At 42.5% G+C, this 61208-nt stretch overlaps 3 protein-coding genes across 3 annotated transcripts; all 3 read left to right on the plus strand.

The window, feature by feature from the left end:
- The first annotated feature begins 5421 nt into the window (after positions 1 to 5421).
- Positions 5422 to 6375, plus strand: LOC129497583 (olfactory receptor 8A1). The gene has a single exon (XM_055306544.1). The coding sequence runs from the start codon at positions 5446 to 5448 to the stop codon at positions 6373 to 6375; it is 930 nt and encodes a 309-aa protein (XP_055162519.1). The 5' UTR covers positions 5422 to 5445.
- A 32599-nt stretch (positions 6376 to 38974) lies between these two features.
- Positions 38975 to 45256, plus strand: PANX3 (pannexin 3). Its single transcript, XM_055307069.1, has 4 exons — positions 38975 to 39155; positions 40318 to 40460; positions 42832 to 43046; positions 44582 to 45256. Exons 1-4 carry the CDS (start codon positions 38975 to 38977, stop codon positions 45219 to 45221), a joined length of 1179 nt encoding a protein of 392 aa, XP_055163044.1. The 3' UTR covers positions 45222 to 45256.
- Positions 45257 to 48848: 3592 nt separating this feature from the next.
- On the plus strand, positions 48849 to 59962 carry TBRG1 (transforming growth factor beta regulator 1). The gene is made up of 9 exons (XM_055306420.1): positions 48849 to 49207; positions 51113 to 51183; positions 51828 to 52060; positions 52640 to 52776; positions 53075 to 53221; positions 57962 to 58059; positions 58312 to 58422; positions 58833 to 58975; positions 59637 to 59962. Exons 1-9 carry the CDS (start codon positions 49058 to 49060, stop codon positions 59780 to 59782), a joined length of 1236 nt encoding a protein of 411 aa, XP_055162395.1. The 5' UTR covers positions 48849 to 49057; the 3' UTR covers positions 59783 to 59962.
- Positions 59963 to 61208: the final 1246 nt, after the last annotated feature.

The following is a 61208-nucleotide window of genomic DNA, read 5'->3' on the forward strand; positions in this document are numbered from 1 at the left end:
TTTCTGAAAAGACTTAGAAATAATAACCAAGCCAGAAGCAATGATCCTCTCTAGCACCTAATTACTGGTCTTGAAATACCATTTCACCACTAAAAGAAAGCATGCTTCCTGGAGAAATGATTGGTTCAGGTCCAAAGAATGAAATGTATGAGATGACCTTGGAACATCTTGTCATATCAGATAAAAATTAGTATTAGAGACTAGTAACATTCTGTCAAAGACTCAAGAGACAAACTGAAGAGAATTCCACAGGCCAAAGACAGAAAATTTTGAGCAAGAAAAAGATAATAACATTACGTGTAATGACACATAAAGTATATTTAAGTTGATGAGAATATAATGATTCTAAAGAAAAATAACTGGTTACCTTTGCAAGATAGTAAGAAACCAAATCGTTATTTTGAAAATCTGAAAATGAAGGTCATGTAAGTGTTTTTATCTGAAGTATGGGTGGATAATGAACCTACTGCGTATGAGATAAAATTGCATTGAACTAAATGTACACACACACAAAAATGAGTACAAGTAAAATGGAAATCTGAATGAAATCCATGGATTGTGCATGGCAGTATGCATATGCGGTATTGTGGTGTCACACTATAATTTTGAAAAATGTTACCATTGGGGAAAACTGTATGAAGAGTACACAGGATCTCTCTACATTATTTCTTTCAACTGCATATGACTCTGTGACTATCTCAATATAAAAAGTTTAAAAATCTTCTTCATTTGCAACATTTTCATGGGTAAGATATTGCTGAATATAACCTCTAAAACTAAATTTTCTTATGAACATTTTCCCTTTATGCATGAGGAGTTCTTGGAACTCTACCTCTTATGTCCCTCAGCCTCCCGCCCTTCTACAGTGGCCATCGACAGGCACAGCAACAGGGTGACAAGCTCAGTGTTGCTTATAAAGTTAACATCCCTTTCCTGAACTTCTGCTTGGTTTTAGTAAAATATTTTAACTTGCTTTAGAAACATTTCAAATAAACATTTTCAGCCTGATTATGCCTACTGAAGAACAATGTTGAGTAGTAACCAAAATGGTAGTAACCAATGATGATGGTAATGACAAGTGGTGGTGGTGGTGGTGCTAGTGAGGATGGTGGGGCTGTTGGCTATAAGATATTTGAATATTGGCATTAGACTCTTAAGTTTCCCAACCTGAAGATGACTCCAAATAAAAGGAAAATTAACACACCTGGGAGACAAACATGCTTCCCAGCACAGGCGTAAACCAAGACTCTAATTGCTCCTCCAACAAGGACTCCAGGCTCCGAAGTGACTGCATCCCAGGAGGTTCTGCCCATGTGTTATATAAACAGACCCCCAGTCTCCCAGTCTCGGTGACCCCATAACCGTGCTGGCCCTCAGAATACATTTAGGACTAAATATGAATCTCTATGGTTCTCTCCTTTCTTGATGTTTATTTCCTGACTACTGAAACCAAGGCATCCCCTAAAATTTCCAAGGGACCATTTTGGGTTTTTCTCACCACAGGTATTTAATTTCATACTTAAAGCAATTGAGAGAAATATTTCTTCTATGAACTCCTAGTTCTAATGCAGGCTTTATTTCTAACCACTTGTCTACCTTCATCTCTCAGCATTTTTTGTGTGCTGTGTTCTCATCGGCAGCAATCCCAAGCCTCTGATGGTCTGGTAAAGCTAGAGGTAATCATTGTAGTAACTGATATCAAATATATGGACCATGTTTGCTAATTTTATATCATTAAATGATTATGGGAGTAAAAAAATTAACTCTGTGTTGTCTAGGATTTTCACCATCTGCACCACACTGAGTGGTGTTTGCACTGTTTTGTTTCATTTTTGTTTTTTAAAGATATTATTTATTTATTTCAAGAGAGCAAGAGAGAGCATGAGCAAGGGGGAGGGGCAGAGAGCCCAACATGGGGCTCCATCCTAGGACCCCAGGATCATGACCTGAGGCAAAGGCAGATGTTTAACCAACTAAGCCAACCACGTGCCCCTCTGCACTGCTTTGTAAAGCACGTTGATTTCTGGTAATGATATATTCAAGGTGATTTTCTATGTTTCTTATTGTTTTAAGAGGTGAAAAATTGGGTACAAGGAGATACGTAAGATTTATTTTTAATCTATTGTTATCTATTGACATTCGTTTTCTCTTTATAGTAAATGGGAAAAACTTAGCTACTTCTGAAACTAGTTATTGTGAAGTGTCGTACCACCAATAACATATGAAGTTTACAATGTACTGCAGATTTTCTTGACTTCACACCACATCTTAAGGATTTAAAGACTCTTATATCTAAGAAAAGGAAATAGGGTTAGTGCCAGAATTATTATTATTATAGGAATCAAATGAGACAATATATTATAAAGCACTTCAAAAAATCAGGTTACAAAATGTTTTGTTAAAAATTTTTTTTGAAAAAAAAAGTAAAAGAAAAAAATTTTTTGTTTTATATATATAAATATAAATAAATATATATTTATTTATAGTATATATATTAGTCTCCAAGTAGCGGGGAAATGGTGTGGTTTTACTTTTGTTTATTTGTAGTTCTTTTTCTTTAAGAGTTATTTATTTGAGATAGAGAGATGGAGAGTGGGAGGGAGGGGCAAAAGGAGAGAGAGAATCCCAGGCAGGCTCTATGCCCAGCGCAGAGCCTGACCCTCACACGGGGCTCCATCTCACAACCTGGAGATCATGACCTGAGCTGAAATCAAGAGGCGGACACTTAACTGACTGAGCCACCTAAGTGCCCATGCTTATTTATATTTTTAATTTTCTACAGTGCATATATATTGCCTTTGTAATTTTTTAAATGCACCTGAAATTAGCAATGAAATCTCCAAAATTTCAATAAGTTAAGTTTGTTAAATAGAAATAAAATGCTACCCAAAGATAAGCTACACCAAAACAGTACAGTTTTTTTTAAATTATTTATTCATGACAGACACAGAGAGAGAGGCAGAAACACAGGCAGAGGGAGAAGCAGGCTCCCTGCAGGGAGCTCCATGCAGAACTCGATCCCAGAACCCCAGGATCACGCCCTGGGCCGAAGGCAGAGCCTCAACCACTGAGCCATCCAGGGGCCCCAACAATACAGTTTAATGGAAACAAAACAGGTAGTAGTCAGAGGTCCTGGGTTATAGCCCAGTTCTGCCTCTACTAACTATATGATTTAGGGTAATGTTTAGAGCTCCAATTTATTGGAGAATGAAAAAAATAATGTAACATTCTTCTTTCTCATATGCTACGCACAAGCTAAGACATCAAGTGTAAAGCATTTTCAACCTCCACGTTGCTTAGAGCTGTAGAGTGTGGACATACAAGGCTGCACACTTGGGCTACAAACAATAAGCTCATGATCAGGCAAGAACAGAATTTGAGTTCTAAGTCACTGATCGTTAGTATGTTCCAAGCAAGTCACTGAAGGTCTAGCCCTTCTGTATTCTCAAGAGGAAAATGGAAATAAGGGGCACCTGGGTGGCTCAGTTGGTTAAGCATCTCCCTTGGGCTCAGGTTATGATCCCAGGATCCTGGGATCTAGCCCCACATCAGGTTCCTTGCTCAGTGGGGAACCTGCTTTTCTCTCTCCCTCTGCCTGCCACTCGCTCCCCCTGCTTGTGCTCTCTCTCTCTCTCTCAAATAAATAAATAAATCTTAAAAAAAAAAAAAAGGAAAACAGAAATAAGAATCCTACTCAGAACACATTTCTCCTCATACCCAAAATTTTAGGAGTTAGAGATTGACCTTTGAAGGGCATTATACAAAAGTTAGTAATTATAAGAGGACACAATAAAAAGAGGAAGAACTTAAAAGTTTTTTTCCTAAGAAATATATCTTAGAGATGGGCCATCTATAAGTATCATGCCCAGCAAGGATGATCCATGCTTCTTAGGGACATGTTGACAATTTGAGTACCTTGTCATTAGGGAGATCATGGGGCCTGGTTTCATATTACAATCTGAAAATCATCATGGTAACAATAATGGCCTTTGGGCACTTACCAGTGCCAGTGCCCACACTGCCCCACGGGTCTATTAAATTTGAACCTCTGTGGGTGGAGCCTAGGCATGGAGACTTCCAAACATTCCAGGTGATTACAGTGTACAGTCAGTGTTGAGAACCACTGTCTTAGAGGCTCACTGTCTTAGAGGCTCAGTGAAAAAGTAAAGCCAAATTCCAGACACCTAACGACACTTTTATGGGAACTGAATGCTTTGAAAAAATATTTCTAAATGTGCATTATCCTATGTCATTTTTACAACTACCTTTGAAATTGATAAAACTGATTTCTTCATCAATAAAAAACATCTTGGGACGCAAGGACTCCATCAGAGGCAAGGAAAAACTACGTCGCCCAGCAGTTTGCAAAAACCAGGGGAGACACAGCCTTGGGCTACAGATTGAAAGCTCTGTCAGGAAAGGATCGGGCTGGAGGTTTAAATAGGCAAAAACCTAGGGCAAGGTCTGTGCCCTTTATGGACATCGGTCAGACCCAGGTCCCAAGCTGCAAGTTTCCAGAGTGGGGGGGGCAAGCAGGATACACAGCTCCCTATTTCTGATAGCAGTTTGAGGGTGTGGCTCCTGCTGGAGAGCATGACGGGATGTGTTGTGCGTAGTTTTTTTCAAAACTGTTGCTGAATTTTGTGCAAGTTTGTCATCTCAGACTGTGCCGACTGGTTTTGTTCCCCGTGGTCATTCGCCTGATTAAATTTTTAGTTTTTCTCCCTTGACATGAGGGCACCCATCTCACCCATCAGCCTTTACTGTCTAATTACTGGGGCCTTTTGTTCTCATCTTCATCTTTCAGATACAGAAACTGACTTGTCATTTGGTGATACAGTCGTAACTACCGTACTACCCTGACACTGTGTCAGTTTGAGATGGGTATTTTTGCATTTACATTCAGAGACTATTTGGGAATTGCACAGATGACAGGGAAATTTTATTTTTGAAGCAAAATGCATCTCCAAGTACAAAATATGAAATATACTGCTTGTTACCTATAGGATGGAGGCCCTCAAACCTGAGCGTGCCTCGGCATCATGTGGAAAAAGGGTTAAACCCAGATTGCTGACCCCACCCCCAGGCCTTCTGATTTGGTCAGTCCCGGTGAGGTCTAAGAGTTTGCATCTCTAACAGGATGCTAATGCTGCCGGTCCAGGGAATACACTTTAAGAAGCATCGCTAAAGGATATTTCAGAAACATGAAAGTGGTAAAAGTCCCAGATCGTGGCCCCTTTTTCCTTTCATCCTCATGATCTTCGAAACACCCAAAAGGCTGGTCTTTCTCCCAGCAAACAGCAAGATGAGGGAGGACTCATCAAGAAACAGCCCAGGATCGCCCAACTGACCCCAAATGCTCAAAACTAGCTTCACCCAAAAGTCCAAGATGCAGCCTTTCATGGGCTTCTCTCCTATCCTCACAGGGCTCCCAAACGCAGAAGAATGGCTGCAGAAAATCACTCTACAGTGACCGAGTTCATTCTCAGGGGCTTGACAAATCAGCCAGAGCTCCAGCTCCCACTTCTCCTCCTCTTCCTTGGGATCTACTTGGTCACCATGATGGGGAACCTGGGCATGTTCACACTGATTTGTCTGAATGCTCAGCTTCACACCCCCATGTACTACTTCCTCAGCAACCTGTCACTTGTGGATCTCTGCTACTCCTCTGCCATTACCCCTAAAATGTTGGTGAACTTTGTGTCAGAGAAGAACATCATCTCCTATTCAGGGTGCATGTCACAGCTCTACTTCTTCCTACTGTTTGTCATTGCTGAGTGTTACATGCTGACAGTGATGGCCTATGACCGCTATGTCGCCATCTGCAGCCCTTTGCTCTACAATGTCATCATGAGTCATCAAGTCTGCTCCCTGCTGGTGGCTGTGGTCTATGCCATGGGGCTCATTGGCTCAACAATAGAGACTGGCCTCATGTTAAAACTGTCCTATTGTGAGCTCCTCATCAGCCATTACTTCTGTGACATCCTCCCTCTCATGAAGCTCTCCTGCTCTAGCACCTACGATATTGAGATGACAGTCTTCTTTTTGGCCGGATTTAACATCATACTCACCAGTTTAACAGTCCTTGTTTCCTATGCCTTCATCCTCTCCAGCATCCTCCGCATCAGCACCACAGAGGGCAGGTCCAAAGCCTTCAGCACCTGCAGCTCCCACCTTGCTGCTGTGGGGATGTTCTACGGGTCTACTGCGTTCATGTACCTGAAACCCTCCACGGCCAGTTCCCTGGCCCAGGAGAACATAGCCTCTGTGTTCTACACTACAGTGATTCCCATGCTGAACCCCCTGATCTACAGCTTGAGGAATAAGGAGGTAAAGGCTGCTGTGCAGAAAACACTGAGGAGAAAAATGTTCTGAGGTCAATGTTATTCTTGCTTGATTTTAAAATTGTTTTAATACCAGAGGGAAGCCCCCTGAATGCTTAACCAACTGTGATGGGAAATAGGTGCTTGGCTTCATGGTTGAATGAATGCATCCTTCCCTTGTTCCCCTTTCCTTCCCTCCCTTTCTGGACTCTCATTTCTATTTGAAATCAAATGATTTCAAGTTCATGTTTTCTTTCATTTGAGATCCATTTTCTCTGTGTGAACCCTTTGGTAAACATTTACTATCTTAACTGTAATTTAACATAAATGCTAAACTTTCAGCATTGAGTTTGAAAGTCATCCATTGTTTTATTACCTTCCCTACAGAAAATATTACTCAACCCAATTATTTTTTTGTGCCCAGGAGTACACAAGGCAAGGAAAGGTGAGTGTGAAAATCACCAAGAAGTGAGACACAGTTCCTTGCTCATCCAGATCTCCTCTTTCTTCACTCCTCCCTACTTGCTCCTGCCCAGAACCTCTACATGCCCCATTTATATAACTTCATAGTAACAGTAAAAATAGTAAGAGCCAGTCATATGTTTTGAGATGCTTACTCTGAGCCATGCAACTCCCCTAAATGCTTTGTGTGCATTATTTCTTTTTTTTAAGATTTTATTTATTTATTCATGAGAGACACACACAGAGACACAAAGAGAGAGGCAGAGACACAGGCATAGGGAGAAGCAGGCCATGCAGGGAGCCCAGTGTGGGACTCAGTCCCGGATTCCAGGATCACGCTCTGGGCCAAAGGCAGGCGCTAAACCACTGAGCAACCCAGGGATCCCCCTGTATGCATTATTTCAATTATACCTCACAACACATAGGTACTACTGTTATCCTTATCTCACAGATGTGGACACTTGGTTCAGTAACTTGCTAAGGTCACATAGCTGGCAAACAAACAACACTGGGGTCTAAGTCCAGGTAACTCAGAGCCCGCAGTTTTGGCTCTCATACATTTTTCCTTCAGCTTTAGGCCAACACTCCATTTGAACAGCCTGTTAAGCTTGACATAATGCTCTTTTTCCAGTTTCAGATACTTCCAAAAGATAATTTCTCAAGTCCCCCCTTTTATCACCTGCCCTAGCATCTTTCCCACTATAGACAACTTCTTCAAGAGGACTAAGGAAGGACTACACTAGAGTGACCAACTTCACCAGTTTGCCAGTGTTAGCACTGAAAGTCCTCCATCTTGGGAAATCTCTCAGTCCCAGACAAAGGAGGATGATGGGTCACCCTCAATTATGCATTACTGCGAAATCTCTTGTCCTGCTTAAATAACTGATAGACCTACTGTAAGTCTCCCTCAGAAATCCAGTGGCCACGGGACAAAGTTTCTCCCTGCTGCCCTTGCTTATATTGGTATCAAGGACAAAGGGGTTAGGTTCAGCAGCCTGACCTAGGGCAAAGGATTTACAGACATCCTCTTGTCATTTATAGCTATGTTTGGGATGCTATTGTATCAAGCAGTGGTTTATTATGGAAAACAGAAATAACTCTAGTTTTCTCAAGCAGAAAGGAATCTAATTCAGGAAACTAGTTGCTTACAGATTTTTGAATGACTGGAGAAGGGGTGAGGTGGTCCTCAGAGTGACTCCACAGTAGACATGACCTAGAGGTCCTATTGCCACTCTCCCTGCTTCCCCCATGAAAATTACCTCTCACTCTCATGACTAGTGGAAACTAGGATGAGCATCACCTGGAAACTTGTCAGAAATACACATTTTTAGGTCCTCTGTAGGCTCCAGGCCTACAGAATTAGTCACAATCTGTGCTTTAATAAACCTTCAGGTGATTCTAAGACAAAATGAAGTGTCGGAACCCCCTGCACCACCTTTTCAGTGGCAATTAAGTCACATCCCAGGGCTCCCTCCAGCTACCAGGGAATTTGGGTATTTCAGTTTTTAGTTTTTAACCTGACCAGAAGGAAGGTAGAATGGGTATTGAAAGAGCCATACCCATTTTTTTCCTGACATTTCTCCAGAGATAAGATCACTACCACTATAGAGGCCCACTAGTTAGAAAAAAAATGTAGGAAAATATTTGTTAGCTGAAAGTGAGAAACCATAAAGCCAAATAAATTGGTGAATTTCAATATATCAAAAATTAGGATATTTGTTCAGCAAAGGACCTGGGAGATAGAGTTAGTAGAAATAGAATGGAAGATGATATCTAACTGGCATATATTACAAACACAAGAAGAAGCCAACAGGAAGCAAATCATCAACAGAAAAATGGGCAAGGTATATACAACACTTTACCTCCTGAAGTGCTGCCAAGCATGTGAAGAGATGCTTAAGCCAATTACTAATCAGAGCAGTGCAAATTAAACAATGAGATCTCTCTTTACACCCACGACTGGGTACCTAAAAGGAAAGGCTGTGGCAGAGACTTGGCAGCAATTAGAAGCAGAGGATTAGCCATGGGTGATAGAGATCTAGAGCTCCAGGGCTGTGCAAGATATAAAACACATTACTTATGTATATAAAATTACATGCACACAAACCAGGGGAAAAAACACATTTAGAAAGAAAAAAATAACATAAAACATACATTAAGTAGGTTAGAATGGTTACCCAGAGAGATAAGACGCATGGAAGTAGGGAGAGGGAAAAAGAGAAACAGAAATAAAAGTTCCTTTTTCTAGATGCAGCCCCCAGATTCATAGCAATCCACATGCCCAAGAAGCCCTGGATCCGAGCTGGCCACTGAATTGCTGAATGGGGAGACATTAATATTGGTGAGGCCTGGAGAAAGAGTCTCTAAATATTTGGAAATTAAAAATCAAGCTAACAAAATGTTAAATATTTTCTTCTTCCTACCTTGACAAATATACCTTCATAACAAGCGAAAATGCCAGGTTCAAATTTAGAAACCTCAGAACGCTAAGAGTTCTGCACCAGAATGTGATATTAAAGGAAGGCTCCACCTGGTTCCCAGCCCCCTGCTGTAGCCACAGGTTGGTGCCTCCACTTCCTACCACGAGATCTGTCCCTCTACACAAGGGGCCTCACACAGACACATTTACGGATACCCTGGTGTCCAAGCTCCATCCATATCCCCTATACACAGCCATCCGCTGGTTTTCCCTTTGGCCAAGGGGTGAACAACCAGCTATGGGGTCTACTTTTAGGGGACAGACCTTGGGAAGAGTGTTATAAGCAGGTAAAAGGTATTTGGGCAGGGAATTCTGGGATCCCAACATTGAAAGCAAGACCAGAATGAGGTACAGAGGTTCTTTGCTGGGCACATCCCCTTAGATCATCTTGTGGGGAGGAGCACAGCCAGAGAAGGGCCAAGGATGGAACACCTCTCACCAGGTCTAAGAAGGCTGTTGTGGAGGGAGGTGATCTTTGACCATGTGTATGCCCATAGCTGCTTCTCTCCCCAACTGGCAAGTCCTATGGTTGAGGTAAGTTTGTCATTCACATTACGCTTTGCAAAGCATCTTTTTTTTTTTTTGTAGAGTGAATTCAAATTTATATGCTTCTTTATGAGAAAGCATATTAAGTTTGAGATAAACTTTAATTTTAGCTTTCTCGGGATCTTTTTCTACTTATTATGGGTGTGGCTTAGAGTTTTCTTAAAAAGAGAGGAGGGCCATGTGAGTGCATAAGCTTCTTACTCGTTTTTCATACCGTTAGAGATAAAACGAGTGTGTACACGTGGAACATCCTCTCTCATGTGTCCTCTGAGAAGTACACTCAAAGGGTCTCTTTCTTTTTTGCCTCTAGTTAACAATACGGTACTGTATACTAAAAAATTTGCTAAGATGGTAAATCTTATGTTGTGTTCTTGTCACCAAAAAAAAAAAAAAAAAAACTTAACAGAAGACAAACTTTTGGAAACTTTTGGAGGCGATGCATGTGTTCATGGTATTGAGTGTGATGATGGTTTTCATGGATGTTTACGTATCCACAAGCTCATCAAGTTGTATACATTAAATACGTACAGCATTCTGTATGTCATCACACCTCAAAGTGTTTTTTCTTTTAAATGGGATCTTAGGGATCCCTGGGTGGCTCAGCAGTTTGGCACCTGCCTGTGGCCCGGGGGCGCCATCCTGGGGTCCCGGGATCAAGTCCCACGTCGGGCTCCCGGCATGGAGCCTGCTTCTCCCTCCTTCTGTGTCTCTGCCTCATTCTCTCTCTCTCTCTGTGTCTATCAGAAATAAATAAATAAATAAATAAATAAATAAATAAATAAATAAATAATTTTTAAAAAATAAATTAAATAAATGGGATCTTAATGTTCAATAGAAATCAATACTTACCATCTTATGAGATCATCTGATATACTGTTTAAAAATAAGAAAAATAGGGGGTGCCTGGGTGGCTCAGTTGGTTGGGTCTCCAACCTTGATTTCGGCTGGGGATCATGGGACTACACGCTCAGCAGGGAGTCAGCTCCTTCTCCCCCTCTGCCTCTCCTCCGACTCACACACACGTATGCTCTCTGTCTTTCAAATAAATAAATAAATAAATCTTTAAAAAAAAAAAAACAAGAAAAATAAAGCTAAGTGAGTTGTCCAAAGTGTGAAAAAAACAAAGACCACCAAATGAGAACAAGCAAAGGCTATTTATTCAGAGCTTGCCATAACAAGTCATTGTTTCTTGCCTTTGGTAGAGAGACTCATAAGAAGGGCAGGTAGTGAGAAAAAAAGGGAGAGGCTTTAGTCGTGCTCTAATTGGAGGTGGTTATCATGGGGAAGCCGGAAGCAGGCTGATTAGAGGTGGGGCTCCCTAAGTGATTGGTTGGGGGGAACATATTTGCTTTCTCTGGTCCAGAGTTGGAACTGAGGGCAGAAATCAACAAAGCTGACAGTCAACAACTGAATCCTGACCATTCTGGGCTAATTATTGCAGAGGCTGTGGTTTGGCTTCACAGGCTGGTTGCTGCAGAGGTTGTGGATAAGAATCCTATTTTTACACAAGGTGTGGCCATTATGTGTTTGTATATTCAGCTCCTCAAAAGTTACACAGTGAAAAACTGATACTACCATCCCTGGTCTTTTGACTGCAGCTCTCAGAGTTCATGCCTTTTGCACTTCTGTATGCTGCTGTGCATTCCAGAGCTTTTCAGAAGAATCTAATGTAGTTGAAACAGCTTGGAAAAAGTCCAGGGCAAGGGTGTGGGAAGGATGGTCTTTAGCATCAAATGCACAGCAGTTCTGAAATAGGAACCACAATCCAGGGCTAAAATCTTCATTAGGAAAAAAAAAATCTTCATTAGAAAAAAGAATAAAATGCAGTTGTAATAATACCAAGCAGAGTCGTGGGGTTCCATTCTCATTCTGAACTGCAAAATAAGAATCTTCAACACATGTAAGCAAATTCTGCTAAATCCCACACCAGTTATGGAGGGTCGCTGGCCCATAGCCTCCCTTTCCTGATCACCAGCTGCAAATTCCTTTGGCGGGTTTAGCACAAAGCAGTGGAGCTCCACCTCAGGGACAGCTGAGGGTAAGGAGTCTGGCACCAGGCCCAGCTGAAGTTGGATCCTCTTCCAGCAAAGACTCTCTCCAAGGCCAAGCCTCCCTCTAACTATCCGAGGCCTAGACCATCAGAGAAGCATCTCCTGCTCCCTAGCATAGATAACTGCTCAGAGCCAGCTGCCCCAAGCTGTCCTGTCCTCACCCTGCCTGTCCTGGGATCCTTCCTGCTGTCTCTACCTCCCCCTCCCCTCCCCTACTCCATCCCAGCGCTCAGCAGTATCTAGTTGCCCATACACACAGCTTCAGGGCACATGCTCTCCGAAATCCTGGTGGCCAACAGAGTCATGTTCATAGCCTTGGGCTGCCTCCTGCCACTGGTGTCCCTGGCCCAAGAGTTCCCCTCCAGCATGCTGCGGCCACTACATAATGCAGAGGGAGTCTCTCCACCACCTTATTCCTGTCTTTGCGTGGAATTTAGAGTAAGACAGCTCCAAGTGTGAAGCATACGTTGACCAAGTTTCATTACTTTGAGCTGGGTTGAAAGTACTAAGACAAGCAGATAAAGCAAGTGCTTAAGCACCGGTAAATCAAGACACCAAAAAGATTTTGGAAAACATCTCCACAATTTCCCAGTTTAAAAAAATCCAGAAATTATTTTAATGTCAGAATAGATGTAATTTTTGTTTCATTTCAAATATTCAAATTATATTTTGAATTTCATGTGGCTGAGGGAGAATGGGCACTGTAATTGTTTCATGGCCTGAGGCCCCAATGTAATTGAAATGTCATTGACTGATGGAGGAGTGGGTCTCAAACGTTAGCCTGCATCAGAATGACAGAGAAGGCTTAGGAAGACAGCATGCTGGGCTGCACCCCAGAACTTCTGATTTACTAGCTCTGGGGCGAGGGCTGAGAACTTATCTATACTATTTCCATTTTACAGATAAAGTAAACTGAGGTTAACAAAAGTGAAATAATTAGTCCCAGCTCAGGAGTCAGTAGGAAACAGAGCAAACGTGCAAGTGCACATGTCAAAAGTATATCTTAAAAGATCATGCTCTTTTTTAAGACACTGTGTCCTTATTTATATTAAAATTGGAAAATCATGGGCTCAAAATGGTCATTATCACCTAGATGCTCAGAGAAATGCAAACCTGGTGGGCACATCATACAGTGCAAACTGCATGGGTTCTGTTATCAGGATGACCTGAGTGTAAATTCTGATGCCTTCAATTTACTGTCAAACAAAAGGTGCCCCACTGGATTCTTTTCCTACAGAGAAAGGGTGCTGCGCATGCCAATCACCTAAGAGATAAGTGGATTCTCATCCAACATTGTAAGGAGAGAAGCCTAGATGGAAAAAGAGAGAGGACCTGGCATCCCTTCCTCAGTTTGAACTTTGAGAAGTAGAAAGGTCCAATGTGATCCTGCATAGTGAGGGTAATGGGTGGCCTCTGCCACAGGAGCTGGGATGTAGACATCTCCATGGGAATCCCAAAGCTGATCATGATTAAACAATAGCTCATAAGATGTATTCTGCTCACCTGCCTCACATTTCTTTCCCTTCTGTCATCCCCTAGCCTTTAGGACAGTCATATTGGAAGCCTCTGGCCTTGTCTCTAGAAGTACCACAGGGCAGCAAGGTTGTGGTCATTTGTCTGGTGTTAAAGAAGCAGTGGCCCTCTGTGGCCTGAATGCTGGTGGGTAGACACAGAGAGAAGGGACAGAAAAATCTGTAGGACAGGGTCTGAGTCACTTAGTGCAATCACCTCTCCCCACCCTGAGAGGCAGTCTCAGTTCCAAATTTGAATGTTCTGAGTTTATTTTAGGAAAAATGGCTTTTTTTTAATTGAAGATTTACCAAGTACACAGCAGTGGCCAAGAGACACATGAAAGAGAAATAAATATGTCTGTTTATTAAAATAATTATTAAAGCATCCATTCATTAAATTGAAAAATATTTATTGAAACTATAAATATTTCTGGCTATATAAGCAGGGGAGAAAGACCTATCACTAGAGACACATAAAAATAGTGGATAAGCAATATTAAGGTGACCTTTTATTATATGGTATGGTTTGTGGGAAAGTAAGAGAAGTTGCTGCGAGGGGGAAAAAAAAGAAACTTAGAAAGCAGGAATCTGATAGTATAAATGAAGCTGGAGCCAGGGTTGACCTGCAGGTGTCCTTGGGCCAAGAACCTGGATTTTCACACATGAGGGGCAAGAGATGAAGCTGGTGGCCCTGGCATGATGCAGAGTGGGATTCAAGGCCGTCTACCTCCCACCACACTCATAAATCCATGTTCAAAGAACGTGAGACCTGAGTGAATGAACTAGGGGGAAAAATGCCCCCAGACAGGCAGCGAGCAAGGAGAGAGGCTGGGTTCGGCCTTGGCTCCGGAGGGAGCAGGGGGAAAAGGAAAACCCTCTCCGCTGAGAACCCTACCACACCTGCACTTGCATGTGTGTGGACCTATAATTCACACCTGCTCTGGCAGTTGTAAAACTTCACACCAAACTTTATCAGAAAGAGGCCCTAGATGTTATTAGATTAATTAGAAGTGTGGTAATGCTCCATGGGAAAGTACAGGGTTGGGTGAAAGCATTAAATGGGGGAATTCAACTGAATCTCCAAGGTCAGAGAGAGTTGCCCTGAGTAAGTGAAATTCAGACACCTAAAGGAAAGGATGTAGTAGATATTGGGCTCTCCAGCACCAGAACACCCTGGAAGCCTGCTCTGGTGTGATTGTTGAATTCTCCCCAGTTGGTAGCTAGGAAGGCCAGACAATGCTCCCCAGATCTCTAAAAGGTACAGAGAGACCTCAGCCAATCATATTCCCTCACTTAGGATTTGTTTCCAGAGCAAGTGGTAGGAAGAAGCAAGGAGAATTTTGAGTCCGTAATGGAAAGACAAAGATGATAATCTCTTGCAACCAGCCGTGATACATTTGTCATGGACCAGTGGTAATGGCCATGACCATTGTTAGTTGGTGCCAACTGTGCCTCTAGCCCCAGGCTTCCCGTGGTTCCTAATTATTTCCTAAACTTAGTTCCCCAGGTTCTGTACAGTTTTGTGAATTACCCCCTATCTTTCCAATAAACTTATTTCATGCTGAAGTTAACTGAGTCAGCTTGTTTCTTGCAGCTAAGAACCATCCCCGGCTGTAACAGAAGCTAACCAATTATAGCACCCAAGAGAAGGGAGTCGAGAAGAGAACATTCCAGGCTAGAAAACAGCTTTCACATCCTGTGACTGGTCATTAGCCCCTCCACCATCTTCCTGGTGGGCTGAAAACAGCCCTTCCCTCTTGCTTCCACACAATACTCAATATGTATTTATACTTGTTTATCCCTTCCAGGCTCTTTTTATTTGGTGTAGTAAACCAAAAAAAAAGTACAAACATCCAGATTCCAGAGATGATTGTTCTTTCAGAGAGTAATATCTTTGAGGAAGAAGGTAGGGGAAGTCTGTAGGCTATGTGTCTCACAAGAGCTATATTTTAAAAAGATAAACTAATGTTCTAATATAAGCACAACAACTCTAAACACGTTTGCTTGCAACCTAGATATCTATTTATGTATCTGCTCAAAATTGACTGGGAACCTTCTTAAAATAATTTAATACATCCCCCAAATTATTTTCAAGCTTAAATAAGGCTAATGACATCACTATTGTTTACATGTCTAACATGTGGCATAGTTAAAATTTATATTTTAAATGAGCACCGTTTATAGTAGCAATCTTTTATGTGACACACACATGCACGCACATGCATGTACACACTCTGTTGTCTGTTGAGGTGCCTTATGTAATCAATACATTTCCTATTTTATACAATTTATTGTATGATTTTATGCTTTAAATTATTATAGTTTATAACATAGGCTGTGTCTTTATTTTTACGACAGGTAATTGGCCATACCTTTATTTATTTTATATTCAATCTTCAGTCAGAAACCATGTCCTATTTCTTAACATCGTTATTATGGAAATACATGATTAAGTTTTACAATGTGCTAAGAACTCTTTGCTCAGAGTCCCAAGTGATAAGTAGAAGGCAACTAGCAGAGGATGGGAGAAGGATTTGCCAGGTAGGGAACACAATATAAAAAAAGAGATGGAGGTACAGGAAATACAAGTATATTTAGGAAAAGGTGAGTGATATGGCTAAATCAGTGAGTGCACTGAAGAGTAAAACAAGAGAGCTTTGGGTAAGAGTGGTGTGATTCTTGATCTTACGTGTCATTTTGGCAATATCATGTTAGGTAGAAGTATGACTTTGTTATGGTCTTTATATGGAGATTAAGTATGGGTCAAGGAGATACGCTTGGGTGCCAGGTTGACAATGGGTGGGCTGTGACAGTTGATTTTATATGTCAGCTTGGCTAGGCCATAGTATCCAGTTGTTTGATCAAACACTAACCTAGAAGTTGTCATGGATGTACTTTATAAATGTGATTAACATTTACGATCATCGGACTCTAAGCAGGTTATCTTCCTAATGTGGCTACATCTCATTCAATTGGTTGAAGGCCTTAAAAAGCAAAGAAATTTCCTGGAGAAGGAGTTTTGCCTCAAGACATAGAACCCCACCTGAGTTGCTAGCCCATTGGTTTGCCCCATTAATTTGTGATTCAAAACTACAACATCAACTCTTACCTGAATTCCAGCATGCCAGCCTGCCCTACAAATGGTGGTCTTGCCTGTTTCCACAATCACAGAAGCCAATACCTTAAAACAAATCTGTAGATTCTGTGGATATAAATCCTATTGATTCTGTTTCTCTGGAGAACACACACTGATACACGTGGCTACTGATAATTAATCCTCCTTCCCTCCATACTCTGAGTGAACTAACGGAGAAAGAAGGCACGAGCCACAGAAAAAAAGATAAAGATCAGCCTAAATACAGATGAAGTTGATAGGGCACACCACCACTGTTGGCCAATTGGAGCACCCAAGGGAAGGGAGCCAGGAGGAGAACATTCCAGGCTGAAGCATAGCTCTCACATCCTGTGACTGGTCATTATTAGCCCTTCCACCATCTTCCTGATGAGGTGAACACAGCCCTTCCCTCATGCTTCCACACAATACTCAGTGTGTATTTATACTTGTTTTTCTCTTTCAGGCTCTTTTTATTTGAATGTAGTAAACCAAAAAAAAAAAAAAGTACAAACATCCAGATTCCAGAGATGATTGTTCTTGCAGAGAGTAATATCTTTGAGGAAAAGGGTAGGGGAAGTCTGTAGGCTGTGTGTTTCACAAGAGCTATATTTTTATTTTTATTTTATTTCTTAATTGAAATTCAATTAATTAACATAAAATCCATTATTAGTTTCAAAGGTAGAGTCCAGTGATTCATCAGTCTTATATAATACGAAGTACTCCTTACATCCTGTGCCCTCCTTAATGTTCCTCCCCTGGTTGCTCCACTCCCCCACCCCCTTCCCTTCCAGCAACCCTCAGTTTGTTTCCTATGATTTGTCTCCCTCTCTGATTTTGTCTTGTTTTATTTTTTCCTCTCTTCCCCTATGATCCTCTGTTTTGTTCCTTAAATTCTACATATGAGTGAGATTATATAACTGTCTTTCCCTGACTGACTTATTTCACTTAGCATAATACCTTCTAGTTCCATCCACTTCATTACAGAATGGCAAGATTTCAAATTTTTTGATGGCTGAGTAGTATTTCCGTGTGTGTGTCTGTGTGTGTGTGTGTGTGTGTGTGTGTGTACCACATCTTCTTTATCCATTCATCTGTTGATGGACAGCCGGGCTCTTTCCATAGTCTAGCTGTTGTGGACATTGCTGCTATAAACATTGGGGTGCAGGTGCCTCTTCACATCACATTTGTATCTTTGGGGTAAATCCTTAGTAGTGCAATTGCTGGATCATAGAAAAGAGCTCTATTTTACAAATATAAACTAAACACCTTAGAGCTGTAACCATAAAAAGACTCTCTAATTCCCTCCCTGCTTCCCCAGATTAATTTTACAAACCAATGCAGTTGCCAGTAGTAGTGTTCCTGCAAAAGGGAGGGCTCTCTGAAGATGAGGAAACTCCTGAACTCAGGCCTGTCCTAAAAAGAGAACGTCTGGGGGGTGAGGCCGTATTTCACCAATACTACTCCTAGCTCCAACACTCAGGACTCACTATTTTCTCTTGGGGATGAGTCAGGAGAGAATGTGGACAAAGAGAAAGGATTCCTCCCCTTTTTTACCATCCTGGGGCACAGAAGGAATACATACCCAGTTATACAGGATTCATCTGCTTTTGGCCAAAGTCAATGGCCCATTTACATATGGGGTGGTCACTTGCACAGCATATTCCCTTCTTGTCATATCCTAAAGACTCCCTAATAAAGTTCCACTAAGTACAGTTGAATACTGTGGTATTACTGGGGCACCTGGGTGGCTCAATCAGTTGAGTGTTTGACTCTTAATTTAAGCTCAGGTCATGATCTTGGGGTCCTGAGACTGGCACCCCCATCAGGCTCCATGCTCAGTGGGGAGTCTGCTTGAGATTCTCTCCTTCTTCCTCTGCCCCTCCCCACACTCACACACTCACACTCTTTCTCAAATGAATAGATAAATCTTTTTAAAAAAATACTATGATACTACTGAAACATACCTTAATTTTTAAACTACTGCCAAGAAATAATTAAGAAATCTTAAGATACAACCTCTTTAAAAGACAATTTTCCTTCTAGCCTAGCCATTTGTCTCCACTGGTCAGAGTTTTTATCTGTTTCTGGGAACCCATGTGTAATTAGGGGTAAATATACAAAGTGTGTCTCAAGTCAAGAACAATCCAGAGAACTCCCAACCCAATTTGGGAGCTCTTTTGGGAGAGGAGCTTTTTGTGGGGGAGAGAGAACAGAGAGATGTGCATCTATCATGTCTTTATCTTTGGTTTCCCCATGTCCTGTCTTTCTTTGTCCTATGGGCTGCAGAGGCAGGCATGTATACACGACCTGATTTAGTGCGAGGGATCCATAGGGCAGAGAAAATCTGGGTTTTGTGAGGCAGGAAGAATAGAGTCCTAACCATGGGTGAATAAGGCATAAGAGCTAGAAAAGCAAAGACAGGAAGGAATACTTGAAGATAGGCAGGAATCATTTTCCCGCTTCCTGGTGATCTTTACATGCATAGTTGGGCCACAATCAGTGGATGGTGGGAAATAAAATAGTTTCCAGAGAAGTGACTAGTAGGAGGCAAGGTTAGAGTCTAAGTCAAGGAAATTGAGGGCTTGTCCAGAAAATCAAGACAATGTCATTCAGAGTCCCAGTAGAAAACACCACACTCAAAATGGATGGTTTACCCTACACTCAAGTTCCAAGGGAATTTATGGAGAACATCAATACTGGGGCACCAGGGTGGCTCAGTCACTTAAGTGTCCAACTCTTGATTTCAGCTCAGGCCATGATCTCAGGGTTGTGGAATTGAGCCCCGCATCAGGCTCAGCACTCTTGGTTTAGAAAAGAAGAACCTTATTAAAGATAGGGCCAATTCCTCACCTTCAGAATGAGAATTTCTATCTCCAAATCAAGAGAATGTCTACTTTCCATGCAAAGGAAGAGAAGCGAGGTAGTAATAGCTATCCCTTCTTGTCCTTTTCCACAGTTAAGTGTGCTCTTCCCATATAAATTCATCTGCAGGTGGGAAGTGTCCAGAGGTCCTCAACCCCCAGGGCATATCTCTAGTCCAAGTGGGGTGCACTAGGCCATGTGCCAGAATCCAGTACTGACAGCATCTTAGAGAGATTGAGTAGTTTCCCAGGCTACTCGGAATTTGGCCTTGAACCAAGCTCAAAGATTGAGAGCTCAAAAGACCTCCTTTCTTGATTCACTCTCCCCCTACCACCCCAGGTCCAAACAAGAAGAGGGAACAAATCCAAACCAAAATCTCCACCTGAAACATTCCAGTATGGGCCTCTAGGTTGGGAAGGATACCAAGAGACATGGAATGCAGCCATTCTCCCAGTGGTGACATTAGAGCCCCTTCTCTCCTGCTCCTAGAAGGGAAAATGCTCAGATAATAGAGGAAGGAACAGTTCTAAACCTAGATCCTTCTTCTCCCTGCTATTCCAGGACAAAAAGATACTAGTCCCTTCCTTTCTAAGTTAATCTGGCAGGAATTCTAAGCTAAAGACCATGATTTCTAATTAAGGCTGTGCCCAGAGGCTCCTCTCCAAATGAAGGAAGAAAATAAATATCCTTTGTCTGTATCACTGTGACCATAAGATGATATTTGGAAGAGTTTTATTTTACATGTAGATAAACTGGAGGCCTAAGTAGTAATCAAGAGGTGGGTCCCTTGAAGACTCTCCTAGATTCTATAGAAAACAAGAAATCATGGCCTTTGAGATCATACGTGAAACACACTTTTACCACTACCAAGCACAATTTCACTTCAGCCTTGTCACTGCTTACCTCAAAAACAATGGAGACAGGTGTCTACTCTGTCCCCTCTCCCGTTTGGTCTTGGGGCCCAGGGTGAATGCTACACGGGAATCCCCAAATTGGCTCTCTTCAAAGATGGCCAAAATTTAGTAACACAATTTATAGATGTGGAAATTGGACAGGGTTGTAACATTTTCCCCATGACAAACTTTAGTGCTTGCTTTTATTTTACTTTTTAAAGTAAATATATATATAATATATATAATATATAAATATATGTATACTATTTTACTATATATATGTATACATTTTCCCTACAAAATAAATTATATATGTATATGTGTATATATATAAAATGTAAATATGTATATTTATCTACATAAATATGTATATATTATCTATATAAATATGTATATTTACATATATCTATATAATATATATTTATCTATATAAATATGTATATTTATACATATACAAATAAATTTATATATACATTTTATATACATTTTTGTTTTTACATTATCTTTAAAAAGGGTTAGAAAATGATGTTTAAAAATCAACAAAGGCCTAAACATCTTCAGTATCAGTTCGGCCTGGATGATTCCTTTAGCTACTGCCACCTGGTGGCAGCATGCCTAAAATTCAAGTACAGGAATCAAAGATGGTGCTCTGGAGCTCCCTCTATCCCACGCATAGAAAACCCAGATTTTGATTTACAGGTACAACTGCACAGAAGGAGCACTGGGTATTAGGAGAGAGATGGGCAAGGAATGACATAACATTTAGGAGTGAACACCAGCCCTTGAATGTAGACAGAAATGGGAAGTATAAGTATATATCACTGTTTAAATTTTTTACAATAAAAGAAAAATAGATGGGAAGAGTATTGGGAGGAACATTTTTAGTATAATGACAATATGCTTATATGTGTACACTGAGAAAAATAGTAAGGAAGAGAATATTGAAAGAACAAGGAAGAAAATGGAACTTTCAGGATTTGAAATACCTTAGAGGATGAGATGAGGTGGGACCAAGAGCACATGGAAAGGCATTTTACAAAATTCAATAGCCATCTATTACATCTAAATATTAGATAAATAGAAATTGATAGGTAGCTCTTCAGATGAATTGAAAACATTCTTAATGTAAAAATGCTCATTGCTGTGATAGGCTGAATCGTGTCCCCTCCAAACTCATATGTTGAAGCCCTAATATGACTGCATTGGGAAAAGGCTTTAATAGGTACTTAAGGGGTCCCTGGATGGCTCAGTGGCTGAGCATCTGCCTTCAGCTCAGGTCATGATCCCAGGGTCCTGGGATTGAGTCCCACATCAGGTTCCCTGCAGGGACCCTGCTTCTCCCTCTGCCTATGTTTCTGCCTCTCTCTATGTATCTCTCATGGAATAAATAAATAAAATCTTTTAAATAAATAAATAGGTAATTAAGTTACAATGAGACCGTTACTGTGGGTCCTAATCCACTCCTAATCTGACTGGTGTCCTTATAAAATGAGGAAACTTGGACATCAAGAGAGACACCAGGTTTGTGTGCACACAGGACAACTATGTGAGGGCACAGCCATCTACAAGCCAAGTAGAGAGGCCTCAGGAGAAACCAAATCTGCTGATATCCTGATCTTGATTTCTAGCCTCCAAAACTGTGACAAAACAAATTTCTGTTGTTTATACCACACAGTCAACAGTATTTGTTATAGCATCTCTAGCAAACTAATGCATTCCCATTAAAACCTAAACAAGAAGAGGATGCCCATTATGCTTAATATTGTATAAGAGGGAAGAGAAAACACCATTGGGCAAGAGAACAGAATTAGAGGCAAAAGAATCAGAAAGGAAGAAGTAAAACCATCTGTATGTGCAGATGACATTATTATATATCTGAAAACATCAAAAGAATTAATGAAAATACACTAAAAATAATGCCAGTAAAATTGTAGGAAAAAAATAAAAATCAATATATTTCCTATACAAATAGTAACCTGTTAGAACATTTAATAATAGATCTCATTATAATAGAAAAGTAAAATAAAATTCCTAGGTAAAAATCCAACAAGAACTTTATAAAACCTATATGGCTAAAGACATAAACACACTTAGGACACAAACAAGATCTAACAAATGGGAAGACATTCCAAGTTCTTGGATTGGAACACTCAACCAAAATAAATCAATTCTAAGTATTTTTATAAATATAACATGATCTCAATAAACATAGCCTCAGTTTTTTTCTGGAGAATGCAAACTGATTATAAAGCTCATAAGAAAGAATAAATAAACAAGAATAGCATAGAAAATCCTGGGAGGGGGAGGTGCGGAGGATGGGAAATGCATAAGGTGTAAAAGCTAACCCTAACAGGCATGGAGACATTATAAAGCTTCTATAATAGCAGATGAAGAGAATGGTAAATGGTTGGAATTGAATGTAAAGCTTGCATATGGACTTGAGAACAAGTAGAAATTTAATATTTGATGAAGGTAGCATCTCAAGTCAGTAGGAAAAAGATGAGTTTCCTTTTTTTTAAATAGTGATGGTACAACTGGATAGCCATATGAACAATAATAAAATTAGATCCATTTCTCACACCATAAACAGTGGAAATTTCAAATGTATATATTTATATCTCAGACAAAAAGCTAAAGTCTGTAATATAAAAAGCTTCTAAAAATTGAGAATAAAAAGACCTACAACCTAAGAGAAAATGGACAAAAGACATGAATAGAGATTTCGAAGAAAACAGAAATATTAGTTGCTTTTAAACACATGAAAAGGTACACCTGGGTGGCTCAGTGGTTGAGTGTCTGCCTTTAGCTCAGGGCGTGATCCTGGGTCCAGGATCGAATCCCACATCAGGCTCCCTGCGAGGAGCCTGCTTCTCCCTCTGCCTATGTCTCTGTGTCTCTCCTGAATAAATAAATAAATTAAATCTTTTAAAAACATGCACACAAAAAAAGATACTCAACTTTTCTTATATAAGAAATTGTCATTAAAAGTATACATAAATGATACTTAAAGAAAAAGTGGGGTTTCAACTTCCTTTTCCAACAATGAGGGAGTAATAGGGCTCAGACTTGCCGTTTGCCTTAAACTAGAAAAATAGAATATGTGAGGGATGCCTGGGTGACTCAATGGTTGAGCATCTCCCTTTGACTCAGGGTGTGATCCCAGGGCTCCAGAATCGAGTCCCCCATTGGGCTCCCTGCAGAGAGTCTGCTTCTCCTTCTGCCTGTGTCTCTGCCTCTCTCTGTGTGTATATCATGAATAAATAAATAAAATCTTTTTAAAAAATAGAATATATGAAACAATTGTTTTCAGATGTTGACAAAAAAAAGCAGAAGAATCTAATTCCAGGGAAACAAGCAGGGGAAGAAATAAGTGTGATCACCCTGACTTTCTTCCTAGAGGCAATTTCCAAACAGGAGTGCAGGGAAAGCAAAGCAAACACAGCCTGGTAGTCATACTGAACTGAGGAGACAGATGCTGGCAGTTGAGGAGCCCAAAGCAGCTAGAATCTGTGGAATGGAATACTGGAGCAGAGGGAAGTTGCAAAGGGGAGTTCCAGAAACCTGCACAGAGTCTACTTGAGACTTTGGTTCAATACCAAATCTGAATACAGTTAAATTCCATGAGGCCAGGTTTAAGGAGGGAGAGAGGAAATGATTCTTGGACAAAACCAATTATCAGAGAGTATTAAGCAGAATAATTCCCAGAGCTCATGCAGCCTGGAATCATTCAAATTCCTGCCAGACAGAGTGAAGAGATTTCAATAAATACATGGGGCAAACCCTAGGCTATTCTAGATGTACCTAGAAAAGCTTAAAGACAACTTTTAAAAGAAATACTGTCAAAAGAGAGCCCAATACACTTTAAAGAAATACAATAAAATTCAGCACTTAACAACATAAAATCTGTAATTTTACATGCAATCAAAAATTACTAGATAAAGAAGAAGCACAAAAGTATGATCTACAACCAGGAGGAAAATAAGTCAGTAGAAACAGCTGGAAGTGACAGAGATGATTGAATTGGCAAATAAGGACTTTACAATTACCTGTTATAAATATGCTCCATATATTCAATAATTTAAAGAAAAAAATGAACATGATGCTTAAAGAAATTGAATGTACAAGACAAAACAAATGGAACATCTAGAAACTTAAAAATACATAACATCTAAATATATTTTTTTAATTTTTATTTATTTATGATAGGCACACAGTGAGAGAGAGAGAGGCAGAGACACAGGCAGAGGGAGAAGCAGGCTCCATGCACCGGGAGCCCAATGTGGGACTCGATCCCGGGTCTCCAGAATCGCGCCCCGGGCCAAAGGCAGGCGCCAAACCACTGCGCCACCCAGGGATCCCAAAAATACATAACATCTAGAGAGGAAAAGAAAATCACTTGATTGTATTAACATCAGATTAGATGCTACAGAAGAAAATATCAATATACTTGAAGATATCGCAATAGAAACTAAATAGAGAAAAGAAAGACTGACAAAAATTAATAGGACCTCAGTAATTTCTGGAACAATAGCAAGCAATCTAGCATAGATGTAGTTTGAGTCCTAGCAAGAGAAAGGGGGGAAAGGAATTTTTTTTAAAATAATGGCTGAAATCTTTCCATATTAGATGAAAACTACCAAGAGGCTCACTTAATCTACAAGCAGAATTAACACAAATAAATCCACACAAAGTTATACCAGCATCAAATTGCTGAATAACAATCATAAAAAGAACATTTTAAAAGTACCCAAAGAAGGAAAGTGTGTTATACACAGAGGAACAAAGATAAGAATTACTGCAGATTTCTCATCAGAAACAATGCAAGCAAGAAGATAATGGAATGAGAGCTTTAAAGTGCAGAAAGAAAACTACTGGCCATCTAGAACTCTGTATTCAGTGGAAGGGTCTTTCAAAATTGAAGGTGAGGGGCACCTGGATAGCTCAGTGGTTGAGTGTCTGCCTTTGGCTCAAGTCATGATCCCGGGGTCCTGGGATTGTGTCCTACATCGGGCTCCCCACAGGGAGTCTGCTTTTCCCTCTGCCTATGTCTCTGCCTCTCTCTGTGTCTCTTATGAATAAATAAAATCTTTAAAAGAATGGAAAGTGGAAAAAAATTAAAAATAAAAAAATTTAAAAATGGAAAGTGAAATCAAGATTTTTTTCATATAAACAAAAGCTCAGAGATTTTGTTGTCAGCTGACTGCACTAAAAGAAAAGTTAGGGGAATTTCTCTAGGCAGAAAGACAAAGAAAATTTGGAGAACCCCTGGAATTGTAAAAAAGTAACCTTTTATATATAATATAAATGTAAGCTTGGGGAGCACTTAAAATTGTAAGTATGTGGATAAATATAAAAGATATCTTTCTCAATTTTTTATATCCTTAAAAATAAAGCAAGGAAAGATGGCAGAAAGGAAGGGAAATGGGCTGCAATTTTAAGTAAGATGGTAAGGTTAGGCCATATTGTGAAGGTGATAATTGTACAAGTACTTGAAAAAGACATGGCTGGAATTGTGCTTGGCGATATCCGCCACTTTAATGTCCTGTTGGGTAAATGTAGCTCAATGAAACATCCCTCCCAGGCAGTACATTTTTATCATGCAATTTAGTAACCATACCTTAATCTAAAGCACTGGCTTTAGGGAGAAAATTTTACATAGAGACATAGAGTTTAGAGAAGCAATAGGCCTTTCTGGGCACTTGAAGAAATCACAAGTCATCTAATGAAGGTACCTATATATACCCAATTCTGTTCTTCAACTCCCAGCCCTGGATGCTCTAAACTCCATTCATTTTGTAATTGGTTTTAGGAAGAGATCTGAGAAACCCCTTAATTTAAGGACTAATATAGTTGGTATGTGACCATCTGTATTCTACATTCCTTATTAGATAAATTTTTCTTAAATGAGGGCAGACTTTTTAGCCAATAAATCTCAATTCAAAGAAATTCAAGTCTCAGTAAGTTGATGAGTTAGATATATTTTTGATCAGAGTTAAGGGCTAGATAGAGTCCCCTTGGAGAAATCATGAAATTATAGCACAAACACCAAAACCCATCTTCTTCAAGGCCTGTTTATGTTGATGAATATATATATATATATATATATATATATATATATATATATATATAATAAGCAGTGATCAATACAATGTTTATTTTCCTTTGTGGCCCATGTTCAACTAGGCTTCAGCCGTGTCAATTGGTACCTTATTTATAGATTTTTGCTTAGAACTTTTCCATGTCTTTCAATATCATTAATAAATCAATCCCAAGCTATCTCCTCAATCCCACTGCACAAAATTTACAAATAGAGAAAAACAATTCATTATCACAAACTTCACCTATGCCCCATAAGGCAGACTCTCCCTGGGACTTGAGCACAAATAAAACCGCAGGGGTTCATTAAAAGTTGAGTTTTCTCTACAAACCTTTGAGGGCTCTTGCATGAATGACATGACCCCAGGGGAAATTTCTCTGACTTGATGTCTCTTCAGAGACTGTTGCCATGGAGGCATCATTTTCCAAGGCATCTCAAGGCTATTAGGGCCACCTGCTTTTTTGTTTTCTGTTTTATTTTATTTTTACTTTTTATTGAGGTAAAATTAACCATTTTAAGCATCTTAAGTTGTATACACTACAGTTTTTTAGTACATTTGCAATGCTGTGCAACCACAAGCAGTCTCACTCTCCAGTCCTGCCTACCCTCAGCCCCTGGCAGCCACTAATTGGCTTTCTGTCCCTAATGATAATTTGGTCGTTTCATATAAATGGAGCTGTACAAATGTGGCCCTTTTATGTCTGTCTTCTTTCATGCAGTGTAATGTTTTCAAGGCTCATCCATGTTGTGGCATGTGTCAATATTTCAACCTTTTCATGGCTGAGTAATATTCCACCGTATGGATGTACTACATTTCATTTGTCTGTGCATCCCTTGATGGACATTTGGGTTATTCCCACTTTATAAATAATGCTTCTGAAGGTCAGACAGAGGTGAGAACTTAGGTCTTCTCAGATCCGTTCTGAGCATGTGGCCTGTGCTGGGCATACTCATAGCTGTCTAGATTCTCAGCAATACGTGGGAGCTTTTCAAAGCCCACATTTCCCAAAACATCTCATTCCCTAGTCTTTCTCCCCAAAGCTTATGGCTTATCTATTGTTTGCCCCAACTCTTATCTTTGCAGTGACTAATGCATCTGCCTTTAAACATTTTTCACCCACGTCCTCCTACCCCTGTGGCCACCTCAGCCCTGGGAGAAGTCCAGGTTAGGTGAAGTAGAGGCGAGCCCTCTGAGCTGGCCCTTCAGAGAACCACCAGAGAGGTCAAAACAAATCACCACAATTCTGGGGAAATAAGGTCTGTTGTACTCTCTCCAGGACTGGTATTTATAGCAGGAATGCAGGCTGTCTTCTTTAAGGCCAACACCCAGCTGGGAGCAAGAGATGCATCCAGGATAAATTAAAATGCCACAAAGCTGTCCTACTACTATGATTTAGCTTTTTTCCCCTTAATTGTGTGTCTCTGGTTCCTGCAAGCTTTTTAAAAAGTATTTTATTTATTTTTTTTTGAGAGAGAGAGAGAGCAATAAGCAGGGGGAGTGGCAGGCAAAGGGAGAGGGAGAAGCAGAGTCCCCACTAAGCATGAAGCTCAATGCGGGGCTTCATTCCAGGAACCCAGGATTATGACCTGGGTTGAAGGCAGGTGCTCAACCCACTGAGCTACCAGGCCCCCCTGCTGCAAGCTTTTGATTCGTTTTCAGAGTTCCAAGAAAGTTAATTTCAAAAGTCTTATGTCAGTTGTGTATTGTTGTTGGGTATGCACATACTTTTTGGGAGCTCCCTACTCTGCCATTTCTGCGGACATCACTCTAGAATCATCCTTCTCCCTCTCAGATATATCCTGGTTCAGTGAGAAATTATATGGCCTTGCTAATTATCCAGACCATACACCTTGGAACCAGTCTGATCTCAGTACAAATTCTGCCTCTCTCACTTCTTAGCTGAATGGCAGTGGCAAAGTTGATTAACTTCTCTCTGACTTTCAAATCCCTTATCTTAAAATGGGATAATCACCACAACTCAAAGAGTTATATTTATGAATAAATGGTGCCACTTCGGCAGAGCACCATAATTTAAGATCGAAAGCTTATGGTAAAAATGTGGGTTTCCCTGTCTTTACTACTGAAATCTTTAGCCAAGTCTAGGGGGCCCCTGGGTGGTTCAGTGGTTGAGTATCTGCCTTTGGCTCAGGGAGTGATCCCAGGGTCCTGGGATCGAGTCCCACATTGGGATCCCCACAGGGAACCTGCTTCTTCTCCCTCTGCCTATGTCTCTGCCTCTGTGTCTCTCATGAATAAATAAATAAAACCTAAAAAAATAAAGCTAAGTCTAAAGCAACATGTTTAAGGCAGGTATTGCTAATGGAGAGAAGTGGAGGGAAACATATGAAACCATATATTTTAAAATGCAGCACAAAAAAGTAAGTATATATACAGTATATATAATATGGGCTCATTTCAAGGGGAAAAACGGCATATGTATCTATACAAAATAGCTGGAAGGGTAGACATTAAGTAATTAAGAATGGTCATCATTAGAAGAAATATGGTGCTTCAGTTTCTCATTTTTTCTTACCTACTTGTATTTTCTTATTTTTTTCATGTACTTCTGAAATTTTTTAAAAAATGCTTTGAAATACAGTAATGAGGTCCCTCTCCTGTTTATCTCCAGAAATCCACTAAATCAGTTTTACTTAAAAAAATAAAGTCCTAGAGTGTCTTGGTGGCAGTCGGGTAAGTATCTGGCTCAGGTCATGATCTCAGGGTCCTGGGATCGAGCCCTGCATCAGGCTGCCTGCTCAGCTGCTCTTTCTCTCTCTTTCTCTGATAAATAAATAAATAAATAAATAAATAAATAAATAAATAAATAAATTTTTTTTAAAGTAAAAAATAAAGTCCTACACAAAAGTCAGTTACAGCAAAACAGTGTGTTATGAGATGGGCTGGTGGCCAGAAGTCCTGGGTCCCAGGCCTAATTCTGTCTCTTATTAGCTACCTGGTAATTTTAGTTAACTTTTTGAGCTTCAGTTTCCTGGAAGATGAAAAAAATTATCATAATAAATGCAGTATTCCCCTTTTTCTCTATGCTGTGCAATATATTAGCAAGACTTCAAGAGAAAAGTGCCTGAGAGACACCGGTGTACATATTTAAAAGGCTACCAACCTAGAACAGGGACTCTCAAATGTTCATGCACATCAGAATCGCCTAGAAAAGTTGTTAATACTCAGATTGCAGGCCTCATCTCCAGAATTTTGACAGATTTGGGTGGGTCCCAAGGTTTAGGTTACAAATTCCCAGGGGATGCTGATAATGCTAATGCTGGTCTGGGAACCTCATATTAGGAACCACTCTACTAGTGGTAGAGGAAAACAAGTTCTTTGAGTTCAAGTTCCAAGTCATCTCTCTTAGTTCTGTGACCTTGGGCAAATCTCTTAGTCTATCTGCTCCTGAGTTTCTTCACCGATAAAAAACATATTACAATTCCTGCTAATAAGTACCATCTGCCCCCAAGATTTTTATGAGGATTAAATGATTTAAATGTGTGAAAGGAATGCATAAACTCTACTGAATTATGCAAATGGCATTAATTATATAAGTAAGGCAACTAAAGTAACTAGAATTTAAATTATTTTTATTTTAGGAAATATATCTTAGACACAGATGTCTGTCAGTTTAGATCCCCAACAATGAAGATGCACGCTTCTAGAAAACATGTCTAAGATTTGAGTACTTTGCCACTGTGGAGATAATAGCCCTTTGGTTCAATACCATGATGTGAACATGTAAATAACAATGATAAACAACACGAGAGATAAAATTTTTTGAACACTTGCTATTTACCAGGTCCTGTGGTGATTTAAACCCCACGATCCTAAGAAGTAGCTACTATAATTGCCAAGCCATAGCTGAGGGAACTTCGACTTCTAGGCATAACGTGCTCAGGGTCACACGGTCAAGTTCAGAAACAGAGTTTCTAAATATTGTGTTTATGATGCTATTTGTTAACTCACTTCACTTAGACATTATTCATTCAGAGCCCAGAATAGTCTCTAACTTATTAGAGTTATTATGAAATATTTGCTAAGGGAATTACTGCCAGTTAGATCTGATTTGCATTTACTTCTCTTACACCCACTGAACCCCCAATTCTTCTCTCTTATTGCCCCAACATAGGTATATCACAGTTTGAATTTCTCAACACCTAATGTTTACTGAACTGTATGTTTCTTTAATGGTTCTATTTTCTTTTTTCCAGAGTGAATGCTGTCCCCACGACTTTCTATGTGCCTCTTCTTCATATACTCCACTTTCAGGAGTGGAGTACAACATGAGATGAGAATTTAAGGACAGGCTTATTGGGACCTCAATGTAAAGGATACGCAGAGGAGGGGAATCTGATACCCCACTCAAATCATTTTTCTTTTGATGTGAAAATATTATGTTCTATTTCTAGTTTCACCTAACCCTGACTTAACCCTGAGCTCCTCTGAGTACAGAAATACCAATAGATCTCATCTTTTTTTTTTAGTTCCCTTATTTTATTCAAGATAAACTACATTCCAAGCCTAATCTACCCAACTTTTCAGCTGTAAAATTATTCTGTCCTAAATTTTTCAAGCTATAAAATTCTCAGTTGATATAATCTAATCTTTCTTTAATAGAACACTGTACAGAGTCATAGATCCGGACTTTCCAGCATCATAGGGCTTAACCCAACTGCCATTTTGGTAGATTCAGCTTCGTGTGCAAAGAAAACCTAATTATTGGCATCAATACACAAAGTACTATATCCTACTTCTTTTCTGCTTTTTAAAATTTTTCAATACATACACTCACAAGCATACATAATTTTTCACAGGTAAATAACTGTGATAACATATCTTTTTGTGGATATATACAATTTCTTGTTCTTTATTTCTTTCTTTCACCTTTGGCTGCATCATGCATATCCCACATGCAGGCATGTAAAACAGTTTCTTCATGGTCTTCTAACTTCTACATCTGTGTGCACTGAAATTCAATGAGTCAATCTCCATTAGTACTGATATGCATGGCCTGTCAGGGTACAGACTGTACCCCTTTTTGAAAGGTTTCTCAGGAATGACCACACGGTGCTGTCACCCCAACTACTGCCCTCTGATTTAGCTGGTGGTAACCAACCTCTCCTGCTGTATTGGATCATAGAGCTTCAGGTCCAGGAAAAATATAAAGTCAATTTCCAGCTGCCTGATGGCAATTCCCATTTCTATAGCTACTGAGCATTTGAAAAAAAATATTTCCATATGTGTTATCCCGTTTGGGGTTTAAAGAACACCTTAAGAGTTGATATTTTGACTTTTCACTTTGTAGATAAGGACAGGATTGTCATTCAGTGCATGGTATAACTATAACCACACCACGCTGTACTCCCTGGATTTAGGATAATGTCAGCTTTACATTATCATGTTCTGGTGAATATTTTGGGATTGCCTATATGAAAAAGGAGATTAAATTTTTGAAGCAAAATACACATCCAGACCCAAGAAATGCAACACAAAAAGTTTTATCTCTAAACATCTGAAAAGATTGTAGGCAGTAAAGACTCCAGGCCTTGGCCATTTCCCCTAACCATGCTGATCTCTGAAACTGCCCAGCTCATCTGACTCCTAACAAACAGTAAGTGTAGTGGGATGAGCACAACAGAGGCAACAGTTCAGTGGGGGCAGATACTCCTACCTGGCCTCCCACCTGGAAGAGAGCTGCTGCAGAACATCCCTCTACAGTGACAGAGTTCATTCTCAGGGATTCCACAAGGCAGCCAAGGCTCCAGCTCCTCCTTTTCTAGGGAGCACCACAGTGGGGAGCCTGGTCTTGATTGCTCCACTATTTCTTACTTCACAGCTTCACATTCTCATATACTGCTTCATCAGAAATTCATAATTTGTGAATCTCAGCAACTGCTCTATTACTACCTCTAAGGTACTGATGAATTTTGTGTCAGAGACCCCATTTGAGCTCTATTCCTAGCTTGTGTTTGTCATGGCTGAGGGTTACATGCTGACCACGGCATTTTGTCATCGGATCTCATCAAGGCAGTTCCCTGCTGGCAGCTGTAGTATTTGTAATGGGGTTGATTGGTTCAACAGTAGACATTGTGCCTGGTATTAAAACTGTCCTTTTGTGAGTTATTCATCAGTCATTACTTCTCTCATATACTAACATGTATGATATTGACCATTTTCTTTTTGGCTTAACTCAACATGATAGTCACTATTAACAATCTTTGTTTCCTAAGCCTTTTCTCTCCAGCATCTTCCACATCAGTATCACAGTGGGCAAGTCCAAAGCCTTCAGCAAGAGCTCTGAGATTTTTCTATGGGTCTGATGCATTCATGCTTCTCTCTTGTTCTCTCTCAGACTGCTTGCTGTAGGAGAAGCCACGTAGTGAGAACACTCAATTGGCCCTATGGGGAAGTGAGGCTGCCTGACACACTGAGGCCATCTGTCAACAGCCGTGTGACAGAGCCATCTGGAGTGTGAACCATCCAACCCCAGTCAGACCTTCAGATGACAAGAGCCCCAGCCAAACTGTTGACTTTACCTTGTGGGAGACCTTGAACCAGAGCAGCCCAGTTAAGCTGCTACCAAACTCTCGACCTACAGAAACTAAGAGATAATAAACCTTTATTTGTTACACAGAAATAATTAATGCACCTATGAAGAGATACTCAACTTGTTAATGTATCAAGAGAAATGCAAATTAAAATAATGAGATATCACTTTATACCATCAGCTCATTTTAATCTCAAGATCCCGTTGCCCTCATAAAAAATATCAAGCATCCCAAAGAACTTTTGTAAATGTGAGTTGTATCAATTTATATTTACCATGTTAGAAATGAAAACTGGAAATCTTTAAATATTTATTTATTCATGTATTTTAAAATAAAATCATAAACCCATTATATGTTAACACAAATATTTTTGTGAAAAATAACTATATTTTCCAAAATAAAATAAAAATTTAGTGAGAAAAGTGACCCTGTTTTACAGTTTTACAAATCTCTGAATATCTGGTTTAATAGAAGATGGAAGGGGGTGGCACCTGGATGGCTCAGTTGGCTGAGCATCTGACTCTTGGTTCAGATCTATATCATGATCTCAGGGTCTCAGGATTGAGCCCCACATGGGGCTCCACACTCAGTGCAGAGTCTGCTTGAGATTCTCTCTCTCTCTTTCTCCTTCTACCTCCCTATCTGCTTCTCCCCCTACTCATGTGCATGCATGCACACACTCTCTCAAACAAATAAATAAAAGATAGAAGGAATCATATCTGCCTTGACAATCAGTCCACTGAAATATCACATATCATGCAGCCTTTGGAAAACACCACTATACTGTTCATAAGAATGGGAGTTAAAAGACCAAATAGTGTCCTAATATTAGTTTGAAAATAATTTTGACCTTGTGAACCCCTTAAAAGCTTCTCAGGTACTCTCAGGGGTTTCTGGACCATCTTTTGAGAACCTCTGCTTTACATTCAACAGACTGATAAAAATTTTAAAGTTTAATGGTGCTAAATGGTGAAGATGTGGGAATATTAGAAACTTTATGCACCACAACCATTCTAGTGAACAATATCATTCTTCTTAAGACAAGGTACCTATATGCTGCCCTATGACCTAAAACTTCTAGGTCCTTGATATATATCCAAATTGAATTCTCCAGAAGGACTACAAGGGGGAAATGTATACTTCCTTTGAAACAAGGAGTACAAGCAAGATGAGTGTTCATGAACAGGCAAATGAGGAGGTAAAATGAAATATTTTGCAGCAGTAGAAACAACATTAAGCTGTGAACATAACAACATGGATCAACTTTAGAGCTGCAGGGCTGAGTAAAAAAAAAAAAAGAAAGAAACACAATGAGATACAAAACACAAAATCACTTATGAATATTAAAATTAGAGTACATAGACTTTTGGGTAAAGTGTCACATGTAATCAGGGAAACATTTCTGCAACAACAAACGGGAAAGGCTATATTAGTTATAAAAATTATGTTTTGTTATCAGGATATTAGGAAGCTATGGAAGAAATGAGAACAAGATTAATTAAACTTCCAGAGGGGACAAATCGATTTTGAGGCAAGAAGATGATTTCCAGGGATTTTTATGTTGGAGGAACTTTCTGCTTGTGGGTGCCAACTCACTGTTGGTCTTGGTCCAAGCAAAAGGCCTCTGTTGGGGTTAAAATGGACTATCGGAGCTCTAAGCAGTTGTGGCTAGGGTGGAGTGACAACTAGAAATTTGAGGGACTTTAAACACATGTCCAGTCCTCCCCATAGGACATTTATGGAGTACTGGTGGGCTAGGCCAACAGTGAAATCCCCTACACTCTGTGGTAATTAGGAAACAAAGATACTGCTCAGCGAGGGAACCTGCATTAAAGTCACTGACACAAACTCACCCAATACATGGGCCACATTGTGAAACTAACTACATGCAATGGGAGGCTAAAGAATTAAGCTGAAACCCTCTAACGAAGATTAATAGAACCTCTCACAGACCTTCAGGGATTAAGAGACAGAGACCCAACAGACTCCCGATCCAAAACCTGGAAAGGTCAGTCTCTAAGATTAGAAAAAAAAACTAAGTGTGGAATGAATCTTACTAGAACTCCAGCAAGGACCTAACTCGGCTCAGTCCCCGATCAGATTCAGTAATCAGCATCTCACTCTGTCCCTACCAAAATAAAGGGGAAAACATCTCTGGCAAAAGACAGCATCATCTAGAGCATCTCTGGTTCTTAGAGTCAGTTCTTTTATCCACAATGTTCAGCATACAGGACAAAATGACAAGGATGTAAGACCATTTGTAAAAAGGAGACAGTAGAAGCAGATCTTCAGATCACCTCAATTCTGGAGTTGGCAACAAAGATTTTAAAAACAATTCTGATTAATAGGATCAAGAAAATAGAGGATGGATGAATTACATGAAAGCGTGGAGATTTTCACCAGAAAACTAGGATCCTTAAAAAAGAATAAAATGGAATTTTCTGGAGTGATGATAACATTCTAATCTTGAGTAGGTGTGGATTATACACCAGTGTATGCATTTGTCAAGCCCTGTGTAGGCACACTTAAGCTTTGTGCATCAGTGTATGTAAATTTTACCTTAAAATAAACAAACTGTAAACAAATATTGGAGCACAGTTAGTGATATACATGCTGAAGTATTTAGGGAGAAGCATGTGAATATTTGCCATTTACTTTGACATGTACCCAGAAAAATAACATAGATTGATGGGTAGGAAGAGGGAAAGATAGATGTGTAAAAAATCAAGCAGAGTTAAAATATGCTAAAGGTAGGAGTATTACAGATGTTCACTGTATAAGCTTTCTTTTCTTTTTTTAAAGATTTTATTTATTTATTCATGAAAAACAGAGAAAGAGAGAGAGAGAGAGGCAGAGACACAGGATGGGGGAGAAGCAGGCTCCATGCAGGGAGCCCCACCTGGGACTCGATCCCAGGACTCCAGAATCACGCCCTAGGCTGAAGGCGGCGCAAAACTGCTGAGCCACCCAGGTTGCCCTGTAAAAGCTTTCAACTTTGCTTTATATTTAATGTTTTCACAATAAAATACTGCTATAATAAGAGGATATTATAAATACTGATATACAAAATAAATTTGACAATTGGATGAAAAATTGACAATTTCCTCAACTTAACTAGTTACCTGTAGTGTTTTCAAACATTCCGCGTATTTTTTTACATTTCCTTCAAAATGTGGAACCTAATTTCCGGACACCTTGGTGGCTCAGTGGTTGAGCATCTGCCTTTGGCTCAGGTCGTGATCCTGGGGTCCTGGGATGGAGTCTCCCACTGGGCTCCCTGCAGGGAGCCCGTTTCTCCCTCTGCCTGTGTCTCTGCCTCTCTCTGTGTCCCTCATGAATAAAGAAATAATTTTTTTTTAATGTGGAGCCTAATTCCCCTCCCCTTGAACATGGGCTGGATTTCATGGCTACCTTCCATTGAATAGGAAAACAACAGAAACAGCCACTGCAATGTCAGGGGTGAGGTCCTGAAAGGCACTACAGTTTCCTGTTTGTTCTCTCTGTTGGAGCATCTGCTGAGAAAACCGGCTGCCGTGTTGCCTCATGGAGAGGCCCACTGGGTAAGAAAGAGAGGCCTCCTGCCAACACCCAATGAGGAACTGAGACTCCAGCCAATAATCACTGGATGAGCTTGGATTTGGATCCTCCAGTCCCGCTGAAGCCTTTGGTTGTCCATAACCCCAGTCAACATCTTGACTATAATTGCATGAGAGAACCTTGAGTCAGAACAACCCATTTAAGCTGCTCTTTAATTTCTGATCTACACTCTTTGAGATGAACTTTATGCATCACAGCCGTTCTAGAGAGCGATATGATACTACTTAAGACATATGCTGCCCTATGACCTAAAACTTCTAGGTCCTAGATGTATATCTCAACCGAATTTTCTAAGGACCACAAGGGGAAATGTACATTTTCTGTAGCACAAGGAGTACAAGGAAAATGAGTGTTGATCAACATGCAAACGAGGAGATAAAATGAATATATGCTTGTTTTAAGCCCTCGTTTTTAATACAGTTTTTACGCAGCAATAGAAAACTAGTGCATTTAAGCGGATAGAACAGAGACCAGAAAATTTGAATAGTCGAATGTTTATTAAGGAAACTGCATCCATTAGCTAAAACTTTCCCACAAAGAAAACCCCATGCCTAGATGGCTTCACCTATAAATTCTTCCATATATTTAGTGAAGAGAATTGACACCAATCTTGCACAAGTGTTTCCAGAGAACAAATAAAAAGTTAAAGATAAAAAAGAAATATTTTCTTTTTTTTAAGATTTTATTTATGTATTCATGAGAGACACAGAGAGAGAGAGAGAGAGAGAGAGAGAGAGAGAGAGAGGCAGAGACACAGGCAGAGGGAGAAGCAGGCCCCACGCAGGGAGCCCAAATGTGGGACTTAATCCCTGGGACTCCAGGATCACGCCCTGGGCCAAAGGCAGGTGCTAAACCACTGAGCCACCCAGAGATCCCCAAGAAATATTTTCTAATTCTTTTAGTGAGGTCAGCATAACGTGCCAGAGTCCTTACAAGAAAGGAAAGTTAGATCAAGCTTGCTCTTTTTGGTAAATATAAATGCAAAATCTTGAACCAAATTTTAACAAACTGAACCCACAAAAAGAAAAAACAAGAATAGGGATCCCTGGGTGGCGCAGCGGTTTGGCGCCTGCCTTTGGCCCAGGGCGCGATCCTGGAGACCCGGGATCGAGTCCCACGTCGGGCTCCCGGTGCATGGAGCCTGCTTCTCCCTCTGCCTGTGTCTCTGCCTCTCTCTCTCTCTGTGACTATCATAAATAAATAAAAATTTAAAAAAAAAAAAAAGAAAAAAAAAAGAAAAAACAAGAATATAATGTAGAACAAAAGAAGCCAGACACAAAGGAGTATATACATATGATTCGGTTTCTATAAAATATAAAGAAGACAACAGTAATGTATGTTATTAGAAGTTATCACGATTACCCTTTGGGAAATGATACTTAGGAAGGAGCACCAAGGTGTTAGTAAGATTTTATTTCTTTTTTTAAAAGATTTTTATTTGTTTATTCGAGAAAGAGGCAGAGATGTAGGCAGAGGGAGAAGCAGGCTCTTCTCAGGGAGCCTGATGCAGGACTTGATCCCAGGACCCCAGAATCACACCCTGAGCCAAAGGCAGACACTCATCCACTGAGCCACACAGGTGCCCACAACATGATACCATTTGATAGATGAGAACACTGAGCCAAAAGTGACTTGCCTGAAGTCATGCAATTAAAAAAAAAAAAAAAAAAGAATACTGCTAGGTCTCCAGTGGGAGACTTTTCCCTTTAAATTTGAAAGATCACATTCTTTTCCACTATTCACTTGATCTTAGCCAAAAGGCCGAGAAGCGATCTTTTCCACTATTCAATACTGCCACCCATCCCCCAGCTTTCTAGAGGACTGATGGAGGCTTTTTTTTTTTTTTAAAGAAAAATATATGGAAATTGTAAATACGTGGCTGAAACATTGTGGGAGAAGACCAGAGGCAGGGGAAAAAATTGAACAGCAAATATAGTTTCTGGGAAAGAGCCTGGGCCCGAGGCAAAAATCATCACAGAGACAAAGAATACTATGGAGCAACAGTCCTAGCTGGGTCTTGGGGGCTCCACTCCTACCCTAACCACAAATGAGGGCCTTTGACACGTTTAAGCAATCTCCACCCAAATTCCACACCAATTACACGGGGGGCCTGGCTCTACAACCCTCCTTCTCTCCACCATCCCACCAAAAATACTTTATTAATGAGAGGACAGCATAAAGCCACAGGACTGCATCTGCTCGAGGGCAATCCAGAGCGAGCAGCCTGGCACCAGCCCCAGCTGACACCCGACCCTCCTCCAGTGAGGACCCACTAATCTCTGCCTCCCTATAATTACCAGATGCCTGGCTCAGGGCCTGGCTGGTTATTTAGAGAACCAGGGCCTGCTCCCAGCACAGATCTCTGCAGGGCTGGGGCTGCAGGCACTGTCCACTCAACCCAGCTGCCTGAAGCTGCCATCTCCCCCCCCACACCACTGTGCGGGGCCCCTTCCTGCCGCCTCTGCCCCCCGAAGGTCCGCGGCACCATGTCGCTCGCACACACAGCTGCGGAGTACATGCTGTCCGATGCCCTGCTGCCTGACCGCCGAGGCTCCCGCCTCCAAGGACTGCGCCTGGAACTGCCCCTGGACCGCATGATCAAGTTCATAGCCGTGGGCTTCCCCCTGTTGCTCATGTCCCTGGCATTCGCCCAGGAGTTCTCCTCTGGTAAGTGGCTTCCCAGGCCCAGGGCACGAGACCCCACTTTGCTTCACTCTTTGCATGGGCTCTGAAGTGAGGCAGCTCCCACACTGTCCAGCTTTTGCGACTTTGGCCTGAGCATCACCCAAGAGGCAGACGATGCGTGAGTGTAGGGCACCAGCAGAGCAGAGGCGCCAAAAAGCTTGAAAATCATTTCCCAGCTTTTGTAATAAAAATATTTAGTTTTGATCTCAGTATTCATATATGTTACATATATTGCATAAAGATGTATTTATGCATCTTTGCAATAAATTAAGCTTTTATTTAGATTTTCACATGGATGAGAGAGATTGGGGCTCCATGATCTTTTCAGAATGTAGGACCACTAATGGCCTTAGCCATGCTTTAGACAAGCCTCTCATGGTCTGGGCCTTCACCTACCCTCCCCCTCCAGGGCTTCCGGGTTTGAGTACTTATGTTTAGAGCCTGACACTTCAGAGATGCTAAACAAATCCATGCCTTCTCCACAGACCGTGGCCACACACACAAACATGAACACACACACACACACACACATATCTGGTGTTCCAGGCCCTAGATGGACTCAGCAAATTTCCCACCTCTATTAAAGGGGGGACTTCCTGAGAATTGGGATTTCTGGCTTTCTTTTCTGGCTGTGCAATTAGCTTACTATTTCCCAAGGAGCCAGTCAACCTCGCACTGCCTCTTAGGTCACCCCCAAGATGGAGAGGACCACTGGTTCCCCCTTTCTGCCTCTCTCTAGAGAATGATGGCAAAACCAATCTCTCCCTCCAAGCCCACTTTCCTTTCAGCACAGCCTGCTCACCCTTGCTCCTGCTGTGGGCTCAGAGACCTCACCACACCCCCCCCACCAGGAGTGAGGGGGGGCCCCTGTGTCTGGGGGTCCAGGGGGAGCTCTGAGGGGAAAGAGCCCACATCTGAGGCCAGTCAGCAAGCACATGGACAGGCCTGAGCCAAACAGACCTGTGCTGACTCGGGCAGCGCAGCCCCCCGAAATCAGGCCATGGCAAGGAGAAAGGACCTGCCAGATATAGAAATTGGCGGAGCCGTGGAGCCAACCCCCGGAAAGCCCAGGGCTGGCTGTCCCCGGGGCCCCCGTTCCTCTGCTCCAAATCCAGGCCACCTCCAAGCTGTGTTCCCGTTCCAGGGCCTCCCATCCGCTGCTTCTCTCCCAGTAACTTCAGCGCCCGGCAGGCTGCCTACGTGGACAGCTCCTGCTGGGACTCGCTCGTTCACCACCAACACGATGAGCTTGGCCAGCACCACATGAAGTCCCTGTGGCCTCACAAGGTAAAGTGGGCCGGGCTCCATCCGGCCGCGGGGTGGCGCGTGGAGCAGCCCAGAGCCACATCCTTCTCTTCTCTCTGGCCCCTTCGCCACCCTGCACCCCTGCTTTTTCATTTTCATCTTTGACTCTCATGTTTCTTCAAGTGTCTGGTGAGCTTTGGCGGTTCACTTTTGTCCGATTGGAAGCTTCGTGCCTATGAGTGAGGCTGGCTGACCAGCCTTCTGTTTACAGTGAACCCTCTGGGCCAGTTCACTAGGAAAACCTCAAGTATTGGAATGTGTAATCCTTTCTCTTGGGCCGGTTCCCAAGAAGAATCACTGGTTCCTTAATCTGTGCAGGGGGGGGGCAGGGTGCAATCAGTACTAAGCTCCGCTGCCAACCCTCCAGGGTCTCAGCACTCAGTATTCACTCAATTTACTTGGTTCTCATTGCTGTTCCTCTGCCCCTAATGGACCCGAGTTGAAGAAGCTCTTTAATGTTTCCAAGGGGTGAACCACAGGCCTTCCGCCAGGGGATGGAAAGGGCAGTCGCTCGATAAGTGCATCATGTTACAGAGAAGATCTGTGTGTCTGTTTTGTCAATATTCCTGTTTGCAGCCCCACCTGCACCCTCATTTTCAGATGTACCTCATGTCTGCAATTCCTGAGTCTTACTGGCTCTGTGGCACAAAAACAGCTTGCCTGGCCTGCCTCAACTCCCCATCCTGCCACGGGCTGCTATTTCCTAGCATGCTACTGCTTTCTGGCTTGCAACATTTTATGGCTCTTGTCTCCTGTTTTCCTTGTCCTTATAGAATAAGGTCTTTTTTTTTTTTAATCCCTTTATTGTCATTCTCTTGGGGCTTTGTGAGGGAGCAGAAGTTATGTGTGTGTCCAATTCACAATGTTGAATCGGAAGGCACTCCTGACATTTACCAGTTATGACAATTTACAAGGCCTCCAAAGGCCACATGGGTCTGGAACCCAGACAAAACCAGAGACTTAATGGAAAGAGTTCATGGGGGTCTCTGTCACTGGAAGTCTTCAAGCGGGATCCAGATGGCAACAAGGTCAAGATATTGCAGACGAGATTCAAATGTCAGAAAAGAGTCAAACTGTCTGACTGTAACGCCTAAGAGCTCTTTAAACCGATTCTCTGCCTCCACTTCAGACTATTCAAACAGACTCTCTGGGGGTCAAGTTTATTTTCAAGAAATGCTATCTCTTGAAATTAAAAGTGATTTTCTCTAGTGGACTGGCATAGTTTTCCTAACCTGTCTCTGGTGTTTAGTTCAGAAAAAAAAAAACACACACACACACAACACCCCTTTTTCTTCTACCTAGCTGCAACCAAATATGCAGCCAAACTCTTTTTCAAACCCCCTCCTCTAAAACAAAAAGCATCCCTGCTTCAGAAGAAGCTATAGTCAAGTAGTCCTTAAGGGAATAAGCTCCAAAATCAGACTGCCTACTTCCCGATCCTGCTCACCCACCCACGAGATGTGTAACCCCGTACAGGTCACCTAACCTTCTCATGTTTCCATCTCCTTGTAAGACAGATGTTAATAGCGCCTGCCTGCCAGCATCCTCCTGAAGATCAAATGAAATATGCATGTGAAGCACCTAACACAAATGTAGCTTCAAAACACCCGTCACAAGTAGTTTTTACTGTGGGCAAGATAGTGGCTTATCTCAGCAGCAAGTTGTGTAGTTGAGGACACACCTCAATGTCAGCTTGTGTACATACATAACAGAAGTAGCCCCCAAAGGATCCCAAGACGGTGCCTGCTGGTGTCGTGACGTGACCACAAATGCAGAGATGAAAAGACCACTGCACAGGAGGGGAGGCCACAGGGACGATGCGGGATTGGACCTCCTCGTCTCAGCAATGGTGGGACGCCTGGCTGGGCTTGGAAAGCTAATAGACTCTAGATGTCTGGTGATAAGAACTTGGAGCAAAGAGAGGTTGATTAAGAATGAAGACTGAGAATGAAGACACTCTCCCCCAGGATGTGATGCTGTGACCACTGCTGGCTATGATCTCTGGTTGGCGACCCAGGCTAACATTTGTGGGGGAATAGTGGGGCTCCTGTGTTCTCTGTGTGTCCCCCTCTCCCCTTCTCTCTCCCTCCTCTCGTCCATCTCCCTCTTCCTGTTCTCCCTGGGGTCCTACACACCTACACAGACCCCGGATCTGAGGAGTGGAGCTGGGGAGCATAGAGATCAACCATCCCTGCTCCTCTGGACTTCACAGCCTGGGCCTGTGGCGGCTCATTCCCCACGGTGCCTCCCCTTTCTGAGGCAGGAAGCAGGGATGAGAGCCCCTCACTCAGAGCCCTCTCTACAAGGCCCCTGCACCCTGGGCCTCCCTCCTCAGCTCACTCTCGCCCCACAGGCCCTCCCCTACTCCCTGCTGGCCCTGGCTGTGGCCATGTACCTGCCAGTTCTGCTGTGGCAGTATGCAGCTGTGCCAGCCCTCAGCTCAGATCTGCTGTTCATCATCAATGAACTGGACAAATCCTATAATCGCTCCATCCGCCTGGTGCAGCACATGTTGAAGATCCAGCAGAAGAGCTCAGACCCCCATGTTTTCTGGGATGAGCTAGAGAAGTGAGTTGTCTCCCACCCCTTTCTGAAGGGTTCAGCTGAGCGTTAACATGGTATCATTGCAGAGTCATCTTTGAACCATTCTCTGTACCATCCTTCTCAGGAATCCAAAGTATTTACATACCATCTCACTAACTCTCCATCATTTCTATACAGGGAGAACAAGGACTCTTCCTCAGTTTACAGATGAACACCCTGAGTCCCAAAGGGGCTAATCTCTCTAATGTACCATTGCCACATACCATTCCCCTGCTCAGAGCCTCCCCCCATGCCTACTAAAAAAGACCCAAATTCTCCCAAGTATTTCTCCAAGGCCCTCTACACACTGTCACCAACCACTTTTTCACACCTCTGACCACCCAGTGACCTCCCGCTCCACCCAGGCAGTCTCCTCCTTTTCTCCTGACTAACCATTCATTCACTTAAGCATTCATGCATCATTTACTGGCATCGCAGGTGCCGTTCTGGGTGCCTCGGATCCACCAGTGTGCGCTGTGTGTGTTGGGGGCGGGGGCGGGGGCGGGGAGGAGACCAAGCTACCCCTACCCTTAGGGGGCTCACGTTCTATTGAGGGGAAAAGGACAACAGGTAAACACAACACATAAGCAAATTATACGGCAGAAGATGAGGGGTATGAAGGGAAGGTAAAGCCAGGTGAGGGGGTCAGGAAAGCTGGGAAGCTGTGGAGTGGGGCAGCTTTAAATAGGGCGGCCAAGGGAGGCCCCATCAAGAGGAGCGCTGAGCTGAGACCTGACACGGTATTCCGTCTCTCGTGTTTGGGCACATAATTTTTCCTCTGAAAAGAGCTCCTCTCTCGTCTATCCTTCTGAAATCTACCTCTCGAAAACCAACTCTTATACTCTCAGTAAAGGTTTCTGAACACTCCGGCCCATGAGTCACCTCTCTCCTAACATCTACAACACCGTGGTGTGTACCCATCAATTTAGTCACAAATCAAGCACAATTTTTATTGCCTATTTGCATATCTCGTCTGCCATCTTCCCCACAGGCCAGACGGTAAGCTTCTTCGGAGCAGAGGCTGGCTTACATGTGCCTGAACACCACAGCTCCCAACCAATGCCTATTATTTATTAGGCATATTTGTTTTTTAGCATATTAATTTTTTATAAAATGGAGTGGCCTACAAATCATACACAGAGTATAAAGACCGAGAACCAGAATGTGGTTATCTAGACTTCCCAATTCAGTGCTAATTTAATAAACCTATTGCTTCCAAAGGATTCTGTTTTAGCTTCAAGGTTTAGTCTGCTTTGCTGGGCAGAAAGCCAGTGTGACCATTTGTTATTCACTGGTCATTCACTGGGTTGACCACCTTGCACTCAACAGTTGCAGAATTAAGTATACTCACACACCTCTTTAGGGAGAGGAGTGGTTATGCTCAGGGAAGACAGATTTTCGTGTGAGCCAAGAACGCCACGTCAGATGCACAAATTCCATTACTTTCCCCACGTGGCTCTCTCCAGATGTGGTTCTAAATGGGTCTCTCCTAACCCTGCCTCCTTTCTTCCCCTGCCCAGGGCTCGGAAGGAACGATACTTTGAATTCCCCTTGCTAGAGCGGTACCTGGCATGTAAGCAGCGCTCACATTCCCTAGTGGCTACCTACCTCCTGAGGAACTCCCTCTTGCTCCTCTTCACCTCAGCTGTCTACCTGTACCTTGGCCACTTCCACCTGGATGTCTTCTTCCAAGAGGAATTCAGCTGCTCCGTCAAGTCAGGGCTGCTACGTGATGAGACCCACATGCCCCAACTGATCACATGCAGGCTGACCTCTCTGTCAGTTCTGCAAATTGTTAGTCTCTCCAGTATAACAATATACACCCTCTTGGTGCCAGTGATAATATACAACCTCACCCGACTATGTCGGTGGGACAAACGACTCCTATCCATCTACGAGATGCTCCCCGCTTTTGATCTTCTCAGCAGAAAGATGCTGGGATGCCCCATCAATGACCTCAACGTGATCCTTCTTTTCCTCCGAGCCAATATCTCTGAGCTCATCTCTTTCAGCTGGTTGAGCGTCTTATGTGTTTTGAAGGACACGACCACCCAGAAGCAAAACATTGACACAGTGGTCGATTTCATGACATTGTTGGCTGGCTTAGAACCCTCAAAACCTAAACATCTCACCTACCAAGTACGTGATGAAAACCCATAGTTAAGAAACCACTGAGCAAGAAATTTTATGGAAAGTAAAAAAAATCTCTCCTCTTCTTCACAAGCCTCACACACTAATGTACAAAAATATCCACTTTAGAAAAGCTGTGTGGATTCAGCTGAATCATACATCCTGGATTATGTTTTGCTAAAGGTGAGAAGATAAAATCAACGCATGAAAACAACTCTGAAAGTTAGAGCTGAAGAGTCAAAGAACTAAAAAATTAGGTCTAGAGCATTCTTTGAAGATAGAAAAGCAAAACTAAAACTAAACTAAAAGTCTAGATATTCTTCATGGAAAGAAAGTTCTAAAGGCTACGTATGGAGGCAGGTTCTCCTCGGTATATTTACTCCATGGCCCTTATAGGGCTATATAAGGCCCTATATAGGCCCTTATATAGGCCCTTATAGAATCACACTCAGCTTAACCCAAATGGCATGTGGGGCAATCTGCCAAGTGAATAAAAATGTGAAATCCCCAGAGATCCTGTGGTGTGGCCTAAATCCTAAGAACTTGCCAGCTTGCTTTGTGGAAGTCATTGACCTTGCCTAGACCCTGTGTGGCCTGCAGAGTAGGCCAGAAGATAACGATGCAGGGACTGGTTATCTGTTCTTGGGGGTTAGGAGAGCATAGGACAAGGACAAGGCCATGCGTCAGCTGTGGGTGGAGCTAAGGTGGTTTTCATCATCTAAACCAGGGACCCACTTCGCCAAGGGCTGGTATTATGGGTTGTAGACTCTTTCACAACTCCTAATGGGCCCAGGTGTGCTTCTAATACTCCAGGGGATGCTATACCCCTTCCACTTACAGCTGTTGAGCCCCTGCCCTCTCTTCTCTGTCTCATTACCCAATCTTAGCTTCTAATTTCCATCCATGTGTCTGGACCTAATGGAACCTCGATCTGACTTCAATAGCCCTGCTCAGCCCACAATACCATGTTGCCTCTCATTTGATATTTCTTGTTAGGGTCACATACTTCTTCAGAGAATTTTTGTATAGGCCATTTATAGCCTTCCTTATATAGGTAAGTAGAAATATTGCATTGCTCCCATACTTCTCATGATGCTGAGCCTTTGAATATGCTGTCTCGGCTGCCCAAGATGCCCTCCTCCGTTCTTCACTGGCCGGCCACTAGCTCTCCTTCAGAGTCTGCCCAGCCATATTTTCTTCAAGAAGGCTTCCCTGTCTCCTCCCCTGTTCTCTAATTATGTGCTGCCATATCATTCAATACCTACCTCTGAGATAAAAGTTATTACACTTTATTAATACCATCCATTTATGTGCCTATCTTATCCCCTTTAATCAGTTTCCTAAAAGTTGCATCATAGTGGGCACTAAATTAACATTCTTCTGAATAATGACTGAACCTTGCTTGACAATGTTACATTGTTTAGAGCACAGGGACCCAGCCCCTAAGTAATCTTGTGTAAGAAAAGCTTTGTGCACAAACATGCACTTCACAACAATTGACGACCAAAAAGCCAAACAACATGGAAGGAATCGTGTAAAATTATGCCATTATTGGAATATTAAGCATCTGTTGGAAATTATGCTTATAAAGCAGTCATAACACCACAAAATGACAATATAATGGTATAATAATGGTAAGTGAACAAATATATACATAACATATATATAACAAATAACATAATGATGGTAAGTGAACAAAAAGGAAACATTGGGGATGCCCGCGTGGCTGAATGGTTGAGTGTGTGCCTTTGGCTCACGTTGTGATCCCGGGGTCCTGGGATCGAGTCCCACATCCGGCTCCCTGAACGGAGCCTGCTTCTCCCTCTGCCTGTGTCTCTGCCTTCCTCTCGGTGTGTCTCACAAATAAATAAATAAAATCTTTTTTAAAAAGGCAACACTGTATTATCTAAAATACATAAAAATGCATGAAAGTATTAAATACACATAGTCCCACATCAAAAGTTGCAACATTATGGATTTTTAAAATCCTTCTTCCTACTGTATTTTTTAAATGTCTAAAACTTGTACACATTTCACAAATTGAAAGGAAAGGTTTCTAATGAAGAAAAAAATAATATCTTAATGCAAATTCCACTGAAATCCATTGGCCAGAGCAGCTTGAAAACTAAAGCAGCGGTCATGCTTTCCCTCCCACAAGGTAGGATATGGGTATATGAAGGGGAATGGTGAAAATAAAGTCAGATCACAAAGCCTGCAAGGACAAAATACAGCTGGACAGCAAACAAATCATGCAATTGGCAAATAGATGGGGGGGGGGGGGACGACAATCTCTTCCTATCACTCAATTTATCTTTTCTCAGGTTCCAAGAACCAGTCTATACTAGCAAAGATAGGATTGTGTACGTTTTGTAGGCTTACATATGCCTGGCGTTTCCAAAAATAATTCTCTTATGGCTGCCTCGAGTATGTTTGTGAAAACACTGGCTCCCCGAGGAGTTGCTCTATTAAGACCCCGCTAAGTCCAACAGGGGCAGCTTTCAATACGGAGGGACAAAAAAGAACTTTCATAAGGCTTCTCTGTGTTAAAACCACTTGGTCAGACCCTGTCATTATTTTTACAGTTATGAGAAATGAAATACCTGGATTACCCATTCAAAACCTCTTTTTGTTTTTGGACTCTGACTTTAAGTTACTTATACCCATTAGCATTACATTCCCCCCCCCCCAACCCACCCCTGTAATCCGTGGATTTAACTATGTCCATATTTCCCTTTAACTTCACATACAACTCTAGAGGTCTACATCTTGAACCCATAACCGAAATCCTATTTTACAACAGTCAGAACACCTCACAGCGCACAACCCTCATGGGCTCCCATTATTCCGAGCAGTACAGAGCGTTAAACGGGAAAACCCGCGAGGCGCAGGCGCTTTCAGCTCCTCGGCGGCATCGCTGGAATAAGCACGACTACAAGCCTCTTTGCCTTGCAGAGCTGAGCCTTTACCGATCAATAGATCAATACTGCGTCCCATACGATTGTCTACACCCCTTATGTGATGATTTTGGATACACCTTCGCTATCAAGTTAGCCCTAAATAAACACAGGTTATAGGTGCAGAAACCTATTTTCGGTTTCGTCAGGGAAACATCCAGAGTGCCTACACTTGGTGCTCGTGTTCTTAAAACTGCACGTTTAGCAGGACACGGGGGGCGGGGCTCAGCGGTGGAGCACGTGACCCTGGGGGCGTGACCTGGGGTCGCGGGATCGAGTCCCACTTCCGGCTCCCCGCGTGGAGCCTGCCTCTCCCTGTTTCTCATGAATAAATAAAATCTTGTAAAAAGCAACTGCGTGGTTAGATCTTGTCTTTCCTATTAGCGTCTGACCTGAAGGAACAGAAGCCTTTTTTTTTTTTCCATTCTGGTAAAACCACGGCCTAATCGGCTCTCAGGAAACCTTTCAGGAGCGGACTGCACCAGGAAGCCCCGCGGTCCGGGTGTGCCCTTGCGGGGACGGAGCGCGTGACAGGCCCGCGCCGGGGAGACCGCGGGGTTCGCGGCGCCCCCGCCACACCCACACCCGGGCCGGGAACGCACAGAGCCGCCCCGCCGCCGAGACGTCCGCAGCCGCGACCAACCCAGACTCGCCGCCCCGGAAGTTATCCGCGGCGCCCTTACATCACTTCCGGGCAGGGCTCACTTCCTCCCCGACGCGGAAGTGCGGGGAGGCTCCGGGGCCGAGGGCGGCGGACGGAGTTTTGGTGCCGCTGTCCGCCTCGGGAACGTTCTGGAAGGCTAGATCCCTGGAAGGCCGGGTCCCGGCAGCCCCGACGAGACGAAGCTGGCGCTCCTCGGCCTGGGAGCCGATGCCGGCCGCGCCCGGGAGGCCCCGTAGCGGGGCCGGACCATGAGCCTGCTGGGCGGCCCGGCCTCCTCGCCGCGCGCCCCGCTGCCGTCCAGCAAGGCCAGGATGAAAAAGCTCCCGAAGAAGAGCCAGAACGAGAAGTACCGGCTCAAGTACCTGCGGCTGCGCAAAGCGGCCAAAGCCACCGTGTTTGTGAGTCTGACCGCCGCTCGGCGCTTGTCCGCCTCGACACTCCTCTCCCTCGCGACGCGTCTCGGCACGGCGCTCCCCGGGCGGGGCGGCGGGCACCGCGGGGTCGGCTTGCGCACACCCGCTCTCCCCGCCCGCCGGGCGTCCCCGGACGCCTTAGGTCATTTCCGAGCCCGCTGCCTGCCTTTCGGAGTTGGTGAAGATTGACGTGAGGAAGGTGGAGCGCTCGGCACCCCGAGGACGTGCCGGGGACTTGGCGGTCCTTGCCCCTCTGACCGCAACACTCTGGGAAAGGCGTTGGATTCTCAAGAGGACCCTAGAGGGAGGCACTGAAACCCAAAGAGATGATTTGCCCCGGTCACTGGCCCCGGTTTCTCTACCACCTCCACTACAGAGCTTATTCCCAGGCACCCTGAATACACACAACTGACCCCTGCCCCAAGCAGGCCCGGGAAGCTTTCCAGTCATGTACCCCCACCGCACCCCACCCCCGCCACCTTTTAATACCTTGAGTCTCTCTAGTGTCTCTGCTTGTTCTTCTGTTGTAGAGGCACTGAGTTTACCGACCGACCGAGCGAGCTGGCCTGCAGGCCCCGGTCCGTGTTACGGTTTATCCCGGCTCGCCCAGGCCTGCCTCCGGGCTGGGAAGTCGGGAACCGAGTCCTCCCTCAGTCGCGCCTCCCACGTCTGAATCCCCCACCTTACCCTCTCCTCTCCACCAAGAGCTTCAACATTCTCGCAGCTTTTTTGGGGGAAGCCTAAGGGAAGGTTTGGAAATCAAAACATTCTTTCCGGAAGCAGTCATTTAGCACTTGCTGTGCGCTCTGGAGAGAAATGAAGGAAGTAGAATGAAGAGGACTTGGTACTTCATTGGCCATTCCCTTTCTTTTAAGCCCTCCCTACAAGTCAGCGGTACCTAAGGTCTAGGTTGCCAGAAGGAGGTTGGTTCCATCCAGTACTCGAAGCAGGCTTTGTGGAGAGAAGGGGGTGCCGCTTTGAACATTCAGAGTGCGAGGTCTCCCCTGGGGAACATCCAGAGGAGAGTGTGTCCTTTACAGCTCATGCTTGGCAAACAGATTGCATCAGAAAGACAGATGATTCTTGAGTACCCATGAGTAGATTACAAAGTTTAAGAATATTGCATATTACAGTTGATTTTGTTCTGCCCAGCTCTACTCTTCAAGGTTCATGTAGCGTGAGATGCTTTGGGTTACATTGGTTTTGTGAGCTCCCCAAGAGTCAAGGCGCTTGGGAATGGACATTTCTCATATTTGGAAGGATTGAGCTCCCCAAGAGTCAAGGCGCTTGGGAATGGACATTTCTCATATTTGGAAGGATTAAACTTAAGCAGTATGCCCTTTTCTCTGCCAAAGGCTACCCTAATTAGGGTGATCATATGTCTTGGTTTGCCTAGGGCAACCCTGGTTCTACTACACTGTACTGGCAAAATAATTACCAGCATCCCCTTTTCATTCAGACATGTCCCAGTTTTAGTAAGTTATATAATTACCCTGCCCATAGTGGAACTTGACTCTACCTTTACCTGTACATGTTTTTAAAAGTTTGTCTGCAAGGTAGAGTAGCTCACCCAGCAATATAGAATATTTTGGTTTGAATTATAGCTCCTCTTGGCGTGCCTGGGTGGCTCAATTGGTTAAGCATCCGACTCTTGAGCTCAAGGTGGTGAGATTGAGCTCAGTGTTGGACTCCTTACTGGGGATGGAGCCTGCTTAGGATTCTCTGCTCTTTCCCTCTCTCGCAGCCCCTTCCCCCCCCCCCCGCCCAGCTCGTTTGAGCTCTCTCAAAAAAAAAAAAAAAAAAAGAAAAGAAATACAGCTCCTCTTCCTAGCATAATACTTTGATCTTTTATTCTTTTTATGTGATTTTATGCAAAAATTTTTCTTAAAGGAAAATGCTGCTATTTGTGATGAAATTGCTCGTCTTGAGGAAAAATTTCTTAAAGCAAAAGAAGAAAGACGGTGAGCTGCCTTCATTTTGTGTTCAAAATCACGTTTTCAGTGATTGATACAGTGTTACTGTTTTGGAAATTTTTTCCAGTAGAATTTTTGTGCATTATACGACCCCTTGGCTACTGATCAAGTACAGAGAAACTCACAACCGCTGGTACTGGTTCCCATTTACCCAAGTCATGTTGGACCCTGGGGATGAGACAGCTCCTCTGTTCATCTTTCTGACAGGACCCTCTTGCCATATCTAATAAGCTATCTTCTTATAACTCTTCAATTATAAAAGAGAAGGGATAAAAGAAACTGCCTCTCATTCCATAAATACTCAGTATGTACTACTCTATGCAGACCACAGTCTGCATATAAAATATATACATAAGCAGGTCATGGTATGTGCCTTTTGGAAGCATAACACCTTTCAACATCCAGGTAGAGGAACACTCTAGATGCAAGAGAGATAAGCTACAGTCCTCTGTATGGCTCCTTGACATATTGTCCTCTGGAGCTTCATTATTCCCTGGGTCCAAGAAGAACTTTATTTTTATGAGTGTGATAATCTTTGTGTATAATTCTGGCTTTTCCAGCACTTGAGTAAAATATTGAACTGATATCAAACAGAAATTCATTCCTCTGCTCCTTCTCCTTCCCAACCTCAGGTATTTGCTAAAGAAGCTCCTCCAGCTTCAGGCTCTAACTGAAGGGGAAGTACAGGCTGCAGCTCCTTCCCACAGCTCCAGTTTGCCCCTGACTTATGGTGTGGCCAGCACTGTGGGAACTATACAGGGAACTGGGTCCATTTCTGGGCCCAGCACTGGGGCTGAGGAACCATTTGGGAAGAAATCCAAGAAGGAGAAAAAAGAAAAAGGCAAAGAGAACAACAAACTGGAAGGTACCTTGGGGGAGAGGATATCAGTTGCCCCAGTGGCCCAATGACTGTTGGCAAAGAACTGGTACTAACATGACCACAGATATACTCAAACTCTCATCTGGTCCTTAAGCAGCTCTCCTAGCCCTCAGAAAGCAAGTATATCAGAGCTACTTTGGGTGAAGGAATTCTAGACAGACCTGGCTAAAATGAAGAGGGCAGGCTAAGGGCCTCCCCCCTGCTCCCACACTTCCAGGTCTCTGGGATGCCTTCAGTTCAGTCTTCCCTAGAGGCAGGGAAATGGGCTAGGTGGCCTCTTGAGCACACGGATGGCTTGGGAAATTTCTGATCTGTTAAATAAAGTAAGAGGCCTTAAAAAGTGCAAGCCTTTTAGGTCCTCAGCACTAATGTTAAAATTAGCCACTGCCAGGTGGGTGGGTTAGAAAGATACTCTGGGCTTTTGGGGAAAAGCCCCCTGTGCCCATTCAGGGAGTATATAGAACCAGGATTGGCTTATGGCTCTTAGCATTCACGTGTCAATTTTTCCCTTCCCCTGAGCATTGGGAGGGACCTAAAGTGGGTGACCCCAGATTTGCGTTTCAGTTCTGAAGAAAACATCCAAGAAAAAGAAAATGGAGGGAGGTGCTCGCAAGCTGGTTCAGCCCATTGCCCTGGATCCCTCGGGACGGCCTGTGTTCCCCATCGGACTGGGGGGTCTAACAGTATATAGCCTGGGGGAGGTGAGTGAGACCAGCGATACATAGAGAGGAGAATCAGAAATACGGGAATGGGGTTGAGCCTTCCCTCCCCATTCCCATTAGCCGGAGTCCCTTGCTGATCCAGACCAATCCCAGAAAACCTCCAGTCCCTAGGAAACCAGGTCAGTTTTGTCTACTGCCCAGCCTACACACTTTCTCTCTCTGATTCAAGTCATTCTTTGCAACCCCAAAATGGTCTCAAGGGCTACTACACACAGTACACTGGACTTCTGAATTCTCCAGCGACCTTAGTCGCAGATTTGGGGAATCTCTCTTCTAGATCATCACCGACCGACCTGGCTTCCATGATGAGAGCGCCATCTACCCTGTGGGCTACTGCAGTACTCGAATATATGCCAGCGTGAAGTGCCCAGACCAAAAGTGTCTGTATACCTGTCAGATCAAGGATGGTGGCATGCAGCCTCAGGTACCCACTCTCCTTATGACCACTGTTTTTCTTTTCTTTGTTTTTTTGGGTTTTTTTGTTTTTTTTTTTTTTTTTGAGAACCTTCTCTGTGACAGCCACTTATAGGTATTACCTGTTTTGACACTTAAGCACATACCGTACAGTCACCATTTGAGTAACCCCAAGATGCAGAAAAGCAATTAGCTCTAAATCAGACATTTGCTAATAAGTGCTTGAGCTGGTATTCGGATCTATATCTGTCTGGCTCTCATAGTGACGACCTTTCCTTTGAACCCTGCTGCTTGTACTGTTGCTATGGTAACTGTGTGAGGCTAAACAAGCCTATATACAGGAAAGACTAATTTGATACTCTGCCATTTCAGAGGACCAGGATGGGGGTAGCAAAGATGGGGGTGTACCTATTGGTTTCTGGTTGAACACGCTCTTAAGGACCTGGAAGATGTGAACCTTAGTTTTGTTAAATACCTTTGTTCATCCTTCCCACTGCTACCAATTCAAGGCAGCTCATTTTCCCCACCCATCACCTCTGATCATTAGGAAAAAAATAGACCATTTTCGAAGCTCCAGGCTTCAATGTCTGATGTTACAGATCACCAGAAAGTTGGGTGGAAGGAAGTAAAGGCAAGGAGGGGAACCTTTGAGCAGAAGCTGAGAGTCAGCCTGATGCATGTGGATAATACTGCAGCGCGCCTCTCCTGGTTAGAGCGTTGTTAGATGCAGGTGACTGTTTAGATGACCTGGCCACTGCAGGAGTTCTGTTTAGAAAGTGTTCTAACTACAGAGAAAGAATCCTTGTAGCAATAGCCCATGTTTATAACAAATTTATAAATTCACTGCAAATGTAATCAAAATTCTAATAAGATTGTAATGGATAATGACAAGCTGATTCTTAATTTCCTCAAAGACAAACTGCTGAAATATTTCTGAAAAGTTTGTGGGATTTTAAGTTTCCCCCCCCTTTTATTTTTAAAGCTTATTAACCTCTCTAGACATTATTTTCAGGTACATCATGAAATTTAGTTCTTTTTCCAACTAACATGAAGTAATCTCTAGTGTGCATATAATGCATATAATATTTCAGTATGCTTCCAGATGATTCTTTTTCATCTCTATAAATGCTAACAGGACTTTTAATTACTTTAGCTTTATAGAATGTTTCATACTATATGTTAACAGAAATATAGAAAAATATGGGATCCCTGGGTGGCGCAGTGGTTTAGCGCCTGCCTTTGACCCAGGGCGCGATCCTGGAGACCCGGGATCGAATCCCACGTCGGGCTCCCAGTGCATGGAGCCTGCTTCTCCCTCTTCCTATGTCTCTGCCTCTCTCTCTCTCTCTGTGACTATCATAAATAAATAAAAATTAAAAAAAAAAAAAAGAAATATAGAAAAATATTTTTATAATTTTAAAGTGAGGTGAAAGCTTTTCTTTAGTAGGGCATGAAATGTAGACGTCATAAAGGAAAATAGTAACATATTTGACCATAAAAAATATGAATGACAAAAGACCTGATAAATTAAAACTCAAGCAAAAAAACAGGAAGAAAATATATAACTGTGGATTAATATCCAGATAAAGTGTTCCTCTGGTAAAATGCAAAAAAACAATCAGAACAGGTATTTCATAGAAACAGTGCCAGATGGTTTGTAAGAACAGACCTCATTAACAATTAGGGAAATATAAATAAAAAGGCCCTATTTGGGGACGCCTGGGTGGCTTAGCAGTTGAGCCTCTGCCTTTGGCTCAGGGTGTGATCCCAGAGTCCTGCGATTGAGTCCCACATCAGGCTCTTTGTTTGCATGAGGCCTGCTTCTCCCTCTGCCTATGTCTCTGCCTCTCTCTCTGTGTCTCTCATGAGTAAATAAATTCTTTTTTTTTTTAAAGGTTCTATTTTTCTCCTAGGCAAACAAGAGAGAGATCCGTAATATTTAGTGTTGGCCAGGATATAGGAAAACAAGTATGCATTAGTACAAGTGAAAATTTTCAGTCTTTTGGAAGGCAAGTGGGCAGTACTGACAAATTTAATATGTGTGTCCTTTGACCCAGGATACTGCTAAGTATTCAAGTATTTCCTAGAGAAATGTGCAAATGCTAGTAAAAGAGTTAATATATAAGTTATATTACTTAACTATACATAATGGCATGTATGCAATGGCAAGAAAATAGGAATAGCTGAAATATGCATCAGTAGGAGAATAGATAAAAATTAAGATTTATCCACCTCGTGTATATTATGTAGCAGTTAAAAGAATGAAGTAGAGTTATACATACAAACAGGGAAAGCTCTCCAAGACCAAAATAGTAGATTGTGGCCTTTTATTTGCTCTTTGTGCAAAATAGTATAGTGCATACAGTATAAAAGATTGGCATCAAAGTGACCAATACCAAACAAGAGAGCAGCCCTGGAATAACCAAAGAAAACTGTCTGTGTTTTTTTCATGCATGGCTGAGAAGTAGACACAAACCATTAAGTGTCTTCAATTTGCAGGGTAGGTCATTGGTTGAAGTAACAAAACTGCTGACTAAAACTCACAAGATAATGATTATTGACAAAACTGAAAGAGCTCTAAGGGGACACCTGGGTGGCTCAGTGGTTGAGTGTCTGCCTTTGGCTCAGGGCATGATCCCGAGGTCCTGGGATCGAGTCCTGCTTCAGGCTCCCCATGGGAGCCTGCTTCTCCCTCTGCCTGTGTCTCTGCCATTCTCTCTTTCTGTGTGTCTCTCATGAATAAATAAATAAAATCTTAGAAAGGAAAGAAAGAGCTCTAAGATTTGACACAGTAAAATTGAAGTGAAAACTGCAGCAAAAACTGCCGCAAAAACCATATTCAGGAGACTAGATTTGGGATTCTAAAAAATGATTAATGCACATGATAGTTTGAAAATATACAGAAAAGAAATTAATTCTGTTTGGAATAATTTGGTTAAAGTAAACATTTTTTAAAAACTAGATACTGTTTTGGTTTTCCTTTGGTTTTTCTTAAGTTTAAATTTCAGTTAACATACAGTGTGATGTTAGTTTCAGGAGTAGAATGTAGTGATTCTTCAGTTCCATGAAGTACCCAGTGCTCCTCACAAGTGCCCCTCTGACTCCCCATCCCCCATCTAGCCCACCCCTTGCCTGCATCCCTCTAGCAGCCCTCTTTGTTCCCTCTAGTTAAGAGTCGGTTCTATGATTTGCCTTTCTTTATTTCACCCTGTGTTCATCTGTTCTGTTTCTTAAATTCCAGGTATGAGTGAAATCACGTTATTTGTCTTTCTCTGACTTATTTCACTTAGTATGGTACATTGTAGCTCTGTCCATGTCATTGCAAATGGCAAGAGTTTATTCTTTTTCTTTATCCATCAGTCTCTGGACATTTAGGCTCTTTCCATAATTTGGCTATTGTAGATAATGCTGCTATAAATATCAGTGTATTTATACCTTTAAATCACTATGTTTTGTATCCTTTGCGTGAATACCTAGTAGTGTAATTGCTGGGTCACAGGGTAGTTCTTTTTTTCTTTTTTTTTTTTTTTTCAAACTTTTTGAAGAAACTCTGTACTTTTTTCTGTTGTTTCCTGTGTTGTTAATTTTAAAAGCTATCCTGACAGGTATAAAGTGATATCTTATTGTAGTTTTTACTTGTATGTCCCTAAATAATGAGTGATATTGAGCATCTTTTCATGTCTGTTAGCCATCTGTATTTTTCTTTGGGAAAATGGATACTGTTTAACCAAACTTTATAGATCACTAGTCAAGGAACTTAATTGGCTAAATAGAACTTGTTACAGAAATATTTTCTTCACAAAAATTCATTAAACTTGTAGAAAACTGGCCAAGGAATTAAGATGGCTAGAAAATATATGTTATAAAAATACTTCCTTGGCAGAAATTCCTCAGTATTAGTATAGTTTTGATTAAAGGGTTTATATATATTTGTGTGTGTGTGTGTATATATATATATATATATATATACATACACACAAAATGGCCTGTGTTCCTCCTAAACATTAGAGTTAGCCTAAGATTACATGATGTTATTTGATCTCATATATTTCTAAAATACCATTTGTGGGGCACCTGGGTGGCTCAGTCAGTTGAGCATCCAACTGTTGATTTCGGCTTAGGTCATGATCTCAGCTCAGGGTCATGAGATGGAGCCCTGAGTCAGGCTCCCCCTCAGCAAGGAGTCTGCTTCTCTTTCTCTCTCTCCTTCTGCCTCTCCCCCCACTGATTCTCTCTCTCTTTAATAAACCTTTAAAAATAAAAAAGTAGGGGGGGCCTGGCTGGCTTAGTCACTTAGTGTTTGCCTTCTGCTCAGGTCATGATCTCAGGTCCTGAGATTGAGCCTCGCATCGGGCTGCATGCTCGTGGGGAGCCTGCTTCTCCCTCTCCCTCTGCCTCCTACTTCCCTGCTTGTGTTCTCTCTCTGTCTGTCAAATAATGTCTTTTTTAAAAAATAAAAAATAAAAATCATTTGTACTTACAGATATAAGTAAGTGGATAGGAAAAGTAGTAACAAATTAAGTGTTCACTTGTGGAGAGCAGTCAAGTAAGGTGTATTGCACCAAAACAATCAAAGGACTTTGTTTTCTTGGACTGAATTTTTAACAGCCCTCTAGGAAATTGTGCCCACCTTCTAGTATCATATACATCAGCTTCAAGATCTAGAGTGAAGTAGTAGTTGTAGGAGTAATAGGTCTTTCTACTATTTCCTCCTTCATGGTTGATCTCATTGCCCTTTGGTCTTTCTCAGTTTGAAATTGTTCCTGAAGATGACCCTCAGAATGCCATTGTCACCTCTTCTGCAGATGCCTGTCATGCAGAACTGCTCAAGACCATAAGTGCTGCTATGTAAGTTGAAACTCGAAGACAGTCTGAATAGATCACTTGTAGAGTGAGACTTTGTTTTAAATGTACGGAAATCCTATATTTATAGAGCGCTCTCCTGTATCCTTTAGATTTCTTACCAGAAATCCTTTGGATTTCTCCAGAGTATCCAAGTCAAGAAAGTTTGTTCTCTGCACTCATACCCACATTCCATTCCTGAACCTTTCTCATCTCCCTCTAAACTTGTAAACTACAAATCCTCCCTCTCCTTTTTAGGGGAAAACTAATGCCCAACCTGCTTCCATCTGGAGCTGACTTTTTTGGGTTTTCTCATCCAACTATTCACAACTTGATCCAGAGTTGTCCAGGAGCTCGAAAATGCATCAAGTAAGTTTGGTCAAATCCATTCCCTTGAGAGAAGTCCTGTGATGAGTGGGTCAGGGACCTAAGCTGACAGTTACTGCATTGCTTATTCTTACACTTACTGAGCTGCTTCTATGTGCAAAGCATGCTTGCTCCCAGCCGGCGCACCTCAGTATTAGTCCCCTTGGCCTCAAGTGAGCAGGAGCCAGTACCCCACTGTACTAGAATTACCATTTTCTGTGAGTACCATGAGAGCAGAAGGGTTGGGATGTCCTGCAGAATGACATGTCCCTAAAGGCACCTGTCTTCTCTTAGTTTCTTTGTTAATATGATTTTTAGATATATCTATGGGAGGAAATACCTGATCTGGAAGTAAGAACAGGTCGTTACAACTAACAGACAGCTCTTGATAACGATACCCTTTGATCTCGCAGTTACCAGTGGGTGAAATTTGATGTGTGGAGACCTGGAGATGGGCCGCCGCCCCAAGGACTGCCAGAGGATGATCCAACTATAAGCTTTGAAGCCTTTCACAGACAGGCATTTGGTGAAGATCATGTTGGTCCCATCCTGCAAGGTAGCTTCATTTTACCTTTCCGGCTTGAAAATTGTTTTTTAGGCCGCCCCCTGCTCTCCAGAGTTGAGTAATCCAGATAGCTGGCCAGTAAGTGATAGAAACTTCCACCGCCCCAACGGCAGAGTCCCAGGCTCAAGGATGGGCTGCCCCACCAAGCTCTCCGGCAGTGCTGGCGGCAGTCACAGCGAGCAGCTGCCATCAGGCTAAGGCAGGGCCCCCGGAGAAGTTCAGCTTTCTCATTTTCTAACCTAAATACGACCACACGGAGCTCCAGGGGAGCGTTCACGGTGCAGGACTAAAATTTCAAATGAAGTGAAGGGGACCAGGTCATGGCCTTGGTCCCACCTATGGTCAGTGGATTCCCGGCCACAGAAGTGTGGAATGATCAGGGAGTCTGGCACTGAGTCATAAAGGGAGAGCCCTGGACTGGAAATAATAGAATTAAAATTCTCACTCTCTAACATATAACCCTAGCCAAGTCACTTACTCTGTTTTGGCCACGATTTTCTTACAAAGTTCTGTCCTGTCTTATCAGACGAGGGCAAAATTCAGCTGGCAGATTTGTAAGGGTCTTAGGAATTGTAAGGACGTACTACATGCGTCTGATCAGTCCCCTGAGATTCCCAGGCAGCAGTGGAACTGAAGGAATGTTCTTCTCCAGGATCCTTGGACCTTCCAGAGCTTCAGCCCACACCCTTCGTGTCCTCTTACCAGCCCATGTTCCTGGCGCACGAACCCCTGGCGGACACTCACCTACAGCACCTGAACTCTCTGTCACAGTGTAGCCCAACGCAGTCTTCAGACTGACCAGGAAGGGGTCACTTCCCACATCATTTAACTTAAGACTCCAAATGTGGAAGAAGACAGCAGTTCGGGAGTGAAGGAGACAATTAACACATTGTCGTGGACATTCCTGTGCCGACAGTATTCCCCGGGAAAAACTGCAGCTGCTTTATTTTTAGCAATAAATTTCTCTTTACAAATCTGCTTATTTTCATCTTCTTATAATCGGGATCTTTTTTTTTTTTCTTAGCTCTGCCTGAGGTAGAGTAAACTTAAGTGTTCTATAAGCCAGAGTGCGAGAGGGCTGCGGACTCAGAAGGGAGAGGCGGGAGTCTAACAGCCCTCCACCCGGATTCTGACCCTAGCTCCAGGAACGACGTCCCAGCCCCTGCCACCCAAGCACCTGCTTTTTTTTCACGTCTGTACGATCCCAGTCCAGTGCTGCTTATCCCCAAGCTGGAGAGGCCCGGCCAAGGCACACCGTTTATCTTTATCATCACACGTCATCCTTCAAGGGAATCAGAAAGTCCTCTGTAATCCTGTCTATCCCCTTTGCCATTCCTTATCTGAGAACATGCTTGTAGCCGAATACCTTGAGTCCACATAATACCAGATCCAGCGTGATGGGGGGGCGGCTCCCATCCTGCAGGGCAGACTCGCCTGGTCACTTCACTAGCCGGGCAGTAATGTGACTGGTGTTCGATGCAACCGAATGTGCTGGCCCTGCTTAGGGCACTGAGGGAGAGGCTTACTACCTCGCCCGACCCGGACCACTGGCAGTACCACGTGGGCTGCCCTCACTGTCTGTCCTACCAGGTACCAGGGCCAGATGGAAGGAAGCAATGGAAGGGATCCCCCCAGAGGGGGAAGAACGGGGAAAGTGTGGTGACAGTTGTCACTGCGCTGCATTTCCTAACTGCTGACTGGGGACAACAAGGGGGTTCTTGTTTCCTAGGAGTAGGTGCATCAGCGGAGGGAGGGGGCAGACAGCCACATTGGCCACGGAAATACCAGAAACGAAAGTAACTGCTATTAACTTTCTGACTCTTAACTATAGACTTTTTATAAGTTTGTGTAGCTTTTACAGTACAAAAAGCATATAAAATTTGGATAACGGCAAACCTGGGGTATAAAAGGGATTACTCAAAGCTGTTAATGCTTCCATGTTTTCCTTTGTTTGCTGTGTATGTTGGCTAGACATGTGCACTTCCACAGAATGGATACCTGCTGCTTTTACCATACAGCAGATATACTGTATTACATACAGTCTGAGTAAAACACATAAAGGTGAGCCTCCTTTTTAAGAAAGACATTTTAAAAAATTTTAAATAAGTTATTGTGCTTTTTGGCTTGATTAAGAGTATTTACTTTGTAGCTTTCCTAGAAGAGTGGTTTTCAAACTAGAGATCCCAACCCATTGGTTTTTCCTAAACAGGGAGTCAAGACCTCT

This window comes from Nyctereutes procyonoides, unplaced genomic scaffold (genome assembly GCF_905146905.1).
Source record: "Nyctereutes procyonoides isolate TBG_1078 unplaced genomic scaffold, NYPRO_anot_genome, whole genome shotgun sequence".
Classification (NCBI taxonomy): domain Eukaryota; kingdom Metazoa; phylum Chordata; class Mammalia; order Carnivora; family Canidae; genus Nyctereutes; species Nyctereutes procyonoides.

What these genes read in the sequence shown, in the direction of transcription:
- PANX3 (XM_055307069.1), top strand. Translation starts at nt 38,975, where the DNA reads ATGTCGCTCGCACACACAGCTGCGGAGTACATGCTGTCCGATGCCCTG. An exon ending in CGCCCAGGAGTTCTCCTCTG is followed by an intron (nt 39,156 to 40,317) that starts GTAAGTGGCTTC and finishes TTCCCGTTCCAG; the next exon opens with GGCCTCCCATCCGCTGCTTC. An exon ending in TTCTGGGATGAGCTAGAGAA is followed by an intron (nt 43,047 to 44,581) that starts GTGAGTTGTCTC and finishes TCCCCTGCCCAG; the next exon opens with GGCTCGGAAGGAACGATACT.
- TBRG1 (XM_055306420.1), top strand. Translation starts at nt 49,058, where the DNA reads ATGAGCCTGCTGGGCGGCCCGGCCTCCTCGCCGCGCGCCCCGCTGCCG. An exon ending in CGGCCAAAGCCACCGTGTTT is followed by an intron (nt 49,208 to 51,112) that starts GTGAGTCTGACC and finishes TTTTTCTTAAAG; the next exon opens with GAAAATGCTGCTATTTGTGA. An exon ending in CAGTATATAGCCTGGGGGAG is followed by an intron (nt 52,777 to 53,074) that starts GTGAGTGAGACC and finishes TCTCTCTTCTAG; the next exon opens with ATCATCACCGACCGACCTGG.
- LOC129497583 (XM_055306544.1), top strand. Translation starts at nt 5,446, where the DNA reads ATGGCTGCAGAAAATCACTCTACAGTGACCGAGTTCATTCTCAGGGGC.